Source organism: Cygnus olor, chromosome 2, assembly GCF_009769625.2.
Source record: "Cygnus olor isolate bCygOlo1 chromosome 2, bCygOlo1.pri.v2, whole genome shotgun sequence".
Lineage (NCBI taxonomy): Eukaryota > Metazoa > Chordata > Aves > Anseriformes > Anatidae > Cygnus > Cygnus olor.
In genome coordinates, this window is record NC_049170.1 from 17645826 (window position 1) to 17702010 (window position 56185).

The following is a 56185-nucleotide window of genomic DNA, read 5'->3' on the forward strand; positions in this document are numbered from 1 at the left end:
TTCCAAAGAGAGGGGAAGAAATAAGCTACCTCTGCTCTGATAGAAATTTTGAAAGTGCAAATATCCATCCCTGCAGAGCAGGACTTTGTCAATAGGCACACAAGAGAAATTTGGTCCTGAGCTTCCTGACACACAACCCAGGCCCCATTGGTGTCCACAGGATGTTTTACAGCTTTTCCAGACTATTCCTATAATTGTAAAAATCAAACCAAAACTTTTTACAGTGTGGGTGCTCAAGCACAGCAACAGGTTGCCCAGACAGGTTGTGCAGTCTCTGTCTCTGAAAATTTTCAAAACTGGACTGGACCATGTCCTGAGCAACCTACTCAGAACCTAAGCAGGAGTGTGGGGTGCTAGCTATCCAATGGTGCCTCCGACCTCAAGGATTCTGTGATTCCCTAAAAGGTAAAGACATAAATTTACTTTACAAATGAGTATGGCACTCCAACTTTCCCAAGTCCTTATGAGAGCAGAAAGCTGAGGAAAAAAAAAAAAAGTAGTTGATTAATGTTAGTAACATAGCATAAAGCAAAACAAAACAAAGAAAAATTTTCATTTCTCATTTGTGAGGTCAAAATTCAATAAATAAATAAATAAATAAATAAATAAAATAAAAATACTGACGCTGTTTTCCGGTAACCAGGAAAAATACGATCAAGCTTTTATTTTCATTCCTGATGAGCCTACAGCAATTGTTAAGCTTTTATGGCTGGTTTTACTGTTTAAGCATGTAACTGGAAACCTCTTCTTGACGTCTGCGGCGATGTCAATAGATCATCCACACGCTACTCCTCTGACAAATTATCCTGGCAGTCTTCTTGGTGTCTTGCTATGGGGATAGGCATATCTGAAGGTTATTTGCATATACAGCACTATTTTCATCTGAAGTTAATCTCCACGTCAGAGAGGTTCATTTTGCCAGTAATTTATCAAGTGCCTGCATAACATCAAGTAACTTTTCCTTGGAAGTACTGGTAGGAGAGGAGACAGTTGCTTCCTTGAAGGAAGGGCAAGAAGAAGTGCCTGTTTGTGACATACAAGTTAATTGGCTGTACACTTGTGCAGCAGTGTCACATCTGTGCTTAATTTTCTCCTCGGCCAGGGGTCACTCAAATCACCATCACTTAAGAGTGAAGAATAGCAGGCTGCAGGGTATTTCTTGGGCTTGGAAAGATGCTTTTTATCATTGTTACTGCACAAAGCTCCCAAGTACCGTAACACTGGGATTTTTGTGGCTTGCCCACTGCAATCACTAAACCTTGTTTCCAAGTCCTTTATTTCTTTGGTTCTCGTTCCCGTTTTGTAAACTTGATTACCACAAGAGGAAGCGCAGTAAGAAGCACATCACCAGGTTATATGTTGTGCTCCCAGGCAGAATACTACTGCTGAAGGAACAAAGGCAGCGAACTGGGGGGAAAAAACGGCCAAGAGGAGGAAGTCTAAAGGATGAAGTCTAGATCGCACAATCGCTGATAGCGAGCGGGGGCTGCCTGCAGGCTCCTCTGTTGCCATGAGCTGAGCGGGCTTATCCTGCAGCCAAGGGGGTTGTGCAGCACAACGCAGCCTGAAGCTCAGGCTGGGCGTGCAGTGCAGCATGCAGCGTACAGGGAGTTTGAGGCACAAGGACCCGAACACCAACCCCACAACGACCTGTAGTCTCAGCTCTGCACTACACGTGGGCTTTCCTGAGACAACTGTGCCAGCCCAACAGCTGCCCGTTGCCGGCTGGCACGGCCTTGCTCCATTCCTCCTAACTCTTCCCCTTGTGCATGCCACGCTCCTCTACCCCTCAGTGAGTTTGCACAGCTCCTTAAACACAGGGGAAGAGGGACCTGGCGGGGCGCTGCTCCTCGCCGAGGGGCACACCCGGCCCCCCCACAGCGCCCCACACGGGCAGCGCCCCGCGGGCCGCCCCGCCTGCTGGCCTGAGGAGGGCGGAGGAAGGCCGGGGAAGGTGGGGAGGGCCCCGTGGGCTGGGAGCCGCTCAAAGCCGCGGTGCCGGCGGCGGGGAGCGGGCTGCCGGGGCGGCATGGGGCAGCGGCGGCCCCACGAGGAGCGCTGCTCCTGCAGCAACACCGACTGCCTGGAGCGGCCCCTCAAGCGCCTCTTCGAAGGGCTGGGCCGCGCCGTGGCCGCCTGCCCCTGGCCCTTCGTGCTGGTGCCGCTGCTGGTGTCGGGCGGGCTGGGCGCCGGCTTCATCTTCCTGGCGAGCCTGGAGGAGAACGACATCGAGGGGCAGTTCACCCCGACGGGCGGCCCCGCCAAGGCCGAGCGCGACTTGGTGCGGCTGCACTTCCCCACCAACGACTCGCACTTCTTCGCCCAGCGCCTGGCCACCGAGGGCTCCTACGCCGCCCTCATCGCCGTGGCGGCGAAAGACGGCTCGGTGCTGAGCCCCGGGCCGTGGAAGGAGGTGCAGAAGCTGGACGAGGCGGTGCGCAACCTCAGCTACGAGCAGCAGTGCGTCTCCCTCCTCGGCAGCTGTGTCCCCGCTAACCCCCTGGTGCAGCTGCCGGACCTCTCCGAGCTGGACCACCTCCGCTACCCCATCAGCAACGGCACCTTCCTGGGGACCACCCTGGGCGGCGTGAGGACGAACGGCAGCGGCTACGTGGAGTCGGCCCGGGCCATTAAGCTGCTCTATTACCTGCGGGAGGACGGCGGCGAGGCCGAGAATAGCCGGGGCTGGCTGGAGAGCTTCCTGAAGAAATTCCCCCAGACGCTGGCCGGCTTGAAACTGACGGACGTGCAGGTGGGGCGGTGGGGCTGGGGGTGGCAGGGCCATTGGTGCTGGCCGTCGGCTGGGGACGTGTCCGGAGGGAGAGCGCTGGCGCTTCACCTTGCTTCGTTTTGTTTCCACGGCAGGTGACTTACTTTACCTCGCTGTCCAGGCAGCAGGAGTTCGAAGGAAACACCAAGAGCGTGATCCCGCTCTTTTCCGTAACTTACTTCCTGACGATAACCTTTTCGATCGTCTCCTGCCTAAGGTAAAATAGCCTCTAAGCTGTGATCAGCGGGCAGCCGCCTCCGCTCTTCCTTACCGTAGCTAGTTTAGTTTCTCCTCGTTCTGTTGAGTGAATGAGAATGATTCTGTTCTTGAATGAAGTAATTCTTGAAGATGCAGCCATCGCGTGAAATTTAACAATAGGCAAAAAGGATTTGTTTGCTGTTTCTCTCCAATTTGCATGTATTAGCCATCTCTGTAAATGGGGTTCATGCAGAGTTCCAAACAAGTACCTGAGCTAGCACTCAGTTCAGACCCATGCACCCTGAATGCTAATTTCCATTAGTGTGTTCTTTGAAGATCATTTACATCATTTCGATCATTTACATAGTCCCCATCTCACAAGAATCACTTTCGTTAATGGTATATTTGTGTATGGTATGTTTTCTGTGCGTTGCAACTGTTCCAACAACTGCAGCAAACCTGTGCTCCTTAAGAGGTCGGAGGTGCTGTAACTTCCACACAAAAACACTATGCTGAAATAAACACTTTGGATTAGGAAAATGATTCGTCACAGACACCAGGTTCTGCTTTCCCCTGTGTGTAAGGGAGCCAGGAGTCTGCTCTAGCAGCCTGTGCAGCAGCACAGTTCTGCACCAGCACTTCTCCTGGGTCAAACTTAGCAGCCCAGCTTGGCATACCTAGGGGAGACATTGACAGAAAGGATGCATAAAAATCAAGCCAAGAAGTCATCCTACTGGACAGGGAAAGACCAAATGGTTTTATTACTAAGGTTATTTTGCCACTTCCTGGGTTGCATTCATAGTTTCAACCTTCACCCTGCCCACAAGATACTAAGTATTTGCAAAGATAAGTTCAAAAATGGGAGGAAGACAGGGAGGAAGGAGGAAGTATACCGGGTTAAGATCTGGTTGCACATTTTTTCTGCCACTTTCTCAGTTATGGCACAGATCAGTCAGCACTAACTTCACAGGTTGCTGCAAGTCTGTGTAGGTCTTTAAGCATTGTGCTTGCTCAGAGAGCCCTGAGCTTTACCTGCTTTCACAAAGAACTTGGTCTGCCCTTTCTTTGCTCTCGTGGGAGGTGAGCCAGGCTATGTTTGACAGTCATACGGCAGTGTTTGTGTGCTGTGCTTGAGGAATAAAGTTCTACTCAGAGGATGGGCTTAATGGAATAGTGCTTGCATGATACATCACGCTAATTAGGCTATACAATTTCTGTGTATCAGCTGTCTCATGCCCTGTCATTTGAGGGTGCAGCCAGAACCAGGGTGGTTTCACCAACGCACATCCACCCATACACCCCCTGGGATTTCCTCTGTACAGCATTAAACAACCTCACAAGAGTTAGGCAGCTGTGCTATGCTGCTGATACTAGAGTATAGTAGAAGGTTTCAGCCAGACACAATTCCAACCTCAACAGCTTTTTAGGTATATAAAAACCATGGTTTAGCCCACAAAAATGCAACCAGAATAGGATATGGTAGCTTATCAGACTCATCTTGCTATGGAAGTGAGAGGTTCTCTTAAAGTTCAGAAATGGTCTACAGCCTGGAAAATATTCCTGATTAGGCACGAGGCAACTCTGCCCTCTTGATGTGTTGTAAAGTCTCCCAGTGGGAATGTTTCATAGGGAATCTTCAAGCAAGCTGTTGGGGACATCTTGGCAAATGGCTGCTTGCCAGTCTATCTGCTACAAGGCTTCTCTACATGGTTGTTACTGCCCAGGAGTTGCTTTCATATTATGCTGATGCTAACCCTAAGAATCTGTATAAAAGGACAGATCTTCTAAAAGTTAATGACGTTTTTGATCACCTTAAATCATGATCCTCCCTAGTAGAGTGTACGTATTTTCATTTTACTAGTTCACTTGTTATTGATACACAGGTCAATACACATATTTACTCTCAGATCTATTTCTATATAACTGGCCAGCAGTAATAATGTATTTAGCACCTGCTATATAAATTAATTTTGTCTAATGCTGACACTTGAGAGCTCTCCTAGCAAACAGCAGCTTTCATCAAGTTCTCTTCATGGACAAGATACCATCTGTATCTCTGTAGAATATTCACTTGTCATGCCAAATGTCTTGGTGAAATATTTGACGTGTAACTAAGATATTCTTTAAAATATTTTCAGACTGAGCTGTATAAGGAATAATGTCTGGCTTGCATGCTGCGGAGTGGTTTCTTCCGGGCTAGCTGTATTAAGCAGCTTTGGATTGTTGATGTACTGTGGAGTGCCATTTGTGGTCACTGTAACAAATGCACCGTTTCTTATTCTAGGTAAGTAGAAAAAGTGTGTTGGGTTCAGATTCAAAGAAAAAAAGTTGGAGTTAAAACAACTTGACAGCGTTACTCTTTTATGATATGAGTATCAGATCGTACGCAGTTCAGTCATGCTGTGAGGAGAAGAGGTGCAGCTTCCCCTGACCTTCAGGGGGGCGAGCATTCGGCTCCGCGTGCCTGCGCTGTGAGGCAGAGGTTGTGCTCTGGCAGAAGGGCTGCTTTCACAAAAAATAGCTCCTACCCTAGTTTCACTGCTCCAGTTTGACAAGTGTAGAGGGTGGGCTGGTAAGGTTAGTGCTTCTGGCATTATTCTAGGGTCACTGCTAATTTAGCCATGCTGACTGACCATTTATTCAACTAGTGCTTGGAGTGTAGAGCTCCAGCTTCAGCTGAGCTCAACAGGGTTATATCACTGCCTTCCTTCCTATCATGCCCTGCTGTTTTCTACAGGCGTATTATAGCCATTTATGTATTTTGTTAGTTCCGGATAATAATTTGCCTACCCCAAAACAGTTTGTTGTTAGTACTGTTCTCTGGGACTGCTGAATGTGCTAGCAATTTACGTAGGTACAGAGGTCTTTCCAAAACCACTCACCCCGTGACCACTGCACCTCTTGTTGCAGTACAGCCAGAGCTACCTGGTTACTTTTAATCACTTTCTAGGTGGCTCAGCAGTGAGCACCATGGAACGTATGCCCCATGTGCAACTTATGCTGAACTAGCAGTGACTTAGGCTAGTACATGTATTATGAGGTGAGTATGGGAAACAAGTTACCATAAGGTTTTGTATCCTATATTAAGAGTGTAGTCTTTGGTCAGATACAATTGGGTCTGAATATAGCTTAAGCACTGAGCAGGACTGTCTGCAATTTCAAAGAAGTTCATTTTGTTTTCACGAGATGTGAAATTTCCTATGCAACGTAACGACTATGAACAGTCTCATGATAGAAAATTGAAGCGTTGCCCCATTCTGTTGCACCAAGGAAGTTACTGAATGTCATTGTAGCACGGTCTGACAGAGCCTAGCTTTCAAATACCTCTAGGTAACATTACTGCAGATAAATTACAGCTTTTAAAATCCTTACCTAGTCTCCTATATGACAAATTAATGTGATGTTTTCTTGGTCTTAATCATGTGCTGAGGAAAACACATGGAACTCCCAAGTTAATGGAGCCTGTATTGGATATCTAATGCAAATGCTCTTCAGGAGATAGGTCGTTTCTTTGTTGCCTTCATTGCTCAGATGCATTTGGTATTTGCATTTTTTTTGCTCATCAAACGCAAAGGCTCTAAACTTTACAAGGACCCTTTTGTATACCTGAGAAAGGGCTTAAACCACTTTCTTCAGAACTCTATAAGCAACATGATGAATTTGGCTCTCTTTGGAGTTATGACCCTTGTAATAATGACAAATGACCCTTACTTTAAAATAACTGCTTTCAAACCTGCCTTCCAGAAACTATGTGGCTCAACACCATTTAGTACTATCTTCTGGTTTGCTGCATATCTTGTTCTGGGTGTCTAGCTGATGCTGAGAGATCTAGGAGACAGTCCCAAGTGTTTAAAAGTCACAAGCCTAGTTAAAAATCACGATACTTTTCTAAAACAAAATTTCAAATTTCTGTTTGTTTCGTTTTGTGTTTGTTTGTTTTTTTTTCTCTTAGTTTGTGGTTTTACACAGCCACTTGTTTTTAGGGTTTATTTGGGTTATGTTTCAAGCTTTCCTTCACAATGTCAGAAGTATACATAGGCACAAGCGGGAGGGCTGAACGCTGAGATCGCTATTTAATTACTATATGCCAGAAGCTGCTTTTTGAAGGAATCTATTTCATCAGAATAAGAAGTTGGGGCCTAGAGGGAACGTCGTGAGGGCACACTCCCTGCTGCAAGGTAGGATCTAAGTAAACCACTCCTGCCAAATGTTTTTAAGAACTTATTGAAAATTAAACAGGAAGGTGTTTTTAACGATTATCTCAATAACTTTTGAGGTGTCCCTGATAGCGTTAAGTTGATCATTTCTTGTTCTTTCATATATATCAAAGGTAATTGATTTTTTTTATCAATCCTTTATTAATTTGCGGACTGTTATCATGCTGCCTTCTAACAGGATGATTTAAACGTGCAAACAGACTATCAAAGAGAGGATACAGCCCCAGCACACCTCTTTCCTGGACACTATCTTGCTCACAGCAGAGAGATCTGATTTTTTTAAACCCGGACATAGTGGGGAACTCCAAGTTTGGTTTATCTAAATACACCAGCTGTTACATTCAGCTGTACCATGCTTTGCAGAATGCAGTTTCTAGGAGAGGTTCAGGGAAGATCAAAGTACTTTCAGCCACCTGCCACTAAGCTGCCTTTATTCATGAACTGGCACTTGTCCGTTTGTCTTTCTTGCTAATGTGTTCTTGCCATCCTTGGCTCATTATGCTCTTCTCTGCTTATTGTCTAGCCCAACATTTCCTATCCTTCTTCCCTCCACTTAGATCTGTTTCTACCACTTAACCAGTTACTCTCCATGTTCTATTCATGCAGTCCTTTCGGGCTTTTTTTTTTTCTCTCAAGTGGAGTGCTTTGTTCATTGACTTGCTGTAATTCTAAAAGCAATTAAATAAGTATTTTGCCAGTGTAACAAACTTGCTGTGTATTCTTCGTACCTCTTGAAGTGCTTGGGACTTCTTCCAGCTTCTCACTGTCTGCTGAAGACAGAGCAAGAAATTATTGGTCTAATTTGTTGCAGTGGTGAAGAGATGCCAGGGACAGTAGGAGATGCTTCTACTGATAAGAATAGTAAAGCATCAGAATAAACGATGTATAAATCTGGAATTTGCATCTGTGGGCACATGGACAACAGACACAAAACACTTGTCAGGCGATGAACTAGGAGTGCTCAGTCCTTCAGCAGAACAGGGTGAGAGATCAACAATCCATCCAGTCACTATGAGTTTTTGAAAGGTAACAGAGCCATCTGCATACAAAGGACGTGTTTTCCTGTATGTTTAACTTGCATCAGCACTAAAGCAATGCTAGTAGCCCACTCTCTTTTATTATTTTTTTTAATTCCATGTAGCCTTAAATGCTGTTTATTTTGTGCTTTTGCTGGGTGTCAGGGGAAGCTGCCTTGTGCAATGCAGGGTTAACTCTTTTTCTTGCAGGTGTTGGTGTCGATGACATGTTCATCATGATCGCTTCCTGGGAACAAAGTGCAAAAAAGACGGACATTAAATCTCGTCTGGCCGACACCTACAGCGAAGCGGCGCTGTCTGTGACAGTCACCACTCTCACAGATGTCTTGGCCTTCTTCATTGGCACCTGGACTGCTTTTCCTTCTGTGAAATCATTCTGTCTCTATACTGGCACTGCTTTTATCTTCTGCTATATATATACCATGACCTTCTTTGGGGCAATTATTGTTCTGAATGATAAAAGGGAGCAAGGAAACCGACACTGGTTAACCTGTATGCCAGTGGAGCAAGGAAAGACATCCTGCTTGTATAACGCATGTTGTATAGGCAGCTGTTCTAGTGAATCATCTCAGCTAAAAACCAATGAGACAGAGAGTGAACATCCAATGAGCCTATTCTTTAAAAAGTATTATGGTCCTTTCTTGACAGATAAATGGACCAAGCTACTTGTGGTGTTGCTGTATGGAGCATATTTGGGTGGCAGTATTTATGGGTGTACTCAAATAAGGGAGGGCATAGATCTTCGAAATCTGGCTAGTGATGACTCTTACGTTATTCCATACTATGATGATGATGACAAATACTTCTCAGAATATGGACCTAGGGTCATGGTTATTATTAATAAGAATGTAAGTTACTGGGAAGAGCATGTTCGTGAAGACATTGAGACATGCATAGAGGATATAGAGAACATTTCCTATGTAGATAAGAACCTCACAGAGTCATGGCTGAGAGCATACATAGCATTTGCTGAAAACCTTTCCATAAATATTAACAATAAGGATGTTTTCATGAATAATTTAAGTACACTGTTCCAGAGCTATTCCAGTTTTGAGTGGGACATTAACAAGACTCACAATGAAATAACAGCTTCACGTTTCTTCGTCCAGACAGTGAATGTTATGTCAGCCATTGATGAGAAAAATCTTTTAGATCAGTTAAGAGACAAAGCTGAGCAATGCAATATTTCACTAAAGGTGTACCACCCAGCATTCATATACTACGACCAATACCTGGTCATAGTGCAGAACACCATTCAGAATGTTGTCGTTGCTGCTGGGGCAATGCTCGTTGTCTCTCTTCTCCTTATTCCCAACCCGCTGTGTTGCTTGTGGGTGACCTTTGCTATAGCTTCTGTTATAGTCGGTGTTGCTGGTTTCATGACATTTTGGGATGTCAACCTGGATTCCATATCCATGATCAACCTGGTCATTTGTATAGGATTTTCAGTAGATTTTTCTGCTCATATTTCCTATGCCTTTGTTACGAGTAAAGAGTCATCAGCAAATGAAAAAATGATAGGAGCTCTGCACCAGCTAGGTTACCCAGTATTACAAGGTGCAATTTCTACTATATTAGGAGTAGTGGTCCTGGCTGCAGCAAAAACCTACATCTTTAGAACATTTTTCAAGATTATGTTTCTCGTTATTTTGTTTGGGGTTGCTCATGGTCTTGTTTTCATTCCAGTATTTTTAACCTTTTTTGGACACTTTGGCAGGTCTAAAGTTCAAGAGATTAGGTATAGAAATAATAAGGACTGTCCATGAGTTAAACATATAATATTATATTATATATTTATTGTATGTAGATTAAAGTGCAGTGGCTTTCAGGGAATATAAGAAATGAAGGACGGAACAATACAACAGAGAAGCAAAGGCTTAAGAAAAGCCAAGCAGCAAATAACAGAAGGTATGAAAGCGCACAGAACAGATGTACATTTTCTCTATTTTTGTGTGCTTGACTTTGTAACCTTGATGTTGTTAAACCTTTTTTTATGAATTGTTTACTGAATGTATTGAAATTAAATTATTATAAACATTGAATATTGTCCCAGCTTCATGGATTACGTTACAGTTTTGTCAGTAGATGTACACAGGGGGCAACAACTAATTGTTTTCATCTTCTGGCTATTTACCTTGATGCTGTCACTCAGCCCAACACTGAGCCAATTTTCCCCAAGAGACTCGAACCTTGAGGTTTTACAGCAAGATGATCAAGAGGTCAGCACTGTCAGACTGCAGTGGTTCATAAGCCCTCGGGAGACTTAAGCCTGCTCAGGCTCCTAACGCAGCACAAGAAACCCCTAGGGAAGACAAACTGACACGTTTCGTTTTCACATGCATCTTTTCTTGCTGTGCAGTTTTCCTGCTTGGATTAAACAACGTGTAGCTTTAATAAGATTGTTTATTTTGTTGGCTGCATTTTCTGAAGGGATTACTGTAGGTGACTGAACTTCTGTGGTCCTCCTGAGTAGCTGTAGTGCTAGATGGCATGCCATTGGCATGCCAGGGCTAGAATTTACTAGAATCACTCCCTGGTTGAGGGCAAAATAAAAGCAACCCAGCTGGTCTGTTCTAAAACTAAATGCATAAATTCTATTGTGTTTATCTGTGACAACCCATCCTTTGATGCAGCAACGGAACAGAGGAGCTTTCACAGAAATGTGAGTTAATAACAAATGAAGGTGTTTAACCTGTAGGGACCGAATGAAAACACCGAATGAAGAGCCAGCATGTAATTTGTCACCAGTTTAGTGAGCTACCTGTCAGAAACAACTGAATAATGGCAACTAGTATTTGTGATTTAGGGGGAAAAAAGGAATCTAGGAGGTATAAAACCATTCAGTCCAAATCTACAGCTGTGGCATGGTTCTTCTGAAAGCTGTAGCAAGTGTGACGAAGCCTCGTTCCATCTGGATTTGTGACCTGTTTCATAGACCTAGTAGAGCAGAATCCCCTTTCCTTCATAATGCATGTTGGTGGGGACAGCAGACTGGAAGTCACATCACCCAGACACTATCAGTTAACTTCCAGTACAAACTGAAAGCCCTGGTGGTCCGGCAAAGTCCCCAGTGACTGGAAAAAGGGAAACATCGCTCCCATTTTTAAAAAGGGCAGAAAGACAGACCCAGGGAACCACAGACAGGTGAGACACACCTCTGTGCCTGGGAAGATCATGGAACAGATCCTCCTGGAAGCGATGGTAAGGCAAATGAAAGACAGGTAGGTGACTCGAGACAGCCAACATGGCTTCACCAATTGTGCGTGGCTAATCTAGTGGCCTACTACGATGGAGTGACTGCATCAGTGCACGTGGACATCAGCAACTGTCATCTATCTGGATTTCTGTAAGGCCTTTGACACAGTCCCACACAACCATCCTTGTCTCCAACCTGGAGAGATGGACTATTCAGTGGGCAAGGAAGGGGCCGGATGGCTGCATCCAGAGAGTTGCAATCAACAGCTCAATGTCCAGGTGGAGATTGCTGATTAGCTGTATCCCTCAGGGATCCACAGTGGGAATGGTACTATTTAATATCCTCATTAACAGAGGTGGTGGGATCGAGTGCACCCTCAGCAAGTTTGCAGATGACACCAAGCTGAGTGCTGCAGTTGATACTCCAAAGGTAAGGGATGCCGTCCAAAGGGACCTGGGCAGGCTTGAGAAGTGGGCCCGTGTGAACCTCATGAAGCTCAACAAGGCCAAGTGCAAGGTGCTGCACCTGGGTCAGGGCAATCCCAAACATCAAAATAGACTGGGGAATGAGTGTACTGAGAGCAGCCATGCGGAGGACTTGGAGGTACAGGTCAATGAAAGAGCTGGCAACCCATGCTTGAAGCCCAGAAAGCCCAAATCATATGTGGGGCTGCATCAAAAGAAGCACAGCCAGGAGTCACAGGAAGTTTCTCCTGCTCTGCTCCACTCTCATGAGACCCCACCTGGAGTACTGCATCCAGCTCAAGAGCCCCCAGCGTTAGAAAGGCTGAGGGACCCATCAGAGAGAGTCTAGAGGAGGGTCACAAAGATAATGAGAGGGCTGGTGCACCTCAACTGTGAAGACAGGCTGAGAGAGTTGGGGTTGTTCAGCCTGGAGAAAAGACTCCAGGAAGACCTTCTAGCAGCCTTTTCAGTACTTAAAAGGGGGACCTAGAGGAAAGATCGGGAAGGAGTCAGGTAGCATAGTGATAGGACAAGGGATAACAGTTTTAAACCAGCTTCTTATTTGGTCTTCCGCTTGTTTTAATCTTCACATATAGCAAGCAACATTTGAAAGAAAGATGTTAGAGCTCAGGACTTGTGCCACAAAATAGATCATTCGATAGAGATTTTAGTGACTTCAAAAGTGAAAGGGGTTTGTTTTCTAATACTGATTTACATTATTTAGCTGGAAAAAATCCCATCCAAATCCCATTACTGAAGCACGTATTGAAAAAGAGGTCTGAATTTCTAGGGAGAATGTTCCCCAGAAATATCATTAGAGAGTGAAGCTTTGCCATAACTATTAAATTTATTTACAGGTTCAAATGTTTTATAATACCTTAGTTTACATAGTAGGGAAGTCTGTATTACATTTTGTAGCAATATACAGTGATAAATAAAAGGAAAAAAAACAATGCTCATAATTAAATTTAACCTTTATTATTCCAAAAACAGATGCCAAATATGCAGTATATTTCTGTTTCCATTGGCATGTTTCTAAAATACATGTACAACTGTAACTAGTCAGCCTAGGCATTTGGTATACTGTTTTATAATGTTTGGAAGTTCTCCCACGCTGCACGGGGATGTCACTACACTAGCTGACAATGGAAAAATAAGCAAATAGAAAGTTATCCTAGTTTTGAAAGAAAAAAAAACACGTGATCTTACTGGAAAACTAGGCTATAATCAAGCATTACACCCAGAAAATTCTAAAATATGTTAACTCTAGTTTTAAATGTAGTTACCAATTTCCATTCACACTTATTGGCACCGGCCCAACTATTTTCATCTCCAACTATGTTAACCTTCAACATTAACGTAATAATAAAGGCCTTCTCTGCAACAGAAGTTTATATTCCCAGGAGTCTACAACTAATTGTACAGAAAGATTATGATAAAGTTGTGTTACTCCTAAAAACCAGTTCCATGGGATCAGAAGAATACTGCCATATAATTGCTAGCAATCACTTCTACTTGATTGGAAACTGGTTTTTATTATGAGCCTAGGATTTCCAGAAGTTTCTTGTAATGGTTGGAAAAGAAGTTTTATTTCCCTAGTTCTATTGAACAGGACTGGGAATGTTATTTGAAACACATGCTTCAAACATTTTCTGAACTACATTTTAGTGAGCAATATTGTCCTCTTTGAAGAAATTCTTTGTTGGATTATCAAACGCTCATACATAGTATTAGCAGAAACTAATTCTGTAGAATCTCCAGCAGTATAAAAGCATTGTTATCAAATCAGATCCATCTACTGCAGTAATAAAAATTTTTAAAGAATCTCGTCAGCAGCACATCAGAGGTTACAGGTATTTCTCTTATCCCTGCCATGGTTCTGCCCAAAACATGGTCCAAAGAGGTTTAGACATGTTTAGCCTGTTATTGGTTTTGCATCAAAATTCCTCTCCCAGACGTGTGTATTCTAACCCCAAGAGCACTGAGAAGACAATCACTAATATTTTAGTCTAACACGGAAATCTCATAATTCCCTTTAATAGAGATGCACTCTGTAGCTGCTTCACTTATACGGATATTTTGTTACATTTTTAAATAAGTTTTCTTTAAAAGTGATCTCTAACCTCAAAACAGATTACGAGCATTAGACTTCATACTACTGATTTACTTGTCAATTTGTCACTACCCATAAAACATTCCCTATTATATTACGGGGTTTCATTTCAAACGCACCTGCTATGGTGTGACCCAGGAACCTATGCCAAAACACACCAGTACATCTGCACGTTTTTCTTCTCAGCTTCAACACGATTGACGAAACCAAAACCCTGAATTCAACCCTGAGATTTATCTTTCTGAATAACTTCTTGTGGGAAGAGTAGATGGAGCAGAAGATGAGGAACCTGTTTTATTTTTGTGTCTTATTCTGATGAGACACAATAGATAAGTAACAGAAGCTCACAAGAGACAGAAGAATCTTACCGTGTCACTAATGCCATACACACATCAGGAAGGGAAAAAAAAGCTATGCTGCTTAAGACTACTGCATTGCTAGATGTACATTCTTCAGATTATCAGTTACTGTATCACACAAGTCATCATCTTACTTCTAGTTTTTTTCCCTCCAGAACAATTTGGATCTCTTTGGCATCCAAAGTCTCATATTTCAGTAAAGCTTCTGCTAAATTCTTGTGTTCTTTTGCATGAATCTTCAAGATGTTCTTTGCTCGCTCATATGAGTCCTGATATTAAAAAAAAAAAAAAAAAGGAAGGTAAAAGACGGTTATAAAACTTTAGAACAAAAGTAACAGGAATATTCTATTTAAAAAGTTGTTTCTGGGTGAATACAGCTCGTGTTTAAAGTTGTGCCTTACATAGCACAGCTAGCACAGCCCCTATCCCACAAAGACTTAAAACCTAGCTGCCATAATTGCTCAAGAAAATGTAGCTGTATGCCACCTTTGCGTTTTGCAAAAGTTACAACTGAAAATAAAATCCAGAGACGAGTCTGAGTATTTTTCCATACGTCATAGAGACTTACAAGATCTGAAAAGGTGCTTATTAAATATATTAAATGTTACATTATGGACAGTGTTACAGCATTCAAGAAATATTCCCTCAAAGCCTAAAGTTTTCAGAAGGTTATCAAACTCTCCAAGTATGATGTACTTTTACAAAGCTGAAAGGTACCCTTGTTGTTAAGATAACTTCTTGTTATCAGTTGCTTCAAGTAGAAATACACTGGCAGCATAATTAGCTTCAATTTTAACTTTTAGTTCTACACAGACAGACCAAGTCAGTTCAGAAACAGCTTCAGCAAAAAAGTTTTAATGGTTTAGATGTTATCGGATATAAATAATTCTCCCACCTGTACCAAACTAGTTCCAAATACCAGAACAGAGATCTGGAAGTTCCAAGATAACTAAATGATATAAACTTCCCTAAACATCTGATTCTGATGCCTGCGAGGAACAGGATACCCGACCAGATGACTCTCTGATCTGAACTAATATGGCCATTTCTCTGTTTTTACACAAAATGATTTAGCTGCAAGTTATGAAATGTGGGAGGAAAAGACAACATTCACATCTGTTCTGAAAAAAAAAAAAGTGTTATTTTTTTTCCTGTGAATTAAACAGGCAAAATACAAATCCTTGCGTTTACACAAGAGGAAGTGCTAAGGAACATACTAAGAACCCAACACCATCAACTTGTTATCCACTGCTCCTGCATTACAATTTATAAAAAGTTTTGATACGAAGAGATTCAAAGTTGCAGCTACATTAAATACTTGGGAATTACTTTCAACCACCTATGTTTTCTCACTGGTACACATTACAAATTCAGTAATCAAGTGAGCTGATGCTCAAGTCATTTCAAAAGAAATGTGTTAGAGTGAAGGGGAGAATCTTACCCGCAGAAGTGTTCTTACTTCCTGTTCAATTGCAGACTGAGTTTCAGGGCTAACTTTTCCGGTGTCAGTATAGGTCATAACACCAAGCTAAACAAACAAACAAAAAATCTTTTTGCCACTATTGCAATATAACACAAAATACTCTGTAAGAGCTTCAGCACCCATTTCTTATACATGCAAACAAATAAAATAATGTTTACTGAAGCGTTTGAAACAGAATCAGCAAAACAAGAAGCATATTCATGAACTGCATAGTCACCGCAGAGTTCTATTTCCATAGGTCATAGTACAGAAACTTAAGTGTTTTCTTATTTAAAAAGAAAATCAAAAAGAAAGCAAGAACTTCAGACTACTAGCACTTAACAGCCAATAATGATAACTAAAAAGGTTTCTTAAGAAGTATACAAAACTCAGCATTCGCCTTCCCCCTGCCCTACAGGTTCAGAGTATCCTCAATTCCAAAACGTTTGGGTTTAGATTTTTTTTTTTCCTGTAGACTTTAGAAAGTTTCAAGGTTGTTTTGAGGTGAAGATCTTGCAAGCTGATTTTTAAACTGTCAAATGGACAGCTTTTCTCATTGAGTTCTCTATAGCAGGGCCAATCACAAGGCCTGAACAATCTTCTTTTTCAGCAGAACTACTTTGCCTCTCATCACCGACAGCCAGTTCCAGAACATTTCTGTGTCCCCTATCAGTATTTACGAAGTGATGACACGCTACCTTCTCACTCATTCCAAATCTAGTCACCATCAGTTTTGCAATTTTAGTAGCATTGTCGAAATCACTGGAAGCACCTAGAGAGCAAATAAATTTAAGTTAATTACTGACACCAAGTTAAACACTTCTGCCCATAAGCTCTGATCAGAGATTCTAACTACTGATCAGCTGACCTGTTGTGATGTGATCACTTCCAAATATGAGCTCTTCTGCTACTCTTCCTCCCATGCAGACATCCATCTGTGCAAGCAACTGAGATCTAGTTTCACTCCATCGGTCATTTTCTGGGAGCAGAGATACCTGGAAGATACAGAACCATGGTCACGAAACAAACAGAAGAAATACTGAAATAATCTGAAAAGTATTCTTGTTCAAATCCAAAGAGGATATAAATGCAATAACATGAATGCCCTGGGCTGCCTACTAGGCTATGCACTCATCAGGTTTGCTTGCGAGGTGCTTGGTCTACCAGGTGAAATAGCTTCCTTTGGGCCATGATCATCGCATAAAATTAAGCTACTTAAACCTAACACCATAAGCTTACAAGTAGGACCAGAAACAGAACAATCTATTCTATCCATTTCTCCTTATTCCCCACATTTGGGTTAAGCACAAATTAACTTCTTGCCTGGAGGATTCAGAGCAGTGGTTTTCTTTATCTGAATCCATTAACTTTCATAAAGTTCAGAAGAAACCGATATATTGAAAACAAGTTTCTCTATCCTGACAGTAGCTACCAAGTACTTGGACAGAAAGTTAAAAATATCTATGCTAGAAAGAAGGTAACCAATTAGGTTTAGAAAAAGTCACATAGGACAAAGAACAACTTGATAAAGTATGTTTGTATTAAAAATACAGGTGAGCAGTGCTGCTACTTTTGGGTCCTTTGAAGAATGTCTGAAGTCTTGCTCTTGAGTGCTGTTTTATCTGCAGCAGAATCAAACATTTCTTTCCTTGTATATTTGAGTTATTATATAAGCAAATGTGATCGTATTTCAAAAAATGAAGAGAGACTTGTATCACACAGAAAAGAAAGCCAGCTTTCCAAGAGATTGCCTAAACTGAAAATTTCAATATATCCCAACATGCATTACAACCTAAGTACAACAACAACATTGTTGACAGATTTCTCAACAACACTTAACAGCACACCAACAATAAATTCTAGAAATACCCACATGTCCGAGTGTTGTTCCTCGTGTCATGATCGTAGCCTTGTTGATTGGCATTGCATCCTTAGTATAATAAGCAATGATAGCATGGCCAGACTCGTGGTAAGCAGTGATGGTTTTATTTTTCTCATCAATTTCTACACTTCTACGTTCAGGCCCTTAAAGGAAGGAAACAAACTCATTCGTACAGCTGACCACGATGATACAGAGATTATACATACTCAAGAGTACAAAGTAGCTGTGGAACAGCATGCAAGCAAAATTTAAATCCTACTTGTAAACATTTTGCACTTAATAAGTGTTAGTTAATGTCTAAAATAGACCTAACTATACGCTGCAGTCTAGCTCCTTTTAAAGGAGTATATCAAAATGAATCTGGGTATCTGAGGAAATCCCGTTTCCTTTCTCAAGCATGAACAGACCAGATTTTGGTCTGTACGCTGCAGATGTTCCAAGTTTTGCATTACCACATGGCAACTTAGTTGAATCTAGCTCTGGATTTCTGGTCATCTATTCTCCTCCACTTATTCCTAACAGAGGAGTAGGAGGAAATCAAACTCACGTCTTGCCTCTAGGCTCACATACAACATGCATCATTTTTGACAGAGTATCAAACAAGCCTTAATGAATGTCTTTAATACTAGCTTTAACATACTAATTAGTCTCAGGTCTCAAATGCTATTCAGAATTAACTACACAGAAGATTATTTATAAAAACAACACCAAAAACCTCTCTTCTTCTGTAAAGTTTTAATCACACAAAAAACTGCTGTAACGTATTTATGTCTTTTGTATATAAAAATCCTACCCATTAGAATTTTGTCCTTGGAGAATTCTAATTCTTTCATGGTTACCATATCTTTTCCATCAACAGCTGCCTTTAAGGCAGCTTGATTTACAAGATTCTCAAGCTCTGCTCCAGAAAATCCTACTGTGCCTCGTGCAATTATTTCTGGATCAACAGCTGTGGGGAAAAAGAAAAAGTCATTAGGGTCCATATTGTTCCTGAAAAAATCTTGTATCATGAACAAGGAATGATCAAATTCTGAACGAGAATCATTATTTTAAGAACTGTCTGTTTAAACAACAACTTTCAGCTTTAGAAGAAATGAAGTGTAATGCTTAAGCCACTATGACCCTGTTGGGGGCTGGAAAGAAACCCTGCCTCAGAAAATTGTCATAACACAACGTACTAGACATTTCTTGTGTTTTTTCTAAAATACATAGTAAAGACACTACTGCTATTGAAATAAAGGACTAAATACATCAGTGGGTTGATCAAGTATGAACAGTTATATAAAAAGATAATTACAATAGTGTATTTACTTACATTGATCATACTTTATTTTATTTAGGTACCACTTCAGAATTTCTGTACGACCTCTTACATCAGGCTTGGGAACAGTAACTTGCATGTCAAAGCGACCAGGACGTATTAAAGCACTAAAGGAAAAAGATAATTTAATATATTGTCTTTAAAAAGTCACAGTAAACTGTTACTAATAGATATGAGGAAGACAAATCCATCTGATCTTTCTAAAGACATCTATATAGACCATGTCTGGTGCGCAGATGCAAAGAATGCATTTTCCTTATTTGTATCTATAAAGTCAGATGAAAGTTTTATTACCAACCAATTTTAAGTGGTTTTGCATTTGTAAATAAGGTAAACTACTATTGTCAGCAACTACTAAAACGCATGGTAAACAAGGAATGTAACCAATCAATTTAAGTAGAAAAACTTGCAGAAGTTTTAGATATTTAGAAGCAGGTCGCCTATTTCTTGAGATTTAATTTGACCTTTTAAGCATCAATATATAAATTTTTCAAGGGAAAACAAATCTCCAGCTGTAACACTAATTCTTGAAAATTGTCGTGGGGTGGGTTTTTTCTGTGGTTTTTTTTTCATATACATACCATAAAAATGATCAATGCATTATACTCACTTATCTAATGCTTCAGGGAAGTTTGTTGCACCAATAATAACAACACCTTCATTAGGTTTAAACCTGTATGAAAAAAGGCCAAGAATGTGTTTTTATACAGAATGAATTACAAATACTAGAAAGTTGTCACAGATCATTTTAAATGTATATCCTTGAAAGTGTTTTTAAAAGTTATGAAAAAAATCAATGCTGTCAAAGAAGAAAAATTCATGCAAATATTCAAAATACCAGTGAGCACCTTCTATGCCCTCAGAATCCAGATATTTACCCATCCATTTCAGCAAGAAGTTGATTAATGGTCTGTCTTGAATATGGATGCATCGGAGACTCAATTCTCTTCCCACCAACGGAGTCCAACTCATCAATAAATATAACACATGGTGCATTTGCTTTTGCTTCCCCTGACAAAAGAAAAATAGCTGAAAGACACTTCAACCACACAAAGCAGCAGAAAGTGTATGATGTAATTTAGGATTCTTGTATCTCTATTACTCTTGCATTATGAAGTGTTATAGCATCACCAGAGCTGTCCCAGTTTTAGCCTCCCAGAATGAAATATATTTTTGAAATGAAGCAATGCAAAGAAGCAAGTTCTTCATCTCTGTATCAGCTTGTATATTCTTATGGTACAAAAAAATTCCTAGTGCAGTAGATTAACAAAGTCATCCTATCTTCTATCAACTCATACAACAGTTTATTTCATAGGCTCAGGTACAAAACATGAACCTATTAAATAAAAATAACGTGAAATGCTATGGGTCTTATTTTTAACTAACTTATTTTAATAGAGCATGCTTGTTATCTGACAGTTAAAAACACCACCCTCAAGCTTACCAGCATTAACAAAATAAAAAAGCAATTGTAAACTTTAAGATGACAGACTTGTACATTCACACCAGGATGCAATTCATCTCATCCAGCTAGACACATCTGTAATAGTAATTACAGATCTTTAATCAACAGAAAGACAAGCACATTTTAAGGTGCAACACATCCACTACATTTTGTTCCCCTTCCAGATGAAGAAAGCCACATTTCTTCTACAAATGCAAACCACCTTCTACGTTATCTGTGCCTGACACTCAGTCCTAAACATAAAGGAAGTTGGACTCTCCGCCAACACCCTTTGTGTTATTACTTATTTGAACATTTAAAACAGAAAACCTGCTTAGGTTGATAGTTTGCACAGGAGAGACAACTAAATTTTATTATAAAGCCCTTTATTCTGGGCCTGTTGATGGGAGTGCAAAAGGAAACCTGAGGTGAGTGCTACACTGTGATGCTATATTACAGCTCTAATTCAGAAAAAAAGAGACAATATAAAAATGAGGGGAATACCTGAAATGGTTAGCACTATTTTTATCTTAAATTTTATATTTACTTTCAATTTACAGTGATTTACATTTTACAATAGCTAAATGACAAATTAAAAAAATCCGTTTGGTTTATAGAACATTACAGCTCTGATTAAATAACTTTTATTCTCATCCAGTGTATTGTAAGTTATAGTTTTTGCTACAATTGCATTCTGTCCACCAGCAAGTTTCTACAGTTAGTTGCTGCTCATGGAAATCTAAGTCACGTACACACTGACTACTTAATCTTGCATGTTAAAAGATTTCAAAACCACAAATACTTAACGTACTAAATAGACTCCGGATGCGACTAGCTCCTACACCAACAAACATCTCATCAAACTCTGACCCAGATGCGTAATAAAATGGAACATCAGCTTCACCAGCTACAGCTCGGGCAAGAAGAGTTTTGCCAGTTCCAGGTGGTCCAACTAACAAAATACCTAAAAGAAAATAAGTAAGAGAAAAAAGTCACCAACACGTTAAAAACACCAAAACCACACAGTCTTATTATACAGGTATGGGTCTTCCATGCATTAAAAGAAATTTACATTTGCTTCAGAAAACTTAACATCCTGTTTCAGGTACTGCTCATTACTTGCAGTTTGAAGTAGTTTCCTTTAAAAGATCTAGATATATTCTGAACCACATTTAAACAGTGACAAAAAAGGCTTGTAAGACTATTAAATAAAAGCAGAAACCAGAATTATTCCACAAAGTTACCACTGAGTTTAGCAGCTGAATCCCTAATAGTCTCTTCTTCATATTGGATGTTTATCAAGATAACACAAGTCTAACAAAAATATAAGAAAGTGTTTGGTCTATTAACAGAAAGGAAAGGAAGAAGTCATTCCTGTCTGCGACCTGACCTGGGATTGTATATCACAACGCTGTGGTTTGTCAGATTTTTAAGCACATGAGAAAAATCAATTATGGATAATCATGTACATTTTTTTTAAACATTAAAAGGTTATCATTAAGAAATGGGGGTGGGGGGTGGAATTTGTCAGATTCTTTTTTCAAGATTAATTAACTTGAAGATTTTTGGAGAATTTTTTTGCATTATCTTGGGTGAGTATTTATATTAATTTTATGTTATATATATATACACTTCTCAAATGAGAAAACAGAATTAAAAAATTTGGTCACAGGAAACTATTAACTTTAAAAAAAGGTATCCTTCTATGGACACTAAAAGAAAAAGAAGAGACCTAGAAGAGACCTTGGGCCACATCAAGTTCTATTCCAAAATATATCAATACCAGTTATACATAAATTTATCAGTAAATATTTTTGAAATCCTATGTGTGCTCAGTGACATGTCAGATATCTCCAATCCTCTGTAAGAGTGGTGACCAATTTTTACACATAGGGAAACTGACAGTAAGACAGGAAGCATGCAACATAACTGCCTTAAACAAAGAAAGCACCTCATTTAAGAGTATCCTCAAAGAAACTTTCACAACACTCTTTGAGGAGGCATTTGTTCCTCAAATACTTTAAACAAGTAAGGAAATCTACTACCACTAACATTTTTTTACTATTTACTAAATTAAATAAATACGTTTAAATGTTTAATAATTTATTTAAACATTATTTTACTATTTATTTTTCCCCAAATATAAAGTAAATGAAACAGTGGTATTTATTATCATCTTGGTCATGCGCTTTTTTGATTCCCCAAAGGAAAAAAATGTTCAGAGATAAGGCTGTAAATTAGTCATTCAACATAGAACAAACATAGCCATGGCTACATATGGTTTTCACATCTGCTGAACAGTGGTTCTTACCTTTTGGAAGTTTACCTCCTAGTACGGTAAATTTATGTGGGTTTTTCAGGAATTCTACAACTTCCTGCAATTCTTGTTTAGCTTCTTCAACCTACATATTAAAAACATGCCAAGAAATATCAATAAGCATTTATAAAATATTCCATCTTTTTTGTAAATAACCTTTGTATTAAAGACTTAGACAAGTTTATTTGAACAAAAATACATAGCAGAAAGAGGAGATAAAACTGTATCACAATTTGTGTTGATACGAAGTGTCTATAAGTTAACCTATTTCCTACAACCCTTTACATGACTAATAAACTGAAGGAATAACTGAACAGCTCAAGACCAGATCTGACCAACAAGATAAATATGGAATCAAAAGTCCTATGTCAGGATCTTAGACTAGTTAAAAAGACAAAGCTATGTATTTATCTAAGGGGAAGGTCCTCATTTTGCTACCAACAGCAAAAGAACAGTTGAACAGAAATAAACATGAACCTACGTACTTATGGCTTGACTTTCAAAATTCAACTTATTTGCTATTCTAGCCTTCAAAAATTTAACAAGTTGAGAGTGAGCCTTTTTCAAAGTATTAAATGCCTCAAAGATATAAAATAATATAAGAGTACTTAAAACCTCCCTGGTGTTGAGTAATCAAAATATACATAAGGCTTCTTTCTCAAGCATTCAGGGTTAAGTATGTGAAAACGCAATTACCAGGTTTTAAAACTGAACTGGTTTTCTTTCAAGTACAAAACAAACGCAAAAAGTCAAAGAAAACTACAGGTTATGCCTTAGAGAAAAGTCGGTATATAGTTCTGCTTCGATTCAAACACCTTGAGAAAACTTGGGGGCAGGGAGAAAAGCAAAGCAATCAAGTCAGTTACTCATGATTGCACTGCTTCTCTACTTCACAAAAATGGCAAATGTTATTCTATCATTCATATCTTTGTTCATTTCAGTTTTAAGATTTCAGGCATATCCAAATATGAGATATCTGTCTTTTAAAACAGTTCATAAAAAGAAGTTCCTTTAACAGAGTAAGGCATTCTTCAGGCTCACGAAGACGATTCAAAAAGAATTCTCACACAATTAACTTTTGAACTTACCCCTTTCACATGCTCAAAGGTAACATTTTTCAGCTGGATTGGATCAACTGCTGCATCAAAGATACTTGATGTTCGAAAGCGTACTAATAGCAAACAGCAGAAGAGGAAGAGCAAAATACACACATGAAGTCATTTTGTTCCAAGACTGTACTTTGTACTTGAATGCATATGTTAAGCCTCCACCTTTATACCTGGCCTTTTAAAAAGCAATGTTTCCATTTACAAATGTAAGCAAGAATAAAATATATTTAAAAAAAATTCTTTAAATTATTTTCAGTTAATTCAGTGATAAATGCTTTTAGGTCATTTGTAGCGCAGAAAGCTCTGCATCCAGAAACAGGTACACAAAACCAGTTTGCCCTCAATGTTTCTGCACATACCAAAATCTTCTTGAGACCAGATCACAGCTCAACACAAAACTGAAATTCTCCATTTGCATTAACTCAGCCTTTGATCATTCTTGTATTTCCACCAGATTTTTCATGACGGCAATTGGCCATGCAAACACCAACTAGGCTGTGACTACAAATAAAAATCAAACCATTTTGCCTACGCTAACCTAGGTAACACATCATCTAAACTCAAAGACAAATACAATCTGTGAACAATCAGACTTCTCTGTTGGTTCCATACAATTGTTTCATCAAAAGAAAATAACACTAAAAGCTAACTTTGTATTCATAAACATTTTGTAACATTACCATTTAAAAGACTGTAGCCAAAAGCAGCAAACAACTCTTTCATTAGTACACTGAAATGTTATACTAAAACAATCATGTCAAAACACATTTAATTTGAGCTAAGCCCACTGGAAGTACAACACAAGTAAAAGAGCTTAAAAAGAAAGTTAACTTACCAGCATCAGAAAAAGAGCCTTTCCCAGGTAAAAATGAGGAATATATAGCAAGATAAAAACAAAGAACAAAGAGAAAGAAAGAAAGCAAACGTGATCTTCTTAAGGAATCTGCAAAGGAAAACAAAAAGATTTTAAAATAGGCTGGAATAAACCACTTTCTGAATGCAAAAACAAAATACGTGAACTAAAACAACTTACCAAGTGTTTTTTGCAGGAATACCTGTGCTTTCAAAAAGCCCTCTGCAAAACCAGTTTTAAAAGCATCCTGGTGTGCCTCTGGGATGTTTTTTGTTTTCATTAGCGTATCCAAGTTCTCAACATCAATTCTTCGCTTTCTCAGGATAAAGCCCTAAAATGTTTTCCATAACAATGTTAGGGTAAACTCAGTTTTCATATATATATATATATATTTACCTTATTACCTCAACAGCATTGTTGAGGGGGAGAAAAAGCATCTAATTCAGGTGCTGTGGAATTAGACAACAGAGGTGGTAGTTTGAGCATTAAATCACTGTGGTGCCAGCAGGGTCATCCTGATTTTTGCTCTAAGCAGATAATGTTCAGAGCCCCAAACAACAGACATAGCCTAAGACAGCCTTACACACAACTAGCTTTGTATACTGAATTCAGTGGGAGTTATTAGCTTAACCTTTTTCCTTCATGAAATCAACTTCGGTTATTTCCAAACATGAAATATCTTCAAAGTATAGTTTTGATAGAGCTTGGTCACCCTACCGAATTTAAGAGCAACATTGCATGGAACTAGCTCTTGTGTATCTTCATTCATTGTATACCTAGACCATAGATTAAATAAATCATGTATGACTAAAAGAATGGGAAAGTTCAAAGAAATTTTAAAAATAAAATAAGAACACGCTTTAATTAGCCTGACTTCTGTACAACCAATTAGAAGCAAAGAGTGCCTCAGTTAACTTGGTTTTGGTAAGTGCCAGCTACCCCAAGTCTGGAGAGTTAATTGCTAAATTAAGTGTATACAAGTGAGTTTTAAACCCATCAAAACATCCACCTTAAAATTTCTGCATCTTAAAAAGATAGTTGCCACAAATAAGTATATCCTTAAAGCATCAATCACATGCTGAATCACCTAAATAATGTTCTTTTATGTTAAACTAATTGTATTTTTGTTTAAATGAATACTTAATTTGACTCCAAGTTATTTTAAACAAAGCTACAATAACAGAATACAGATAACTTTATTTCTAAATCAGTGTTTTCACATTTAAATTACTACCCTAAAAACTGAAACTATCTTTATAGTCATGACATATGAAGCAAATTGTGTATTAGTAAGAAAAATGGCATGTTGTCATTTAGTTCAAGTTTTAAAGTTAAGAAATTTTTTTTACATTAGTAAAACAGAATACTTTTGGTAAATTGTGGAGATTCATTCAAGAGAAAGAGATGGTCTGAATAAGCCCTGCACAACTGGATAATGCTCCCTGTTTTTACCTTCAAAAGTGAAGGAAGTGAGTTCTTTGTTTCGGCAAATTGTTCAGATGTTGACTGCAAACGTCTTGCTCTTGATCGCAAAGTCTTAAAGCTCCGTGATTGTATGTAAACTTTAAAAACAGAAAGTTCAGAGCTATCCATTACTACTACTACAATAACAGTAATAACCAAAAAAATATGAAATTTCAAAAACTAAATATGAGAAAGACTTTATCCTGATCAAACCAAATATAATCTTCCCAAAATATTCAAGGTAGAAAGAGAACTGCAGACAGCAATCTATCTAAGATGCTTGACCAACAAAAAAAAACACACAGAAAATTGTATGAAGACACTTTTGGATCTAATAAAATAAGCTGTATAAATAAACCAACACATTTTAGTACTGTGTTAGGCAACCTTGAACACTTGTAATCTGAACTGTCAAGTATGCTACTTAATGTTTTAGAATGCATTTTTTCCATAACATTTTTATTGTGAAAATAATCAGGAGCTCACTTTGTGAACTACAGATAATTGGTGAACCCTGTCATCACTGTCTCCAGGAATACAACAGACATACACATGAATTAAATCCAGACATGCTGACAAACACGAAATGTTTGAAAGCTAATCCAGAAGGATGGGAATTGGGAATGAAGATTCATGCTCTAAGAAAAGCTTTGTCTAAAAGCTCAGCTCAGCTAAAAAGATGCCCTGGAGAGAACTAGAACGGCTTAGACCTGTTGTTAGAAACTGACAAAAGAAATGAGACCATTTAAATATAGTGAGTTTATAGCACTATAGGTCATCTTCTATCACAAAGGAAACCTTGTGATGGAGATGTAACCACACAAATCGTGGAAGTCAGGAATCTTTCACTAATGTGTTCTAAGATAATCACCAATGGCAGTCAAACGTTTAATTGTAACTAGGGCTTCTACTATCATAGAACAGTACCACATAAAAGGGATTTCCGGAGGCCATTCTGTCCAACCTCTGCTCCAAAAAGGACAAACTTCAACATCAGATCAGATAGCTCAGAAGACAACCTCTCCAGAGGAACTGTTCCAGAACTTAATCATTCTCATTGTGAAAATTTTCCTACAGGAATTTCCTTTGCTTTTACTTGTAACTGCTGCCTCTTCAAGATGCAAGAGAGAAGGGTAACTAACATGGCTCCACTGGCAAGGAGATCACCTCTTGCTGTCTCTTCTGCTAACTTTAAAACCTTTAAAAACTTCAAAGCCTCAGATCCTTCAGCTTTTCCCATACTTTAAATGTACTACAATCTGCACCCTTCTCGTAGCCCAGCGATGGGGCATCTCTATTTTGTCAGCATCTCTCTCATAACTGTGGGACACAAACCAAACCTAGTAGCCAGACAAAGCCTAGAGCTAAACAGACGACAGTATTTGAACTCCCTGAGCTCCTGATTACGTTCTTGCTAAAGCAGCCCTGCTGTTACCCACCATCATCCAGAAGTGGTTTAAACAAGTCATGAAACACCTTAGAAAGCTAATGCGGATGAATACCAGATTCGACAGATTTGATTCAAAAGTAGCCAGTTCGTCTATCATCTTTTAAAACTATTATCCACAAATATTGACATCTTTGAACAAGATGCTCTAGTAACACCGTGATTACTGACTTAATTCTGGAAATATACTGCTCAAATACAAAAAAATATCTTCACAATTTACAGTGCTAATACCAATTCAAAGGTTCTTTCTGGAAACGTAATATTTTCTGGGTTAGTCCTTTTTAAAACAAAATGAAAAAAAAACTTCCCAGAATAAAAATATGTTATAAAGAAAAAGTACAGTTTACTGTTTCATACCTGGCCAACACCTAAGGTCTGAAGAGAAATTTTGGAGGGGATTAGGATGCCGCCTGTACAAACATGATGAGCGCAAAGCACTAAAGACATCCCCGAAACCTGTAGAAATATAGTATCAAAATGTAAGCACGACCTATGGCAACTGAACATTACTTTTCACACAAGTTATTTTTTCTTTCTTAAATATGAATTTTATTCTAGCACAATCCTTTAAGAACCCGTTAATGAAACAAATTAACCCATTACCAGCCGTCAGACATTAGTCCTCTGCTCTTCCTCCCAACTGCAATACCACATAGGCAGTATCTCAATCAACTACACACTTCTTTTTCTAACACACTTCTGGGGATCTTCATGATGCCCTTACTGCCTGTATTTAAGACTAATCCCAACAAAACATCTTTAAAGAAACACACTTCATTTTTTTCCAGCAATGAAATACTCTACATGGCCAGTTAATAGTCTGTCATCCCGAATTCATTTTTACTTAGTGCTCACGTAGCGTTGCTTCAAACAAAAAATGAATAGCTTTATGTAAACTGGAGATGTTCATGAACGTGTTATGCTAGTAGATAAACAAAATCTGATTTATTCTATTGGTGAAGCAAACGGGTGACAAAATTCATAGCTCAGACTCATCACTAATAGAATATGCACCTGTGCTACAGCTGAGTTTAGACAAATTTAACAACTACCTACTTCAAGTCTGAAATTTAAGAAATTATTCCAAAATATGGGTTCAAATCTCTAAAGATAATTTTTTAAAATCCTATGATTCAACAAGCGCCACTCTAGAGACAGCCTGCACACAATAAACAACATATTACTAGTCTCTTAACTAGACATTTTATTAAACACTTTTGAACTACGAGTTATCTACAGCACTAGAAATTAAACTACAGAAGAACACAGTGTTCACCTTCATAATTTAATTTTATCGATTCTCATTAGCACTTGACTCTAAAACATACCATGTTTATTTTCAAAGAAGGACTCAGCAGAGACGTATGATGTATGCCATGGCGAATAGACTTTGTTTTCTGTATAGTAGCCAGGAAGCAGCCTGTTCACGAGTTCTCTGAACTGGTTAGGTTTCAAATCAGACAATCCCAGATCTCTTAAATTAAATACAGACTGCAAAACAGAGATAAGTGTTCACAATTTACTTAATTTAGATGGGAAAAAATGAGAATAACAAAGTCAATTGTAAAATGTAAGTGCTGCATTGAGCCAAGAAGTTCAGACAAACAACCATTTCTTAAGTTAAGAGAACAATGAAAGGAAACAATTAAAGAACATTTGCTATTGTCAATACAAGGTAACTTTTTCATATGCATACATTGACATTTTCATTAGCAGGGTACATTTATGGCAAGTAAATTTTCTTCCCAATTCACAATTTTAATACCTCCCATGGCTGGAGCAGGCACAGGAAAAAAAATGCTCTTTTCCAACTCATTCTCATACTTATGACAGAGACTAGAGGGTGTGAGGGGGGAGATGTACAAGTAATATCCACTTATTATTTTATTCAAGCGGGCAAAAGACAAAAGCCCACACACCACCTCTTTTTCTTTCCTGCAAAAACTCGGTAGAGCAAATTTAGCAGAAACTTGAAGACCAGATGCTTAGAAACTATACCCAGAGTTCAACCTTAAAAAGCCATAAGGTGGGAAGACACAGTGAAGGGCAAAAGTCTGTACTTATAAGAGTGTAGGAGCTAGGATCTGGAATTCCTTACAGAAAAAAAAAATCAAAAACTACAAAAAAGCAAGAGATAATATGCATCTGCTTCAGTTATGAAAGCAGTGATCTTGATTAAAGTAATTTTAACATTGTATATTTCAGATAGGTATTTTTTTTAAAAACACGTTTATAAGAACGTTTTTCCTGTTGGCTTGGACCATTTAAAGTACCTATTAGCCTCTCGATACAACCTCTGCACTAGATTTAATGTTTTCTTAACCAAGAAGTAACTACATGACAAGCTATTCAAAATGTTTCTGCAGTGAAATTTAATTTGATAGTTAGAACGTTATGGATTATATTTTCATTTTTCCTAAATCATTTTTATGTAAGCTTTACGTTGTTCTACTTTTAAGATGAAACTAGATTCCCAACAAAGAGATTTACATGAAAAACACTTGAATAAGATGTCAAAAGCTGAAGCCATTTTAAAGCAGACTTCTAGATGCATCTACAATATCACCCTATTCAAAGTTTAAGAAAATTTTAAACTATAAACACGGTACTCTGTTTAAAGACCACTTCTACTCAAGAAAAAAGTAGACTTTTAAACACCATTTACACATGGTGTGAAGGAGTAGATCAAACCTTCCTACATCAGCTTAGTAATTGTTTAGAAAATTACTGAAATACTACTGGGGGAGATGGGTGTAAGAAGATTTAAAAAAAAAAAAAAAAGATAAACCCACAGAAAACTCTACAGAAAAATGTTTTCTACGACCCTTCAGATGTTACTACCCCCACATACAGGTTTAACTTCATACTATAGAGACTTCGTGACCTCAGATAATGACTTGCTATTCCATTAGTTCAACTCTATTCGATATTACAACTGCACGTACTGTGTCAATATTTGGTCACTTGAAAGTTGAGCTTAACCTTTACTTAAACTTAGGTTTATTATAGTCTAATGAACTTGTTTTAAGAACTTCTTTTAAAAATAAAGTTCCTATCATTGGTAGCAGTTTTTTAAATTATTGTTTTCATACTTGTGTCATGATAGAAACAAACAAACCAGTACATGATGAATTAAAGAGGAAGAATTACAAGAAAAAAATCTCTTTAATTAAAGATTCTCCTATGGAGTAGACAGACAAATACAAAACTGAATAGATGAAACATGCTTTTAGTTCCATGCAAAAATCCAAGTCTCCTGCTGAAATCGCTTCTTATCACCAGAAGCAAATTTCTAGATTTTGGTAGTTAGTTGTAGAGACTCCATGTTTTTCCTCACAATCATCTTAGTCATAACACTGCAAGAAATTATTTGAAAAAAATAGCAAGATCTAACTACCTTGCACTCTCTGTATTTTCAGCATTAAGAACAAGAGCTGATGTCAAAAGAAAAGCCCGCAAATATGTTATTAATCTACCAGAATCCTCAACAAGTTTTAAGTTTCAGACAGTTTTCTCAAAAGTAGTGATGGAACACTTTCCTAGGACTCAGACTGAAAAGATAATAACAGGTTTATTAACAGAAAAGGTATCTTGTTACTTGCCAGCAAAAAGCATTAAGTGGAAACAGGTCCTCTCCAGCTTTGTAAATCAGTACTAAGATAGGTACTAGCTGCATTTTTTTCCTTATTAATTAAATACAGAATTTTTGTACAATTCTTACTGCCAAAACATTGACTTAAGTTCTGTCGATAAAGTTATATTCTATCTGTTAAGAGTCTGTTGCATTTAGTCCTGTTACATTGTTTTTTAAAATGAGTCAAACATGAAATTCACTTGAACTGGTATTACCGAGATTGAATTCAATTATAAGCAAACCACATTTTCCAAAGGTTTTCAGTACCTCACTGTTCTGAGGATCATGCTCTGACGAGGAGTCCCTCTGGACAGGCTGTAAGGATGCTGTGCTGGCAGTAGTAGTGGAGCTTTTTGGTGAATGAAAGGCATTGATAAGGTGACTCAGAGGAACAGTAGCCTGTGCAAATAAAATAAATTAATGATTTAAGTTTCCTTTAAACAATTTAAACATTATAAACATATTTTCATTCCAAACCACAACTTAGAATTACATATCTTGGATTCTGCCTTTTAACTGAGGATTGCATAATAAACAACATGTTTCTTAGTTTCAACACTACGGTGTTAGCTGACACGTCTAATTATAGAAAAAAAAAGTTCAAGTATGCATGACAAATTAGAAGCTCACAAAACTTGGATGAAGAAAATAAAGGCTACGTTTCCTGTTTTTCAAACACAATAATAGTTTAAAGAAAATAATCACTAGATTTTTCAAATACAGAAGCAGGCACAGATCATCAACATTTAGGTGACACAGAGACTGTCCTCAATTCACATATAAGACAATGTTCAGTTACAAAAAAAAATAACAGACAACCTTTTATGGATTCTTGCTAGAATAGTAAGGAAACAAAATTGCTACTATAATTAATACTTTCCCTTCAGGACTGTCAGGATTATCCCTTGGGATCTCACTTTAGCAACAAAGCTAGGTACCAACCTAGCCTACACAAAGCACACACGTGTATCACAGTTAATTCTGCAGTTCAGCAACACTCAGTGGTCCCAGCAACACCATCTTATGAATAAGTACAGATGCCCAGGTGCACCAGTATCAGGGCTCCTCCTCTAGCAGATGACTCTGTCTGCTGTGAACACAGGGTCCAAGTAATTGCAACACTTCCAAAACGCCCCGGTGTCAGCATGTGTCACTAGGTAACAAGAGTTGGGCTGCAGCTCCTGCTGCTGGAACAGTGCCTTGCAATTCCTGATTAAGCCCCTGCTATGATTACAAAACATATAAAATACCATAGATACGAATACAAAAGAATAAAAAGAACACAGACAAAGCTGCATGACGTGAAAAGTCCCTCAGAATCAGTTGTGCAGAGTAAACTCGGAAGCTGCAGTAAAACTATAAAGCCTGCAAGAGCCAAAGCTAGCACTCTAATGACTCAGAGGCCTTCTCATGTATTTCCCACTACAAAAGTGCAGAGTGACAACTCCTAAGAATTGCATCACGCCTCCTCTCAATTTCAGGGCACCAGCAAAGCAATTAACACGGTCCCCGCATCTGGAAGGAACTATCAAAGCCCACAGCAGAACACTGTAACACGCTAATCCCGCTAGCACAAAGCATAAGGATAAAACACGGGCTCAGACCAAAGCCCGTGCAACCCGCTAGTCCCATCCTACCCACTGACTGATGAAAGATGACTTTCCGGTTGCATCCGGATTCATTTCTGTAACAAATAATTAAAGGACTTTTCCTTCACTACCTCACCACATTTCTAAGCTGTTTCTTTTTAACTTCCACAGCAACCCGTGACAACTAACTGCACAACTTCACTTTAGCTTAACCCCCTTGGTTACACCACAGAAACGAGTCATAAAAAATGAAACCTATAGGTTAGCTCTTCTCTTCTGATTCCACGAGGTGTTACCGTGCCCTCCTCTCCCCTATGCCAAGAGGTTTGTGGGGCCGTTCTCCCCCCGGTATTGAGGGGTCTGTGGGACTTTTCACCCCCCCAAATACCGAGGGATCTGTGGGACCCTTCTCCCCCCCCACACACCGAGGGGTCTGGGGGGGGACCCTTCTCCTCCCCAAGCCACGATTCCCGATGCACCCCCCCACAGCAACACCCGGCGCGGCTCTGCCGCCCCGCAGCCCCCTCAGGCTCCCTCTTCAACCCCCAAAACGACCCGGGCTCCCCCAGCCGATCCCCACAGCCCCTAAACGCCGCCATCCCCGCACCGCGAAGGGGCAGCGCGGCCTGCGGCTACTCTCCGCTATCCCCCCCCCCGTCCCCACCTGAGGCTGCACGGTAGAGAAGGAAAACATCCTCCCGAGGGGCGGCGGCCACCACAAGCCCCCCGTCCTCCTCCCGGCCCCGGCAGCAGGAGGGCCCCGCTCGGCGGCAAAATGGCCGCCCCCTGCCGACGCCGGCAGCGCCCAAGCCCGGAGCGCCCTCGGAAGCGGCTGCGGATGGAAAAGCTTCCGGAGGCGCTCCGCTTGCCTCACAAGCGGGCCGCCCAGCAACCGGCCCGTTCCCCCCACGTCTCCCGGTGGCGCCGCCGGCGTCATCTAAAGCCCAAATAACAGGTGGCTGGTCAAACAACGGTTACAGCGTGGAGCTGGGTTAAACGCTGGCTCCAGGCTGCAGTCGTATGTGCCCAGAGCAGGATGTGCTTGGAGGGTTGCTTATGAGGGCGGCAGCAGCGGACGTAGCCCCTAGACACGGAGCAAAATCATAGACTCATTAAGGTGGGAAAAGACCTCCAAAACCATCTGGTCCAACCATCTCCCTACCACCAATGTCACCCCTAAACCCGTCCCTGAGCTCCACATCCAACCTTTCCTTTAACACCCCCGGGGAAGGTAACTTCACCATCACCCTGGACAACCCGTTCCAATGTCTGACTGCTCTTTCTGATAAGAAATGTCTCCTCATTTCCAACCTGAACCTCCCCTGGCACACCTTGAGGCCATTCCCTCGAGTCCTATCACTGGTTATCTGTGATAAGAAGCAGACCCCCAGCTCTCCACAACTTCCTTACAGGTAGGTGTAGAGAGCAATAAGGTCTCCCTCCCTGAGCCTCCTCTTCTCCAGACTAAATGCCAGCCACACAGCCTGCTGGAGCTGCTACATCAAAAACACTCAGGCCGTTAAGCTGTTCTGAGCTCCAAGCTGCCACTGGTACCTAACCCAGCCTGTTTAGGCCCTCTCTGGTACCATTATATGGCAGACCTATCCAAAGTTCATGTTCCCTATTACAGTTGGTCTACATGGCTCAAGATCAGAAGTTAACTTTGGTATTTAAGGAAAAGGTGTTAAAAATATGTCAGCCCACAGACAATCAAGGTCAAGGAGTTTGCAAGGCTGTCTGTCAGTAAGGGGATCAGCCCTTACAACCACTACCTGAGATGCCATCCTGAAGTAATTAAACTATTTTTCAGGAACTTGGAGTACACAGCATGTAGAAAGAAACTTTTACAAATTACGATATGTATCAATAACCTAAATATTGTTACTCACATTCAGTTAGAATGTAATCTAAATGAAGATCTTACAGGCAACATCTATATATGGCAGAAATTTTCTTTGATATTCATCTTTTTCTCCACCTTGTGCTATCTTCCTGTTCACACCAATTACTTTTGGTGTTTACTATCATTTTCTTTCTTTCAGCTGACTGCTGTTCTTCATTGCTGTTCCTTTCCTCACAAAGAGCACTGTTCCACACCTGCATACACAGATCTCGCATCAGCAAAGCCACAGTGCTGCCTCCCCCTAGCTTTCAGTGCATCTCCCTGCTGCCTTCACTAGCACTCAGGCAATAACAACTACGTGTGTCAGCCAGCTGATTTGGCAGAAACCTCTCCCAACAATATAAAAAAGGCAATTCACATGGATCCACCCCATTAGTTTTCCACCCAGCTGATAATGCTTCAGGGGAAGGGAGGGTCCTTTCCCAGGCTGTCTCAGTGGAGTAACATGCTGATGGACCGTATGGTCCCACAATGGGCATGACCATCAGAATGTGATGCCACCAAAAGGGGCAATCCTTCCTTGCTGTCAGCTGTGCTTTTCTGATAAAATTGCTGCTGACAAGAGATGACAGCTAAACTAATGCTGAAGATTTAAATGACAAACACAGGCAATGATAAACTGATACCATTAAAGTTTATTTAAAACATTGTTTTGTACATTTACACATTAAATTATCACTCCACAAGTACAAGCAAGACTTCAGTGTGCAGTATCGGATTGTAAGTGATATATGCATCTGAAAGAGAGACAGAGAGCCGTAGTTCTGCATTAACCTCTTGCAGGGATGGCTCTTTGCTAATGCTGAGGCCGCAACAGAGCAATTATGATTGGTAGAAATTAATTAACAGCAATGTAAATGCAACAACAAAATAAAAATGACAGGGCGAGGTAAAAAAAAAGAACATGAGAACAGCTGGGAGCAGTAAGACTGGTAAACACTGATGACCTTAAAGCTGAGAGCAGAAGGCCTCTGCTCTGATAAGGCCATATCACAGATGGCTTGTCAGAAGACCATACTCTGATAACAGGGGGTGGCCACAAGGTCACAGTGCATTGCATATGCTATTCCCGTTCCTGCTGCCACAACGGGAAGGCAGAATGTAGCCGTGGAGATAAGCAAACAAAGAAAACACATGGCAACCCTGCCTGAGAGTAACAAGAATTGGAGGGAGGCAACAGATCACAACACAGTAGTTCCTGATCATAGAAAAGCTGCCCAGAAAGCAGTTTGTCATCCCCAGTCCAGAGGAAGCCAAGGAACAGCAAGGACTCAGCAGTGGTAGGGGGGATTTGACAGGCAGCGTGCTGTTGCACACAAGTGATCCTGACTGCACCACTTCAACTCTTGCTGCTTGCCAGTATGCAAGTATGAGAAAACGCATGCATGAAGCATAACTGAAAATGAGCATGTGGGACCAAATCCATTGTTTCTTTCTAAATAAATATTACCTTCCAATTCCTTCATGGGTCACACTGCACTCTGTTAAATTCCTACACCTTTAGGCACCCCACAGAAATCCAGAGGCCACTCGACCTGTTCCTCCAAGTGTCAATCTACTTCCAGATGAGAAATCTAGATGACAGATTGAGCAGTTGTTAGCTACTCAGACCAACAGTGACCTTTGTCAGTTTGTCATAATAAATTTTCATTAAAAGACAAACAAATAACAGAACAAAGCCTTTTTTTTTTTTTTTTTAAGTGCTATATAAGAGAATGAGTAAATTTTCAAGGGGTGCTTCTGATAAAGCCAGGAAGGCTATATAATGAGGAGATAATAAGACACTAGGTCTGGCTAGAGATGGTGACAGGAGCCTATCACTCCAAAATGCGGGCACCGACACAGCACTCACCAACCCTGAAAGAGCGTTTCAACCAACTTTGTTCAGCTCCTGCCAATTACAGCCACTTATTAACCATTCCCTGTGGTTAGATGCAAAACTTAAAAAAGTCTGTTAGCAGCAGACACCGGCCACAACCGGCGGGGCAGACTCGAGCGCAGGCAACGAAGCAGCAGCCACACCAGAGGGCGCTGCCCCCAGCGCCCCCCTCAGCCGCTTACACTTCGCCTCCCTTCGCCCCGCCCCGGCCGCCATTACGGCCGCTGTTACAGCCGCCATTACAGCCACCTCCCCGCGGTGACGTCACGGGGCGGGCCGCCATTTCGAATGGGCGCGGGGTGCCATGGGCATGGGGGAGCCGGCGGCTGAAGCGCGACAGGGTGGCGACAAGGACAACGACAGTGACAATAACGGCCCCGCCGCCGGCCCGAGGCGCGTGGAGGTCCCCGGCCGCCTTCCATCGAGGAGTTCACCATCGTGAAGCCCATCAGCCGCGGCGCCTTCGGGAAGGTGTACCTGGGCCGCAAGGCGGGCCGGCTGTACGCCGTCAAGGTGAGGGGGCGGCCCCGGAGCCCACCTCAGCCCCAGAGCTGCTCGGCCCCTGCCCGCACACCGACCAGGAATGTCGGTCTGCCGGAGCTGGCAAGGCGGCCCCGCTGAGGGCACGTCTGAAGAAGCCAGCCGTTGCGTTTTTAACGCGCGCAGGGGAAAAAACAGGCTTCTCAGTCGTAAAAACTTCGTTCTGCAGTCAAAGGTTTACAACCTGGCTCGTAGCACACAAAGCGAGTGTAAAACTGGGTGTTTTACAGTTCAAAGCTATGCATGTCTACTTGTATCATTTTATTATGAGTACTATGACCAGACAGCTTCTATGTGAAATCCTTTATTGCTGGTGCAATGAAGTTTATGGATTGATTGCAGCTACAACATTTAACATTTGCCAAATATTTGTAAAGCTAAGGTCAACATTTTATAGGTGTAATTTGATGCATTTTGTGTATGTCTTGGTATTTTTTGTATGAACTTTGATAACGATGGTAGCTGTGGATTCATTTGTTTTTTTTGTGATTTGTGTTGCATGAAAAGTTCGATTACATTGATTTAGCATCTTACAAAATTTTATTATGAGCATTATGAATGAAAAACTTCTGTGTAAATCCTTTATCCATATCGCATTGAAGCTTATGGATTACTCACAGCTACAAAATTTAATATATGTTAAATACCCATACAGTTAAGGTTAACACTTATGCAGAAGGTATCAAATTGCACTCAGGTCTTGCTGCTATGTTATCAAATTCATAATAGTGGTGATTGATGGCTGTGGACTCAACCTATAGTTTGTGTTGCATGTAGAAGAGAAATTAAATTGGCTTTACTATCACCATACATATCCAGCCTAAAGATGTTGGAGGTAAGTGAACTTCCAACGAGTATGCAATGTATGCTTAAATACCTATCAACTGTGCTATTATGCCTTTTCTTTTTAAGATTAATATGGAGTGGGCATCAATATATAATAGAACAATTCAGTACAGGAGCTAGAACCTAATTCACAGTTAAGTTTGTTATTTCTTCATCATAAATTGTATGCCTTTTTGAGAATTCTCAAGAAAACAAATGTTTGTTGGCTGACTTGATTGTAAACTTTAAGTACAAGTTCACTTGCTTTCTCTGTGAAGTTGGGAATGGGAGCTGCTGTCTTGCACTTGATACCAAGATGGAATGGCTTACTGTTGTACTCTGTTTTCAAGTCTTGGGTCAGTTACTGCCTCCTCAGAAGAGATGGGAAGAACTTGGTCAGCAGTGCTATCTTTAAGCATTGGATACTCTTTCCTGGTTCCAAGTTGTATATTGCAGATGAGATGGATAGCGAAGGGCAGCTTAACTTCAGATACAAACTATTCACTAATTTTCTAGAGTGTGCAGACTTCCATTCATAATTTCCATTCAGGCTGAATTAAAAAGACCAATGAAAAATGTTCTCTAATATCCTCTGTCCTAGAATTCTGTTATATGAAATTATAGCTTTATTTATAGAGACACTTATATGCACATAAGCATGAAGTATAAAGATAAATTAATTGGAACTGCAGGTTGACATAGGAAAAGAATGTATTCATCTACTTGATTTTTTTTCCCTCTCCAGGTGATGAAAAAAGCAGACATGATCAATAAAAACATGGTTCACCAGGTCCAGGCAGAGAGGGATGCATTAGCTCTTAGTAAAAGTCCTTTTGTTGTGCACTTATACTACTCACTTCAGTCAGCTAATAATGTCTATTTGGTGAGTAAATAAATGGTTGTGGTGTTCTATGATAGCGTTGGAAATAATGTGCAGAACTATATTAATGTCTAAAAACAGGTTTGGGGGTTCAGGCCTTGAGTATCACAGAAGTGCTTTGCAAATTATTTTTAAATAATTCAAAAATCTTCTGGAAGTTAATTGAAAACTTTATTACAGAAAGTAAGCTAGGCAAGTAGTATAAAATACTAATGTATAGTGTCTTATCCAAGTAAAAAGCTTTGTGTGGGAACGTGAAGTAAGCTACCATGGGGAAGCTTCTATGAGCTTCTAATCTTTGAAACGATACTTTCCTGGAGGTGAAAGCTATTTTTTATTTTACTTGCAAATTTGAAATATATTTTAATGTTACATTTAAAATACTTGAATGGCAGGTAATGGAGTACCTTATTGGTGGAGATGTCAAATCTCTTCTCCATATTTATGGCTATTTTGATGAAGAAATGGCTGTGAAGTACATCTCTGAAGCAGCGTTGGCTCTCGACTATCTTCACAGACATGGAATAATCCACAGGTAAAACCTGCTTTTTGTTACAAAAGAGGAATTGGTAGTTTGGGTTTTTCAGTTTTTTGAAAATAAAAGTAAGTAAACTATTTTTCTTTTAGTTTAACAATAGTGGTTACTGTGGTTTACTATTTGTTGTTAATTGAGGTAGAATGAATCATGAGTTTCATTGAATAAACGTAATTGCCCTAATTACTCGCTTACTGTATGGCCTTTACTTTGCTACTAAGGATGAACACATTCAGGATGCCTGTATGTTTATTTATTTGATCATGCAGTGTGACAAGGCAGATCTGTTTGTGGAATGCGTATGGCAGACAGCAACTGCAGTCTGCTGTTCAGGCAGTATGGGATCGTTGGCATGCATTGCCAGTGATGGATTTCTGACTAAAGTCATGTTTTGATCCATTTTGTGTTAGGCAAGTATTGCTGTGCAAAACAGGGTAGTTATGCATTCAGACTGCTATTTCCTATTTATTGGAGAAAAACTATTTATTGATTATGAAGAGGTTATGATCCTTTTCAGGCAAATCACTGCAAAGCAACTAGAACCAAATAGAACATGGTTGGTTTTTGCTTGTTTTGCAATTGAGAGCTTAATGTCAGTGGAGTTTGTCTCCCGCTTTCCCTCAAACACATACCAATAGCCCATTCTGTAGAACCGGCTACCTCATTTGCTAGAGTTTCCTGAAGCTTTTTTGCACATGTACATTGCAGCAGTGTCATAAAACACCAAAATACAAAACCTATCCACGTATGTTAGTAGACAAATATACACTGTTTTCCCCTTCCCTCCCTTCCCCAGTGCAGTGCTGTATTAACACAGCTGTGCTGCCTGCTAAGGCCCCTTTCTCTCCCTGTCGCACTTGAGCGCCTGCTAGTTCAGGAACCCTCTGGATACTGCAAGCACATAACTGTAGGATAAAGGGACACTGACTGCTCTGATGCTCTCCTGGTAGTGCCAATGTTCTTTGCTGCACTCAGTAGAGCTGCAGAGAACACGTGAACTCTTAGGGTTTTGCTTATCGTGCTTGCTCTCATATGTAGGAGCTACACATTAGTAGATGTTGCAATGGTAGTCCTCATCAAGAGCACTTATTAAACCCTCCATATAGTGGAATGTGCAACTGATGTGACATGCACGGTGACGTTACAAGCCCCGAGACATTTGTCCAATATTTAGAGCCAGACATTTTTAGCTGTTTTGGTGTATCCCTCCAACTGGAAATTTCTGTTGGCTGAGAGGCACCTTATTGCTGAGAATCAGCAATATTGCCAAGTGTTTTGGGCTATGTGGTTTTGGTTGGGTGACTTCCATAATGTTGCCCAATTGCCTTTTGCTGACTGCAACTATATTCGTGTCTTCAGGGATCTGAAGCCAGACAATATGCTCATTTCTAATCAGGGCCACATAAAGCTGACAGATTTTGGGCTTTCCAGAGTTACTCTGAACAGAGGTAAGATTTATCCCTATCCTATTCTTTCTATTTCTTAGTGGTTTTTTTGGACACAATTCCACGTTCTTGAATGTTTTGCATCCTTGTAGCAGACAGCTTTCAATTAAATAAGCCCAAACACTACACTAATACCTGATTTTTAGTAGGTAAGTACTGACAGAGTGCATGCTAGTAAAGAAACTGTTCTGTGCACTGCACTCTGAGGCTAATTTTTATTCTTTGGGACAAAGGTGTGTGAAAAATGATCTGGAGCCATTTCTCTTAAGGGATATGGATTTCAAAGTTTCTATGAAATCCACTAAGAGAACTTGACTGAATGAGTAATTCTGGCTTTTTCTTGGTGTATCTGCTTATTTCTGTCCTTCAATGCATGTTTCTCTGTCCTTGTGTATATTCATTTCCAAACTGAACTGGGACCTTACCCAAATAAATGGAAGGAGCAGGAGGAGGGTGAAGAAGTGAGCCTAGTCTAGCAGAAGATTGTAGATCACTGCTTCAGCATCTGAACACGCTGTTTTCAAGCAGCAGAAAATAGAGCTGAATAGTCAATGTGAACCTGACCTGCTTAATTTTTTCAAATCCATTTGTAGAGATAAACATGATAGATATCCTTACTACACCATCAATGGCAAAGCCAAAACATGACTACTCACGTACTCCAGGACAACTGTTGTCTCTTATCAGCTCTCTGGGTTTTGTAAGTAATTTTTACTGGTTTTGAAGTACTTTGTTATTCTGTTTTTGTTATCTTAAATAGGAAGAGTAAGGTTATTCTTACGCTGCTTCTGCCAACTGGTAGAATGACCTGTATTTTTCAGTACCTTGAAAATCTGGAGTGGTTACCTGGGACTATATTTCAAAATGCTGAGTACCAATTGTGATTTAAAAATAAAAGTTGGGTAAATGGTCATGGCTAAGCTCCGTTGCAAATTTAATACAGAATGTATGAAGTTACACTCACGATCTTGGATGCGTTGTTCCAGCTCCATTAACTTTTAAGTATGCTTCTTCCTGTTTGATAGTATAGTCCTGTTGGAATGAAAATGCCAATCAATCCCAATTCAAGTATTGCATCTGACAGTCTGCATGGAGTGGTTTCTCCCCTGTCTATGGTAGAAAAGGAAAATACACCTCTTTCAGCTAAACTATTCAAAACAGGTAAGTATACCAAATCTTGTACTGAGTAACGCTCTTTGCTATAAGGTGATCTGTTTTTTGGTTTTTAATCTTACATGAATAGTTTGGACCCACTTGATAAAGGTGTGTTTCTAGTAGTCTTGTTGTCTGCCGTTCCTCCAGTACTTAAGTACTGACACTTCTTCAGCTGAATTACTAGTGCAATCTTTTGATTATTTTTTTTAATGCACAGCTATTTAATTCAAGATTTGTCTTTAGGATTTTACACAAGTTGCATCAGCTGTTTGTGTACTTCAATTGAAAGTGATTTAATATAGCAATATTAAAGCAATCTTGACATATCGTGAAGCTAGTTTATACAGTCTGTGTTTGGATCAAGGTTTGTGTGTATACCCACATCAATATATTTATCTATATACTTTTTTCTCTCAAGGTCTTGATACTTCTCCATTAACTCCTGTGATGCCAGTGAGAAGTTTAACTCCTGCTCTGCTTCAGTCAAGAAAAAGGTTTGGTACCTCCAGTGCCAGTAGTCAGTCACACACATACTTGTCAAGTGTGGAATCAGAATGCTACAGCAGCCCCAGGTGGGAGAAAGGTGTAGAGGTCAGGACTGTTTCATCTTACCACTACAAATTAAAACAGCTTGTACTTCTATATGCGGTATTGTGCCTCTCTTCTACTTCTTCCCCCGGTTACTTCAGATGCAGAGAAGTCTTCCTACTGTAGAAGGAATGCTGGTTGTAATCCTTGTTGAATGGGAGTTTGGGATCTATCTAGTGTTACTGTTTTTATCCCTAAACAAATGGTCCTGTGCAACATAACAGGCAAAGCAAATGCCATTTAGCCTCCTGTAAAGGGGTGAAAGAAGGCTTTGGCTGGATGGCACTGGTTTAGCTCTATTCCCCATAAGTTAGGCAATGCTGGCAGCTCTGTCTCTCTGGAATCTAACTGTATGCCTCTAGTTTTATTATCTCAGCATGCCGACTGAAGAATTTCTTTAGAAGACAGATCTTGGAGAGGGGAAAAAAAAATGCACAAAAGAATACTTCAGTCTGTTACCATTTGTATTACTGAAGGGTTTCATACCAGCTAGCCTAGCACTAGTAATTACTAGTCATAGCTGATGCAAAATCCTTTTTCTTATTTTAAACTGTTAATGAAATTCTGTACAAACAAATGAGAGACCTAAAGGAAAATGTTGGTGTCAATTCCTATTTAGAAATTGCTTCAATTCCTGTTTAGATCATGCAAAACAAAGTATTATAAATTGTTTAAACATAATTTATCTAGCCATTTCTCAAGGCCTTGCTTCTAGTTTTGTTACCAAAATAGTAGTAATACTACCTTTTCCTTTTGTCTCTAGAGTATAATGTGCTACAGGGCAGTCAGGGTGGTATGGTAGGGTTTTCTACTATGGTGTGGTCTTTTTTTTTTTCCTGTGGCTTAACATAAAATAGTCACAAATAATACAATTTTAATCACTATATTTCTTTATCTGTAGGCTTTTAAAAACACTGCATTTTCCATTCTAGTATAGTGAGCTTATTTTTTTCTCAAAGTCAAATTACGAAAGCTGTTCCCTAGTCTAGTTCTTTTAGTTTTTTTCAGGTGTGGTGTGTATTGCTTTTTATCACTACTTCTTCATAAACACTAGTAATGTTTGCTAACTTGCTGTTCTTTACTAAAGTAGAAATAAGGTATTTTCAAGGACACATTTCTGTAACGCTGTGATTTTTTTCTTGATACTCAAAACTTAATGTGCTCATTTGCAGCAAACTGAAGATGAACTACTTTCTACAAAAGGCAAAACAAGTGACAGCGAGTCAGATCTCCTTTCTAATATAGAATTGCTGAATAGCAAAGATACTAAAATTTTTAAGAAAAAAGAATTGGAGTCTGTTATTTCTCCCATCAGCAGCAATGATTCTGGCAGCAGGCAGAAGCTCGGAAGTGAGCATTCTGATATAACAGATACTCCTGTGACCACACTGGATACAAAAGGCATAGTAAGAAAATGTCTTTCTGAAAACAAGATTTGGGAAGAAAAACTCATTGCAAGTAGAAGAGAGATGACTAACGAAGCTGCAGAAACTTCCAATTACCAACAGTCGCCTTTGTGCCTGAATGATCGTATCAAACCTATCAAAGAAGAAGAAATTTTTGAAAAGCCAGGTGTGAAAAGAAGCTTTGAACTAGTTGACACTAGTCCTTGTCAGGAGCTTAACTACGTTAAAAAAAGCAATGCAGAATATAAACGTGGCTGTCAGATCTTCGAATTTCCAGCAAACAAAAGGACAGGTTTGACAACAGAAATTCAATCTTTAATGCTTGGTGATGATGGGTGCCTGCAGGAGACCTGCAAAAGCAAGGAAGAAGTTCAGAGTTTCATTGGTGGGCAGCAAAGAGCAGAAAAATCAGTCAATCCAATTATAGCCAAAAATCTTATGTGTGATCTGGATGCAAATCATGAAAAGGATAAAAAGGAGTACATGAACTCGAGTTTTTTATGCACTGATGATGAAAAACTTTTGGGAATCCTGAGTGCAGATTCTGACTTATCCCTTCCTGAAATGTCTGTTACAGAAAGCCATTTAGAAAAGCAGCTTTTAGATTTGGATAGAAGTGTTAAAGACCTCTCCTTTGAGGAACCAAAAGCAGAAGGCATGCTAATAACATCACCTAACTCCCAAGATGCTTCAGAAAATGGAGAGAAAGCAGATACTGTCCAGGATTGCAAGATGTTACATCTTGAACAGGATAATCACCAAAAACACACTGAAGAAACTTACCCTGACACAATATCTTCTCCTTCAGAAAAGATGATGGAAACACTGAATCTCTTCAAAAAAAATGCTGTTGTTTTTCGAAGTTACAATAGTCCAATTAACATCTCCAACGTGTCTGAGCCGTGTAGCATGGCTTCCTTAGACATAATGGATCTTTCACCGGCTTGTAGTGGCTCCTATCCAACAGCTATTACACCGCTGCAGAGAGGAAGACCCTACAGAGTCTATCAGGTATACAAGGAGACACGTAGAAACTTAGCGTGGCCATTGTACATTAGTGACCTGAGATTATTCTGTAAGTTGTTAATTAAGGAAAAGTTGAAGTAGTTTGAAGTAGTCTGTCAAAGATCACTTTTGCTGACGTGCTTTCACTTATTGCACTTTTGTGGCTGAAGTTCTTATTTCTGTGAGAGCTTAGCAGGAACTGTTTTCTTCCTGTGCCTTCCTGCCTGCCAAGGCAGTCTAAATGGTGTTTAGCTGCTAGTAATTGCTACTGTGCCTGCTTCTTTTTTCATCCTTTTTTCATCAACAGTAAAACCTGTCTGCCGGTTATGAAGTTTTTCTTTTGACTCTGTTAATCCTATTAAGCAAATAATTGTCTTGCAATAAGTTAGAATCTCAGATGTGGGAAAGGTAAAAGTATGTATGTCAATCCTTATTTCCTGTTGTATTTTGCTATAGCTTTATAAAACTTTTGTCTGGTTACTTAGGCTGATGTAGGATTTAAAGCCTTTGCCATCAAATGTTTTAGCTGTTCTGTCAAATGCGTTGAATGATTCTGTGTACGAAAAAGGGACATTCAGAATAGTATGTTTGGGAAAGACTTTTCTTCTGATGTCTAATTTGCTTGCTTCTGTTTTGGCGTAAAACTTTAATGTACTATGAAATTTATCTTGTGTTCAGCTGAACTGGAGTCAGGGTAGTGTGCACTTCATCTCTGAGAAGCAGATGGCGTTATGTAGTTCTCTTGCTTGAGACTTGAATAGAATGATACTCTTTTTATACTTTAGTGATGCTTTTTAAAACAACATCACTACTAAATGATTACCCCTTTTTTTTGTTTTAATAGTGGATTCTGTAGCCTGCCTGTATGGTATAGTATAACCAAAACTATACCAGATATATTAGAATTAAGGGAATAATGATGAATAGAGAATAAGAGTCTCTGTAAGATACTTTCACAGTCTCTCTAGGCCATAGTGGGTACCTGTCAGTGCAGTCAGCCTTACAGCTAGGAGAGTTTAGCTACTTGCTAGCCTGTGTATGTTTCTTCAGATTATGTCCCAAAATACTTTCAGAAGGTTTATGTAGCTTTAAACAGTCACTAAGTCTTTCATCAGCAGGCATTATGCATCCCATAGGTGTACAGGTTAAAGAATGAATAGCTCATTAATGTATTTTGAGTCTTTCTAATAGGCAACAAATTATGCATTATTTTACAGATCTATGAAATATTTGCTAAACTGTGCTAAAATTGGACGTTATTTTGACTATATATTATAAAATATATTTAGTAATTATTCATTTTCAGATTCAAAGTTAAGAGGACTTTAACTCTGAGACATTCTTTGGGGATTTGACACTGGGAAAAAAACTTAGGGAAAGTTTATTGCAGAATAGGCGATGTTTAATTTCTTATGCTTCAAGATAGTTGAGGTAAAGAATTGGGGGCATGTTTCACACACGCTTTCAGGGAATGTACGTTTTGTAACATGTTCTTGACTTTAAACTTAATTTTCGACTGTTGTAGCCTTTACTAAACCTGAAGGTGGGAGTTGAAGTTTGGTTTGACATATGAAATTTTCTTGTTCCCTGATTTAAGACACCTCTTCAGGGGGATGCTGGCACGCCATTTAGGACCCCAAAGAGTGTTAGAAGAGGAGCTGCCCCAGTAGAAGGTGAACGCATCCTGGGGACCCCGGACTACTTGGCACCTGAGCTGCTTTTGACAAAGCCTCATGGTAAGACAAAAGATCCATGGATTTTGTAAATACATAAAAAGGTAACATATCTAAAGACTTTTAGAAATGTAGAGCCCTGAATCTGTCAAGTAGGACAAGAGTGAATTCTTTAAAAAATACCTAGAGCTTAGCTTCTGCCAATGCTGATGGCTGTTTGCCTCAGCAGCAGCTTCAGGTTTTTTTCACGTGACTGAAGGTTTGGACTATCTGGCACCTGATAATCTGATGTATTGGAAACCGTGCTTAGGCAGCCTGAAACCTTTATGTTGCTTAGGAATCACAACTTGCTTGTTCTGACTATCCTTAGAGATTCATTTAAAAAAAATAGTAAAATTTAATATGAAAGGATTAACCTTCCAATTATTTTCATTGTATTCAACGTTATTGATTCTGAAGTGTTATGTGCATTCAGACAAGTGTATGAAGTTGAATTAAAATCAGTTATTCTTGAATTGAGTGACTTTGTGAAACTCTCAAGATTTCTAGCAGGATCTTCCATAAAAGTGGACAGTAGTAGCCATTGAATATTTCCTGCAAAATACTATAAGAAAATGAAATAGCGCAGTATTAAAGTGCACAGATCTCTTTGGCTCTAATCTTGAGTTCCACCAAAATCAACAAAAAGTCTGAAATAACTTTTGAGTCGCTAACAACAAAAATACTATGTATCCCTGAGTACACCTGTATTTTTGAGATGGAAACAAAATCTAATTATAAATATGCTTTTAGATTTTTTTTTTGTATTTATTTTATAAAGTTAATAGTCTTAAGGAAATTATACCGATGTTACTCTCAGATCTCCATTGAGATCAACATTATCTGTAAAGCTCTGAGGTATGCAGCTAACACACATTAACTAAAACTCCATGAAAAGATTTAACAGACTCAACAGATTTGACTGTAACGAGAAGAAAATCACTAAACCCACGTGGTAGTTCTCGCTTCCCTTTAGGAATCCTGGTCACTTGGTAGGTATTAAAACTGGATAGTAGTTGGAAATATATATATATATATACACAATACTTGGACATAGCAAAACTCAGTTGCAAGTTGACTTCTATACAATTATTGAGTGTCTTCAGGACTACAGTAATAACTTGCAAAGGATCTGGGTTTTGTGTTGGTAAATCAGAGCTCCCATCCCAGTGTTTCTGGCTTCAGAACTCAACTTTCCCTCACTAAATATTTCTGGTGGTGTTACTTTCTTGTAAACAAAGTTGTGATTTTAAAATAGTTTTGTAACATATCTAAGTTACAAGTAAAAAATACAGTTTTAACATCACATTTTGTTGAGTCACCAAGTTATAAAAACCTGCATTCTTGTGCTTTCAGAGTTACACTTGATATTTGTCAATGCTTTTATTTGTTAGGGTTTTTTGCAGTAATTGTAATATTTTCTTGCTTCATTGTCTTTTCATATGCAGGGACTCTGATCTCTGGTGAGTTTGCTATGTACTGCTTAGAAAAGGAAAGTTCAGTGCAACTCTGAACAGTCAAAGTATGAGTAGATCACAATTTCTGAGAAAACTGGGTGAACAGTGTCTCTCTGTAGAAAGATATGTCCAATGTGTGCTTCACATAATGTGTGGTGCCTCCACAAAAGATTCAGGGAACACCAGTAGTGCTGATAAGACTATCAGAAGTCACATGTGAGCCTAAACTTCAGGAGTAATGTCAGCGTTCTTAAAGACCTTGTGTAACAGGAAATAAACCAGAGACACTTTCATTGCTTCCTTTTCACTTAATGCAGTCAGTCTAGTGTATGCGAAGAAGACTCGGATACTTAAGGCCTGGTATTTCTATTCCTGACTTCAAGTATTGATGGAAATGACTTGGCAACGTTATAGTAGTAGATATAGTATCTTTAGTTAAACTTGGGGATGGAGGTAGAAAATTACTACTGAAACCTACCTTACTTCTTTGTTCAGAGTTGTGATCTTATTAGACTTTGACTAAGCTGGGAATTTTTTTATTTGAACATCCAAATACCTCTAACACCAATGGATGTGATCTCACTGCTTTGAAGTGCTTAGCTTGGGGGGGCACTCATACTGCTGTTAAAAGCTGCTAAAAGTGCATTATACTAATTATACAGTTTTCAGCATTTCTAAACTTAGTCAAGTAGTCATTTTGAAATGGCTGAGAATGCTTTTTTTTTTTTAATAATAAAACAAAAGCTTTAAAAATTTACCCTTTAATTTTGTTTCAGATTTTTGCTGCAAGCTTGGCATCTGCTCTTTATACAGTGGTACAGGCACGGCCTAAAGATGCAGAAAGCTTACAGCGCATGCAGTGGTGTTTGGGACTGCTTTGCCTGCCTGTTTTTAAATGGTTTACTAAGATGAATTTTACAAAATCCAGAACTTGGAAAAAATGAAACTATTTAATAACAAAGGAGAGAGAGAGAGTACTAATAATTACACATTGCCCTAATCAACTTCAGTGTGATGGAAAGTAATTCCAGTTTTTCACATGCTGACTCATCTCTGCAAGCCGCCTTCAATATTTTTGGCATAAATTTAGACAAATGAAAATTAAGTTAAAAGTATGAATTCTTGGAGTGTTCTCAAACAATCGAGAGATAGCTATGGGGTTATAACATAAAGCATTCATCTAGACACTAGAGGAGTTATCTAAGACAACTCTTCTGTCAAAAAAAAAAAAAAAAAAGCTCTTGGAGAAGTCAGCTCCTGAATTCTTTGTTAGAAGAGTTGATAATTGAATTAGCACCCCTGTTATTATCAGTAAACCCTGGTATTAACTGTAAGGAATTAAGGATGAGGGTGACTTTAAAGAAGCCCTTTAATACTTTTCATCTGCATAATTGTCAAGAAGAAGTTGACAATCTTTTCTTCTTTCATTTCCAAGAAGTTTTGCAGGATATAAACATTTTCAAATTTTGCCATGGCTAATCTTCCTACGCTTGCAAATACATGAAAATAAAGTTTTAATGGTAATGGCCTCAATTTCTCTTACTCAGGTGCTGCTGTAGACTGGTGGGCTCTTGGAGTTTGTCTGTTTGAGTTTCTAACTGGAATTCCACCTTTTAATGATGAAACACCAACACAAGTCTTCCAAAATATTTTGAAAAGAGGTAATCTGTTTCAGGAATCAGAGAATGTGTGGGGTTTTTTTTTCAAAGTTTGTTGTACGGTTTGAGTTACTCACTTATCTCTATCTTTGTAGATATTCCCTGGCCAGAGGGTGAAGAAAAATTGTCTGATAATGCCCAAAACGCAATAGATATTCTTCTAACAATTGATAGTACTAAGAGAGCTGGACTGAAGGGTTAGTATTAAACTTTGTTTGCATTCTTTACAACTAATTAAAATTTTCAATGTGGTGTCCTCCTATTGAAATTTAAATCAATAAATTTTATTGCCTACTTAAGGTTCATATATAGTGCCAGAATATTTAGCAAGTTGGGATATTTTCCATATTTTTGTGGGATTTTACCCTTTTGAATGAGGAATGTTTTGGGGGAGGTTGGGGTGGGCTTTTTAATGTTTTTTTCTTTAATGCTATTTTGCTATGGATGTTCAGCATTTGACATACCAAAGTTCACTGTTATCCAGTTCAGTGACAGCTATTTGGGGGATCTAGACAAAACTGGTTTTAGGCTTTTAATCAAGGTTTCTGTAGTTTGGTAGAGAAGCCTTCTTCAAAAGATAATTCAATAGAGATTTTTCTTAAGAACCAGGCTATCTTTGAATATATAGGGAATGCAGAGTTGTCTATAAGATGCACTTTATATACAGGATATTTTTCCCTTGTATGGGGACTTAAGAACTTGCTGTTATAACAGGGACTATATTTCATATAAATTTGATAACAGGGAAGGAAACCCTATGGGGTGAGATATTTTAGGAAGGGGACAAAATATTGGTGAATTGCCAAAGGGATCACTGGAGACAAAATTATTATGGAAATGGTTACTCAGACTAAAGGCTAAGAGTGGAAATAAAGCCAGTACAAATTAGAGTAGGAACACATTTGTAAATGAGGGTCATGTCGCAGGGAATTCTCCGGCCTATTAATGACTGCCAAAAAGTGTCCAGTGTCATGAGGGTATTTTAAATTATTGCCCTTATCCTGGGTGATAGGGTGAAATCTAACTGCCCGTGATGTATACAAATTTATATTTCGATGACATAATGGTTTATTCCAGTCTAAAGTTCTTGGAAATTCATTTTTTGACAGCACTGATAACTGGATCTGATCTCTTCATCCAATTTACGGGCTACTGAAGTGAAAACAGATGATTTGCTTTCAGGACAACTATTAGGTTTTCTTCCGGACTGAAGTTCTGTGATGTCCTGGTGGTGTGCTTCTACGAGCTCAGTCGATCTAGATTTTTTTTTTTTAAGCTGTAAAGAAATATTTGACATAGAACACTAGTGTCTCAAGTTTGAGTTTCTTTATTTCTTCAGAGATGTGGACAGGAGCCAACTGCCACCTATGACGCACATTAATACCTCTTTGCAAAAGGCAAATACTCTCTGCTCATTTTTTCAGCTAAGACAGCCTTCAGTACATGGGAATTCCATCTTAAGAGCAGAATTACATACAGTTCTGCTACAACAGATCTGCGCAGTGTCCTGCTGTGTATAGTAGCTGAATCAATTAGGAGATAGAAGACTAACCCTCTGCTGTCTTGTCTGTCTGTAATAAACTTTAATATTGCGCTATGTTACTTGATCAGGAAATGTAGGAATGGTAAGCAAGTGTTGACACTTTCTAACAGCTAAAAGCCACTCAAAATTTGTAGTGAGTGTTTGTCTTGGGCAACCTTCCACCTCCTAAATGTGATTCTTACCTGTCCTATTTTTTTCTGTTAGCTTTTGGTGTCTGTGGTGCAGGTGATAAACATAGGTTTGTATCCCCCCTGGCTAAAAAGGCGCTTTCTTTCGTCAGGGCGTGGTGTTACTAGGTTATGTGAAAGGTATCAGAATGGACAGAGCAGGGGAGTTCTAGTCTTGCAGCTTGGTTAGTTATCCTTTAGGCTGGGAAAGAGGAATCTGGTGGTCTGTGGTAACTTGCCTGTAGGGGTGACTTCAGTTCTATGTAGGAGTATTCCTACCACCAGAATTTGAATGCTGGTGGTAGAAAAAATATTATTTGGGAACTCTACAAAGCAGAAGAGAGCTATTCAATGGGATAGCAAGAGGCGGGTGGTCAGGGGTGAAGGGTGTGACTGATTCTCACACATTTACTCAGTGTAGGATTTAGACAGAACTAAAAACTGACGTTGAAGTGCTGTTTAAAATTTCTGTGGTGCTCTATTGTGAAAAACACTACTAGGTACCTCTACCCCACTGTATACGTTGTGTAGAGTGGGTTTTCTAGCCAGAGGAAGAGACTTAGTTTGCATGATGATAACTTGATCACACTGAAGTTGGAGGTAACCAATTTGTAATTAAAACTTGCACTTGTGTTGAATTTAAAAAAAAAAAGGGGTGGTGAACAGTAGACAGTAGGACAGAAGGAAGTTTCTAATGCTTATAAAAACATCTATTTCAGAACTGAAACATCACCCCCTCTTTCATGGCGTAGACTGGGATAATCTACAGAATCAAACGATGCCATTTATCCCTCAGCCCGATGATGAAACTGATACCTCGTACTTTGAGGCTAGGAATAACGCTCAGCACCTGACTGTGTCTGGATTTAGCCTATAGCATCAAGATAAGTGAACTCTCCATGTTATTTGCACACTTTCAGATTGTTCTGTAACACTAGTATGTTCTTAACCAAGTGTCCTTGACAAATTTAGAGCGTGTTTTAAGTTACCGGTCTGCTTTTATTATTGTATTCTTTATTCTGAAGTGAAACTACTGTATGAAACTTAGCTGCCGCCTTGCTACTTCGTATGTCACTGCACCTTACTGAGAGGCCAGAGTGTTGTATTTTTAGGGGTAGTAACACTTGCCTTGGCAAAAATGGGGGCTTTTTTTAATAGCGATGAATAATTCTGACTAGGATGTGGGAAGTTATTTTACAGTTAAATGTAGCAGGGAAAGGACATAAATTTATGCTCATTGTATCTAAATGTAACTTACCTGTTGGTGGTTCATTGTACTGACTGCTTGAGAACAGCCTTCTGATCACTGTGCAAAACCGTTGTTTCTGTTCACAGTGGACAACTGAAACCTTACTGCAGCATTGAAATGTCTTATTTCCCTGTTTGCCCTACCTCCGGAAGGGTGAAGACCATGTTGATCAAAGTTAACTCAGCTATATATATATATGGCACGTGTAGTAAAGATTGACAGCAGTTCTGCTGGTAATTATCCTTCTCTGGATGAATGGTGTAGAGGAAGTCAAGCCAATTCTGTTAGACAAATGCTGTTTAAGTTGTTGCATTGTAACCACTGACGCTGTCGGAAGATGGACAGAATGGCCTACATTTTAGCAATTACTTGTTTTAAATAGAAAATGCTGAGTGTTTGGGCATGTCGGATGATAGAAAACAAAATACACTTGAGTGTTGGCCAACAAGTGAAGTATTACTCATACTGAAGCTGCTATATGTTAAAGATTATAATGTATTGCAAATTAACAGACTGTTTTGTAAACTCACAGCCGGATCTTAGATTTCACTAGAATTTGAGTTACAAATTTATATTCAGTATTGTGTATTCTAATTAGAGGGAAGCTTATTTAAGTATATTTTTAAAATGTAACACAACTTGCGTTTCCTAAATCTTAAAGGTTTGTGTGTAGGTAATTCTGTTTAAATTATCTTCTTTAATATTTTTCCTGCGTAGGTATTGCTTTCTCAGCTGACTTTCTGCAGGTTTATTTTTCAGGTCTGTACTTTTTAAACTAAGATCAGTGGTGCTAGGTAGTGGTGCTGGCCAGTGGCCATATGCCAGAAGCCAAACATTTTGAAAACTTTTGCTAAGTGACTTCTGAATTTCATGAGTTGACCCTTCATGCAGGTGAGTTAAGTTGTCCCTTCGCTGCCCTGCTTCTTGGAAGACAAGATTCAGCGAGCAGTGTTTTCTCAGAACTCCATCATTAGGCTTTCTGCTTTCCTTTCAGATAGCTTGGGAAAGGCATGGGGATGGCGGGGGGAGTGGAGTTTTTCAGAAGACTTAAGGAGCTAAGTCTTAATGGCTCAGCGCTTATCACGCCTAGAGCTGGTGCTTTGCATAGTGAAGTAGAATCTTGGAAGGTTGTGTACAACGTACAGTGACTCTCACTCTCTTCGCGATGGACTTAAGTTTCTGATGACTTTTAAATTGTTGAATCTTACTAAAAGCGATGTTACATGAAAATGTGCAAGGAATTCAATGTAATACATTACTGTAGCAGGATCCATAGGTGACATTCTTTGAATGATCAGAAGTTCATTAGCTTGCCATTTTACTGAAAACACAAGTTTTTCCTGTGTATAGTTGGAATACATACATTGTTAAAACAACAACAAAAAAAATACCCTTGATTTAAATAATTACTATGCAATTTATGTGGTGTGTGGGTTGGTTTTTTTTTTTCAGTTAAGTTTTCTTAAACCAGTCTGACAGGAATGAATGTCAGTTTCATGTTGAGAAAAATACTCTCTAAAAATGTATTTGGAAATGATGCAAATTGAGCACCACAACTGTTATTCAGTACCCTACAAATGGTTACAGATTGTTCCCATTTTTCAGTATAGTGCATATATAGCATATGCTGGTGGGGGGTAGTTAGTGGTATGACACCTTAAAGATAAATAGCCTCTAACTCCTTGAAATAATTCTTAATCAGCTGCAGAAGTCAAGTAAGCTTCTATCTAAACTTTTCCTAACCAACTGCCAGGAGCTACAGAACCACCTAAAAGTCTGACTTCTGAGTAATCTAATGCAAACGTAACTATGCAGAGCACCAAAACACTGTGCATAAAGAGTTGTATTAACTTACCGTTTTGCTCTTAAACTCAAACCTTCTAAAATAAAATTATGGTGGTTCTACCATAGTTTTATAATGCAATACAAACCCATAAATCCTGTAAACCATAAATAAGCCAGCTGACAAATCAGCATGTTTAATGTTAGATAGCTGTCAAAGTAGCATATGTACACTGCTGTCTTTACCTGTTAAACCCCTTACAGTTAGCACTGAAGACTTGTAATTCCCCATTCTCTTTGATACCTTGTATTATCCTGTTCATAGCAAACATGGAGTTTAATATTATATTTGTGGTGTTTTTTTTGCTTTATAAAAAGGTGCATCCCAGCTGTATTCTTCACACATCATCTCGGAGAACCTCCTTGTTAACCCTTAATGCCACTTTTTTCCCCACGCTTGACTTAAAATAGTCCAGGGAAAATACAGAGAGCTGTAATCAAATGTAGCTGAAAGTGATTTAAAGCTTCTTCCCGTTAGTAATCAGTTACAACTATTTGTGTAAGCTGTTACAAGGTTTTGGCCCCTAGAAGCTCTGCCTTCTTGCTTGTGACATCTGGAGTGTTTCACCTGGTGTCTTGTGAAGGCCTACGCTTTATGCGCCTAACGGACATATAAACTCTGTAGCATCCAGGTTATCCCGAAGGACAGTTTACCTGCTATTACACAGCTGGAGAAATTATAATCCCTGATCTTTATAGTTTTTACCACAGAAGTACCGCTCTTGGACAATTACTATCACAAACCTGCTATTAGGCTTGCCTAAACACTGCACAAGTTTTGGATGCCCAAGTACTGAAATGCCGATGTGTTCCCAAGCTGGTAAGCTCCCGTTCCAACATGCTCAGGTTTCACCTTTGGTTACTCTTCTAGTAAACTGTTTTTTTTCTGTCTACAGAAATTCTGAAAAAAATACTTTGCACATTGTTGTGTGTGTATGTATATAAAATAATAAAAAAAAAAATACTGCAGTCCTGCTCTCGCCTGCTTCTGCATCTTTGTCTTTAAAAAGGTCTTATGCTCTTGGCCCTGTCTCAGGTGTGTACAGGGGGACAGGGGTCTGTTTTTACACAAAGGAACCTCTCACTGTTTCCCGACCCCAGCAAAGATCCTGATAATCAGTAGGAAATAGCGTTAAGGAGGAAACAAAAGCTTGTGGACTAACATCTTAAAAACCATTCATGTTATATGTAAATGGGAAAAAAATGAAAGAATTCTGAAAGAAGTGGCTCTCTTCTGGGTCCCTAAACTGAATGCTTCACAGACAGCAGAACGGCTTCTGCATCTTATCAACAAGCCTGGCCTCTGAGCTGAAGTTTGATTCACTGCAGGAAGCTAGCTGCACGTTTGCTTCAACAGTGTCAACAGTGCAGCAGATGTTCAGCTGTTCCCAGAGCCATGCAAAACCCTTCTGCCTGCCAGCCCTTCTGAGGCGAGTACCAGCTAGAACAACATGTGCCAGTTCTCACTGCTAGTGCTCTCCTTATGCCACTGTCTCCAAGTTAAAGCTCTCTTGGTC

General features: G+C 39.3%; 3 protein-coding genes and 1 long non-coding RNA gene across 5 annotated transcripts; 2 read left to right on the forward strand and 2 right to left on the reverse strand.

The window, feature by feature from the left end:
* The first annotated feature begins 1457 nt into the window (after window positions 1-1457).
* Window positions 1458-10364, forward strand: PTCHD3 (patched domain containing 3). The gene is made up of 4 exons (XM_040546364.1): window positions 1458-2752; window positions 2866-2987; window positions 5107-5252; window positions 8412-10364. Exons 1-4 carry the CDS (start codon window positions 1595-1597, stop codon window positions 9986-9988), a joined length of 3003 nt encoding a protein of 1000 aa, XP_040402298.1. The 5' UTR covers window positions 1458-1594; the 3' UTR covers window positions 9989-10364.
* On the reverse strand, window positions 6933-10481 carry LOC121064605. The gene is made up of 2 exons (XR_005816576.1): window positions 10357-10481; window positions 6933-8448 (listed from the first exon to the last, which is right to left on the reverse strand). It is a non-coding gene; the product is annotated as an uncharacterized LOC121064605 (long non-coding RNA).
* Window positions 10482-12838: 2357 nt separating this feature from the next.
* YME1L1 (YME1 like 1 ATPase) lies at window positions 12839-33759 on the reverse strand. Its single transcript, XM_040546365.1, has 19 exons — window positions 33544-33759; window positions 31558-31689; window positions 28985-29147; window positions 28014-28112; window positions 26195-26304; window positions 24923-25073; window positions 24725-24832; window positions 23869-23951; window positions 22775-22865; window positions 21275-21427; window positions 19898-20030; window positions 19630-19692; window positions 19014-19126; window positions 18492-18647; window positions 17690-17841; window positions 16685-16811; window positions 16515-16588; window positions 15796-15882; window positions 12839-14623 (listed from the first exon to the last, which is right to left on the reverse strand). The coding sequence occupies exons 1-19, from the start codon at window positions 33571-33573 to the stop codon at window positions 14480-14482; spliced, it is 2169 nt and encodes a 722-aa protein (XP_040402299.1). The 5' UTR covers window positions 33574-33759; the 3' UTR covers window positions 12839-14479.
* Window positions 33760-36640: 2881 nt separating this feature from the next.
* MASTL (microtubule associated serine/threonine kinase like) lies at window positions 36641-54244 on the forward strand. 2 transcript variants are annotated; one of them, XM_040547337.1, is made up of 12 exons: window positions 36641-37174; window positions 38772-38909; window positions 39302-39441; window positions 40801-40889; window positions 41480-41586; window positions 41912-42047; window positions 42460-42632; window positions 43802-45046; window positions 46638-46776; window positions 49757-49870; window positions 49963-50064; window positions 52297-54244. In XM_040547337.1, the coding sequence occupies exons 2-12, from the start codon at window positions 38775-38777 to the stop codon at window positions 52452-52454; spliced, it is 2538 nt and encodes an 845-aa protein (XP_040403271.1). In that variant the 5' UTR covers window positions 36641-37174; window positions 38772-38774; the 3' UTR covers window positions 52455-54244. The 2 variants fall into 2 exon arrangements, with proteins under 2 accessions (XP_040403271.1, XP_040403270.1); XM_040547336.1 differs by lacking the exon at window positions 36641-37174 and adding an exon at window positions 37262-38036.
* The last annotated feature ends 1941 nt before the right edge of the window (window positions 54245-56185 follow it).

Coding starts and splice junctions, on each gene's coding strand:
- MASTL (XM_040547336.1), top strand. Junction 38,910..39,301: donor CAGCTAATAATGTCTATTTG/GTGAGTAAATAA, acceptor CTTGAATGGCAG/GTAATGGAGTACCTTATTGG. Junction 50,065..52,296: donor TAAGAGAGCTGGACTGAAGG/GTTAGTATTAAA, acceptor CATCTATTTCAG/AACTGAAACATCACCCCCTC.
- PTCHD3 (XM_040546364.1), top strand. CDS start 1,595: ATGCAGCGTACAGGGAGTTTGAGGCACAAGGACCCGAACACCAACCCC. Junction 2,753..2,865: donor TGAAACTGACGGACGTGCAG/GTGGGGCGGTGG, acceptor TTTCCACGGCAG/GTGACTTACTTTACCTCGCT. Junction 2,988..5,106: donor TCGATCGTCTCCTGCCTAAG/GTAAAATAGCCT, acceptor AAATATTTTCAG/ACTGAGCTGTATAAGGAATA.
- YME1L1 (XM_040546365.1), bottom strand. CDS start 33,573: ATGTTTTCCTTCTCTACCGTGCAGCCTCAG. Junction 23,952..24,724: donor AGGCTCTTTTTCTGATGCTG/GTAAGTTAACTT, acceptor GTTTGCTATTAG/TACGCTTTCGAACATCAAGT. Junction 22,866..23,868: donor CCTTTGAGCATGTGAAAGGG/GTAAGTTCAAAA, acceptor TTTAATATGTAG/GTTGAAGAAGCTAAACAAGA.